The 71,764-nt window shown below is 40.3% G+C and overlaps 1 protein-coding gene across 1 annotated transcript; it reads left to right on the top strand.

Annotated features, from left to right (window-relative positions):
• Window positions 1–30,456: 30,456 nt before the first annotated feature.
• Window positions 30,457–31,269, top strand: LOC147619711 (dirigent protein 22-like). Its single transcript, XM_086825537.1, has one exon. It carries the CDS (start codon window positions 30,530–30,532, stop codon window positions 31,070–31,072), a length of 543 nt encoding a protein of 180 aa, XP_086681663.1. The 5' UTR covers window positions 30,457–30,529; the 3' UTR covers window positions 31,073–31,269.
• Window positions 31,270–71,764: the final 40,495 nt, after the last annotated feature.

Below are 71,764 nucleotides of genomic sequence, written 5' to 3'. Positions count from 1 at the left end.
TTAATTTGTCATCCCTTAACTTGATCCACTGGGTCAAGTGTTAACAGTAGCAATCTATCAGCACAATCCACTAATCTCACAGTGATTTGCTGAAGTCATTATCGTCATTCCAGTTACGAACATCATCACAGGGACTCATCCCATTCATCCTCATTGTGGTTTTGCTCAGCTTATCACTTTTCAAAAAAAATTCAAGAATCATCATTTTTCAATCAAAATCCAAATCAACTCATCAGTTCTCAACCAGAATTTAAAAATCATATCAACCACATTTAAATTCATCATCTGGATAGCATTTATGCTTATAATTTCAAGGTCTTAGATTTACTCGTATATACTGCCAGTAAAGAGCTACAGTTATACCCTCGGTATATATGGGTAGTCATGGTCCTTGGAATTTTTAAGGTAAATATCATCATGTCTAGGCCTCAAGCAAGTCAGGGATTCCATACAATTGCGGTACTTCCATTTGAAGACCTAATTACTAAATTATGAATTTCAATCTAAATATCAATTTGTATGAATTTTATCACAATTACAACCTTTTACTGCTACTTCATAAATTTTTGACATTTTTGGCTTGTCGGTTGATCCACATTAGCCAAATTTGCTCTGATACCAGCTGAAAGATCCCTGTCCCCACCACGCAATGAATTCAGGGGTGCTAGCAACATAATTAGCACTTCTTGTGCGGGGCAGGGTCCCTCACTTGGGGCCTCGCCCACCACCACGGATATCCGGACAAGAGACTAATCCCTCGGTTCTTCCGAAACCGAACCCGAAAAAGAGATCCCAGGCCCCCTAGCCGGATATTCATGTAAACTTAAAACTAGTCACACCACTTACACACCCAATATGAAATTGCCTTTTTCACAGAATCAGCTGTCTCAATCATTTAATGAAACTATAGTGTCACTGATCATAATCCTCCAAAATATCCGGTTGAATCCTAATTTCCAACTTTTCCTTCATCGGTGTACTTATGGCATCATTGGCAACCAGAACGCTCATCACCTATCCACTCAAAGGCCTTTTCGATAGTTCCTAGCTCATAGTAACTAGCAATATTCTCACTTATAAAAATCAAAATGGAATCTCTGTTGAAGATCAGCAAGATCAGCTAACAATCCATATAAAAGAGCCATGGACTCAGCCGTTAAGGACCAGCAAGGTCAATCAACCAGATCCATGCCCGAATTCAAAAAACAACTCTTACTCCTTGTTCTAATATCTTCCCCGATGCATGAGTGGGTATCTTTGGTGACCCAAAGCCCAAGCACCATATGGTCAGCACCCTCTAGGATCCTTCCCAAGTCACCTAGCGCTTCACTCATAGGTCGCTTCCTTGGTCCCTTATCCACCGTACCAGGAGCCTACCATTTAAATCCAATCGAGGCTGGCCAAGACCTCGGTCGACCTTGCTATGAGAGACGTCCTCCATTGACTCTCTGTCAGCTGTTGCAACTTTATCAGATTAGGTCTCCCATGACCTCATTCACAAGATGGTCAAAATGCTTCCCTAGCATTCTTGACATAAAACAGTTATTAAAAAACAAGTCATAAATACAGTTTCTATAACAAACTCTCGTCTTTCCACATTGTTTCACATCAATCCACATTACTTAAATCACATCCATTTCATATGTATTCCCATTCTCATCACATCATTTTCATCTCATCACATCATTTTCATTCTCATCACATCATTTTCATCTCATCACATATTTCCTCATTTATCCTCATCAGATCTCATCCACTCGCATCTACCCATCTCCACATCTCATCTTATCACATTCATTCACATCTCGTCCATTCATAACTACCCCGATCCACATCACATCACATCCATTTCACCTCACATTACATTTATTCACATCACATCCATTTCACTTCACATCTCATCCATTCATAACTACCTCGATTCACATCACATCCATTTATTCACATCACATCCATTTCACTTCACATCTCATCCATTTCACTTCACATCATTCATAACTACCTCGATTCACATCACATCCATTTCACCTTGCATCACATTCATTCACATCTATCCCGATTCACATCACATCCATTTCACTTCACATCTCATCCATTCACTTATATCCATTCACATCACATTCACTTATATCCATTCACATCCCAATTCACATCACATTCGCTTATATCCATCACACACCATCCCATCACATACATAACATCACATCACATATATCCACATCATATCTTATTCATACACATCTCATCTCATTCATCCACATCCATCCAATCATTCACATGTGTACGACTACCCACATATATTCATACATTCATATCTATCACTTCACATCCACATATATTCATGTCACATCACATCTCTTTACATCACATCACATTCTTTCACATACACATCCACATCATATTCTTTCACATACACATCCATTCTTTCACATACATCCACATCCATTCTTTCACATACAAAACCATATCCATTCTTTCACATACATATCATCATCCATTCTTTCACATACATCCATATGCATTCTTCACATACATAACCACATCCATTCTTTCACATACATCCACATCCATTCTTCACATACATAACCACATCCATTCTTTAACATCTATCTGATTCACATCACATCTATTCACCTCACATCTCATCACCACTATTCACATCACATCCATCCATCCATTCATTCACACCTATCTAATTCTCATCATATCTCATTACATTTATTCACCTCACATCTCATCACCTCTATTCATATCACATCCATCCATCCATTCATTCTTCACACCTATCTGATTCACATCACATCTCATTACATCTATTCACCTCACATTTCATCACCTCTATTCACATCACATTTATCCATTCATTCACATCTATCTAATTCTCATCACATCTCATTACATCTATTCACCTCACATCTCATCACCTCTTTTCACATCACATCCATCCATTCATCCATTCATTCACACCTATCTGATTCACATCACATCTCACTACATCTATTCACCTCACATCTCATCACCTCTATTCACATCACATCTATCCATTCATTCACATCTATCCATTCATTCACATCTATTTGATTCACATCACATCTCATCACCTCTATTCACCTCACATCTCATCACCTCTATTCACATCACATCCATCCATCCATCCATTCACATCTATCTGATTCACATCACATCTCATCACCTATATTCACCTCACATCTCATCACCTTTATTCACATCACATCCATCCATCCATTCAATCACACCTATCTAATTCTCATCACATCTCATTACATTTATTAATAGAATTTAAGAGAATTCTTATTTTGATATAAAGATTCTTTATGCATCTATTTATGCATAAAAATCAACTTTATTGAGAACAACACTTTTGAAATAAGAATAAATCCTTTATGCATCTTTCTATGCATAAAATCAATTTTAATGAGAATAACACTTTTGAAATAAAAATAAATCCTTTATGCATCTTTCTATGCATAAAATCAATTTTAATGAGAATAACACTTTTGAAATAAAAATAAATCCTTTATGCATCTTTCTATGCATAAAATCAATTTTAATGAGAATAACACTTTTGAAATAAAAATAAATCTTTTATGCATCTTTCTATGCATAAAATTAATTTTAATGAAAATAACACTTTTATAACAAAAAAATTTCCATTATGCATCTTTCTATGCATAGAAACTAAATTTAATGAAAATAACACTTTTATAATTAAAAAAATCCATTTTGTTTTTTTCTATGCATAGAAATTAAATTTAATAAAAATAAAACTTTTATAATAAAAAAATTCCATTATGCATCTTTCTATGCATAGAAATTAAATTTAATGCAAATAACACTTTTATAATTAAAAAAAATTCATTATGCATCTTTCTATGCATAGAAATTAAATTTAATGAAAATAGCACTTTTATAATAAAACAATTTCCATTATGAATCTTTCAATGCATAGAAATCAATTTTAATAATTAATATCAGTGATATCCATGCATATTCATAGGTGAATATGTACATGGAGTAATTAGAATATTTCTTTTAGAATGCACAAATGGTGGGAATTACTCTTTTGGAATAACATAAAAACAAACTTTCTTTTCCACAAAATTCTAGAAAAATTTACCATAACCTCCTTTATATGGCTGACCATTTCTCATTTTATCATTCTAATTTCAACTTAAAGTAACCCACTCTAGATGTATAGGACTCTAATCTACTCAATTTTTACAATTCAAGAGAGTAAATAATAAGAAAAGTTTAATTAATCATTTAGCTAATCTTTCTAAGATTAAGAAAGGTTGAATTGTAAAGAAGAGAAGGGGGTGGCCTTTTTCTCAAAGGCATAGCATTTGAATTTAATTCAAGCAACTGTAAAACAAGAAAATCAAGAAAACCATAGATTTAAAATTAAAAAAGTAAGAAAATTTAGCTTACATGGAGTTGTAAGCTTTCCTTTGGCTTGAGGGATTGAGGGTTCTACTTTTGTTTTAAGCAAGAGTGGCCACCAATCCTCTTTGGAGAGGATTAAGCCAAAAACAATTGAATTATCAAGAAATTATGGTTCAGGGCATGAGCAGAGTAACAGTGTATAAAAGTGCATTAAGCTTTTACAAAGGAGGAGGCTTCTATTTATAGGAAAAAGTGAGCCTCTAACCAAGCAAACTAATTCTAGAATTTCCCAGATTAGTTTGGTCAATTTTTAACCATTTTTAGGTCAGTTTAGCTTACTTTTTGGATCTAGTTGAAACAGGAGAGAGGAGAGATGAAAATATTTCATTATTTTTTAATTTAAAACTCCCCCACACATGTGAAATAGGCACCTCCTTCATGAGGGGAGATCCCCACACTTAGGTATCAAAAATGCATCATTTCCTCTAAATATCTCTTAATTTTTAACTAATAAACCTTGTACTCAGTCAACTCTTCATCTTATGTGAGCATTTATGAATTTTTGGGGGGTTTTTCTTGAATTCTTCAATTTATCTCCTCCCTACATTTGGATTAATCTTATTGGTCCATAGGAACCTTAATTGGAACATAATTCAAAAATTTGTGAAAATCTGGACCCTTAGGCTAAGGAACCTATTTTCAATTAATTCCAATTGCACATTGGAAAGTTCTTTTTGAATTTTTGTTTTAGGGAAAATCATTTTAGACACTAGGAGGATTTTTATATCAAAAAATAGCTCAATTTTGAATTACCTCCCTCTAGATATTTTCTCTCTCCAGGCCAAAACAGGGTAAAACAAGATCTTTCTTTTATTTCAAAGAGGGGAAATTATAGGATCAGAAGGGGAGGTTCTTATACCTGTACACCTCAAAAAGCTCGAGGGAGGAATCTTACAAAAAGAGTTCCCAGGCCCCCTTGCTGGTGATTCATACAAAAATTAAGGTAGGCATACCACCTACACACCCAATATGAAATTGCCATTTATAACAGATTCAGCTGGCTTTAAAACAATCCTTCAATAGAATTCATAATATTACTGATCATCATCCTTCAAAATTCTGAGTCCATTGTATTACAAAATGTGTCCTCTGGCTCGACCTTAATTCCCTAGGTAGAATTATGGTGGAAATTCATCTTTTGACACTAAAAATTAATTCCAATCCTTCTTTTTCTCATTTAATGAGTGCAATCCAAATATCATGGGAATTCCTCTTTTATCATAAATTAAATCTATCTAAAATTCCTCTTTAAATTAAATTAAAATATTTAATATTCCAATATACCAAGAATTCTTCTTTTTCCATTTAAATGATTGAATTCCAAATATGATGGAAATTCCTCTTTCATTATTTAAATCTATATTAACTAAAGTTTCTCTTAAAAATTACATAAAAATATCCATTATTCCTAATATGACAAGAATTCTACTTTTTCCATTTAAATGATTGAATTCCAAATATGATGGAAATTTCTCTATCATTTAAATTTTTTCTATGCATAAAAATAAATTTAACTAAAATTTCTCTTCAAATTGAATAAAAATGTCCATTAATCCAAATATGACAAAAATTCCTTTTTTTCCATTTAAATGATTGAATTCCAATTAAATCTCAAACAGCCCAAATCGCATTTTGTTGCAAATTTGAAAATGCTTCTTCATCCACCCATTTCATTGTGATTTTGTAACTTTCTAGGCTATTCAAGGCTGCATAGTTCTTGCATAAACTCAATACATATTGTTTATAGTTAAAAAGACAGTGAATTCATTGTAGGGATGCAATAGCATGTTGTTTCAAGTATTTGCAGAAAAACGTGATGATGAGCTGTTAGAAATTTCAAATCATCATAATCGCGTTTTGTTACAAATTGTTCAATTTTGCTTTATCCAATTTGTCATCACCTTCTTTTATCATTCCATGTTCTCCATGGTTGTAATCTTTTTCTATTGCTTTGTATGGACCTTTTCAGAGTGATGGCAAGAACCAAGGCAACTGCAAGGATGTCTGGCAAGGGGCCAGGGCTTGCAGCAGCAGCAACTGGGGCTGATGTAAAACATTCTGCAGGTGTGCTAAAGGAGATCAAGAAACAACAAAAAGCTATAGGCTTTGCAATCCCCAAGGCACCTTTTCAAAGGCTAGTGAGAGAAATTTGTGATAGCTGGCACCTTGGTTTCAGGTGGAACAGGACTGCCATTCTTTCCTTACAGGAAATGGCAGAGGATTACTTGGAGAAGTACTTTGAAGATGCAATGCTTGTAGCAACCCATGCTCACAGGGTAACTCTAATGGCCAAGGACTTCAACACATTGTCTAGAGTGAGGTGGAGGTATGACAAGCTGGTCCATCCTGTGGAATGGCAGGACATAAAAATGAGAGACATATTATTAATTCCACCTACAAGGAAATTGAAGGCAGACAAGGTGAAGGTTGTTGAGGTGACCCACTCAATGAGGGAAAGCTGCTTATGAGGAGTCACTGAAGCAGCAAATAGAAGAATCCAAATCTGCTATAGATGTGGAGACTGTACAGATGGAGCTACAGATACAGAGAAGGTTGCAGGAGCTGGGCCCTAACATAGTTGTCCATATTGAAGATGATTTTTCAGAGAATAATTTTGACTTGACAAAAGCATGCTTGGCAGCATTGGCTCATAAGAATGAGTATTGCTCAGATACTATCATTCTTGCAATGCTCTAGTAAGTGTCTTTTATTTTACATTTATTTGCAAAACAATCCTTATTGTACCTCCTCCCTTACACCTTACCTTAATTATTGTTTTGTCCAATGTAGCATGATGAGAAGCTGGCTGAACCATGCTGTACAGCATACAGTTTATATTATTGATCCTGCAATTTCCTTTAAGTTAAGAGATCCAAAGGAAACTCCCATGGATATTTCCAATTGGTTCAGACACTGTGATTTTGATCATGTTGATATTTTGCTACTTCCATATCATAACAAGTATGTGTGTGGCTGCTTCTTTTGGGATTTTCCTTCAAGATTGAGTACTCTTGTAGCCTTTGATTTCTTAATGCTTTTTTCCTTATGCAGTGACCACTGGAGCTTTGCTTCTATTGACATCCAGTAGAAGCAATGCTTTTTATTCAACTCTCTTAGAAACACACACAGAGAGGTGAAATTGTAAGTGGTTTGTGTGCTATTTTTAACTTTAAACTTCATTATTTGGATTTAATGCACACTAACTGAATTATATGTATTGCAGTTGTATTAGAAGACTTCTAGATGCATTGGATCAGTGTCCTCCTAATGTCAATCTTTTGGATTCAATAGAGCCAATAGATTTAGAGGTAGAAAGTTGTTCCCTCTACTGATGTCTATTTCATGCTATGCCTTTGAACTTATTGAATAATTTTATTTTGTTCAGACATTAACAGTTTCTAATATATCTTTCCAACTATCCAGACACCACAACAAGATGATTCAAGTAGCTGTGGCTGGAGAGTGCTGATTAGTGCCAAATATATACTTTCAAGCTATTTTGAGATAGGACAGCCAGAGCTTGTAAGAAAAAATAATTTTCATTTAGCTTCAAAAAATTTGATATTGGTACAAAGTGTTCTAAATCATCATATCTCATTGCAGATGAGAGAAGATAGCTTCAACTCGAGCTATGTGTATAGTTTCAGAGCTGATATAATTTGGAAGTTTTTGAAGTATGCCTTCCCCAAACCTATTGTACCAGCTACTGTCGAGTTGGGTGAGAGCTCTAAAGTCCGAGAAGGTGTCATACACCTTGATGACACAGATGATGCAGATGTGGTGCCACAAGAACAAGGACCTAGTGCTGATGAGGAGAAGCCACAAGAACAAGAACCTGCTGCTGCTGATGTTATTGAGGAAATGATGGAGCAGCAGCAAACAGATGCTCCAGGGGCAGTAGAGGAGACAATGGAGCAGCACCAAGAGACTGTACACGACAGGATGGAGCAGCAGAAAGTAGATTCTCCAAATAAAGATGATACGGTGAGCTTGGACCATGTAGAGCAGCCTCTAGATCAGCCTATAGATAAATAGAAAATTGTTGTCAAGAATATGTTCTACATATATAATTAAACACTTCTGTACAGAATTTTACATTTCTGAATATAATACCTTTGTTTATGGAGTCTGTGTTATCTCAATTTTCAAATTTTCAATGTCTTTGCATTTTATTGATCTCTCTCTTCTTTTGAGCACCTGCAAAAAAGCAATATGAAATAATAGGGTAAAGCAAACTAATAGCAGTGCTTAATGAGACTAGGATAAGTCACATGGTATACCTTCTTATTGTTGTAGATAAATAAAAAGTCCTTTGAAATAGAACCTTCTGTCTCAAATAGAATGTCATTGCGCAATTGAGCTAGGGAGCAACATTGTCTTAATGTGATATTGACTAGCACATCACCATTCTCAACAACATCAATATCAAGAAGTTTATTTTCTGCACCAAAAGAATCTTCATCTTGATCCATTGGGACTAGTTTTGTACCTAGCATTCGACTGCGCTTATAATAAAAAGAAAAAATGAAATTTTGTGATGCAACCATGTACTTTAGTTGCATAGAAGGTTGGACAACCTCACAAAACACTGAACTACATGTCTTCTTATCCCAACCTTTATCCAAAAATTGTGGCATGCATGCCAAACTTGTTGCTTTAACTGTGAACATTGTTTTTGAAACCTTCACTGGAAAGGTATTAAACAAGTCTACAAAAACTGTGAGAGGCATGCATAAAGAAATTTTTATTATCCTTGTGGCAATATTGGGCCTCAGAGCTTTCTGTACTTCTTTGAAAAGCTTGGCTCTATATGCCTCTGTAACACTAAAATGTGGGAGAGGCCAATCCACTAAATTCCATGCTGGAAGGTCTTGTTTTCTTAACACACCATGTGTGTTTGCATTGTCCAGCAACTGATAAAAATGATCAGTAAAAAATATACCGGATTGAGCTAGCTCTGTTGCACATCGACCTTGGTATTGTTGTTCTCCTATCGATCCATGCAAAACATCTATAAATCCCAGAATACAATCGATGTTTTGCCATGTCTCATACGATGAAGGGTATAAATCTGAAATAAAATAACACAAGAATATCAATAAGCAAAGAAAGAAAGCTTTATCTTAAAAATCCATGCACCTCATAAAGAACAAAACCACAATAGAAAAATATACAATTAGGCCTGTGTTGCAGAAGATCATTTGGATAGTCTCGCAAGACAAGTTCTTTATGCATGTACACATGCTGAATCAAAACTTCTTTCACCGATATCTTTCCTCTGGTGATTTTAAAATCTCGTACTCTTCCCTTCCATGATGCCAAGAAAATGTTTTTTGTCTGGGGTCTCTTTCTTTTACTAGGTTGCATGAGCACCCATGCTCCTTTCGAAACAGTAAACCTTTCCCAAGTTCCTTCCGTTTTGATTGTACTTGAATTCTCTACCGAAGAAATAGAAGAAGCAGGTCGACGGGGTAAGGATGTGTGGTATAATTCTGCCTTTATAGCATTATCCACAGAGCGTCTTCCACAAGAACGACCATAGTTTTTATTCACCATGGATACCTTGTGAATCTGTAACCACAGCAAAGTAATGTAAACAAGATAACAAAGTGAAGTTTCAAGAAAGAGAAAGTGGGCAGACAGATAGTTGACAAGAAACATCTTACTCTAAGCCAAACAGGATCAAGGGAGCAGTTTTGGAAAAGAAGAGGTTGCTGCACAATGAGGCAGTGGTGTAGAATGGTAGACCTTTCGAAGGAAAGGGAGCACAACAATTCAAAGTTCAAAGGGAGGTGGAAGCAGGAAGGCCCTTGTCAGAGAAAATGTCAGACTAGATTCTATCTTCATGTCCAAAGATCTTGTGAGAATAAAAAACCAATCTCCACATTAATGTAGCACGCTTGTACCTACATAAAATATTGTTTCTTTTATCTATTTTCTTTTATTTTTGTGAATTTCCAACATTATGTTGGCCCTCTGTTCATTGGTTGAGAGCTTATTTTTCCAAACCGTAAAAGGCCCCAAAATGAGCTCCCTTTTTCCCTAATGATTGACAGTTATTCCCCTAATGCTCTATTGCTCCATAGATCTGTCCTTTTTCTTCCTCCACTTCATCAGCTATAGTGATTGCTCTAGCTACTGCAGTCTGAGGTGGAACTCTCTCTCTTTGGTTACTCCAATTCTGGGAGGGGGTTCGGAGACTGCTTTGCATGGAGGCTGCAGGGCTGAGCTGGCACTCTTTTTGGGTCACCCTGATTTGGCACGGGGGACCCTAATTGGACTGATACGAAGGAGTCTGTCTCTGAACTCTGGGTCCCTCGCTTCCTTGGTCCACAGAAGGAGATGGGCAATCCTTGAGCTGGTGCCCAAACCCTTAATTCCGAAGCATCTGTTCTCGCTTCGAAGCTCTTCCCTTTGCATTCTTGAGAGAGCCAGAGTTTCTGAGAATGTACTTCGAGGGAAAGGTCTTCCTTCATTCCTAAAACTTCCTGTCTCCAGATTTTGGTTGGGACCTGGTGTCTCTTTAGAGGCAGAAGGTTAGAAGAACTTCCCGGTGTCTGAAATCTCTTGAAGGATGAGGGAGCTGGCTTTGGCAGACTTTTATGATGAAAGCTTTGGTGAAATCCTTTGCCATTCTGACAGCTTCTTCCATGGACACTGGCTTAGCATTCTTGACCACTATGTCTAAGGGTTCGTTCATTTCCCGAATGAACCTAGCCATAAGTTGCTCTTTGTCTAGAGGTGGTGAATACTTGAGTAGAAGAGCAAATTCATGGTGGTGATATTCTTCGAAGGTTTTGCTCCCCTGATTTAGCTCTAAGAACCCGGGGGGGACAAAATCTCTTCCTCAAATAGGTTTTAAGATCGTTCCAGAACGGGGTATTCCTGTCCAGATGGTTAGTGTCATAATGGCTCCTCCATGCCACCCTGGTTGTTTCCACAATTTTCAGCCTGGCAAGAGCCATTTCGCTTTGCTCATTGTAGCCTATGACATCAAAATACTCTTCCATAGCTTCCACCCATTTCTCCACAGCCTCACCTAGGTTCTCCCCTTCTCCTTTGAAGGGTCCTAGCTGAGCTCTGTGAAGAGCCTTGCGAACGTCGGGGTCAAGCTCTTCATCTTTAGAGAGATGGTCTGACTGACGGGCGGCCACGGTTTCCTCGCCTCATGATTCTGCCAAAAATGATATATTAATAAATTTTTATTTTGATATCGTCCACGAGATCCTAAGACTTAAGAGGTTTAGAAAATAATTTCTTAAACAAGATAAATGATCTTATTGGAGATCTATGGCATATGTCCAGTAACAGATTTTGCTTTATCAGTTCATCCATAAACACAATCACTTATACAACAGGGAATTTTTCCACAAAACATTTCTTTATTTATAGAAAGGTTGCAATATTTACATAGAGCAGCTCGACTCTAGAAGTCAAAATATCCTCGGGAGACACATAAGACGACAGTACTGGGCTATAGACATGCTGCCCTGATACAAATGTTTCCTTATTGCCAAGGGAGATACTATCTTCTCCTTAGGAATAAAATGACTAAGGAGTCTGTAGATTTGGCAGGAAAGTCTGAAATTTCGAGGCCTTGAGTGATATAAAATAACACCATGTATCACATTCAGCTTCATCAGAATCATGGTCAGTGAGAGATTCTGCCTCAGCATCGCACGATGCTGGTCGCAAGAGGCATGGACATACTGCCCTACTACAAACCACTTGTGCTGCCATCTTTTCACTGGGTCAGGAAAATATAGATCCTTGTCGAAAAGGCCTGTGAGTGTGGCTCGGCTTGTTCAAGTTGTAGCGGAGGAAGAGATGAGATGCTCGAAGGCGAACGCAGTCATGTCTTGTGATTGGGTGAGGTTGGGAACACCAAATAAGTGTGGAACTTCCATCTATAAAATCAAATTCTTTGATTAAAAATCTTCATTAGTGAGGCTTAAGGAATGAAAATACAATATGTAAATGTTCTTTCTGAGTTTTTATTACAATTTTCTGATAAGAATTCATTTCTCCTTATTAGCTTTTAACTAAGCTCTGATACCAGCTGTGAGATCCCCCTCCGGGGATGCCAGCGAGACGGAAGTAGCGTCAACCTCGCACGCAGGGCGGGGATCCACACTCGGGGCCTCGCCTGCTGGCGGATGTCTGGACAAGAGACTAACCCACGCGGTTCCTCCGAAACCGAGCCCGAAAAAACTCCCCTCGCCCGAAAGGCACGGGCGATTCCGTCATGGAAAAAATCTTCTACCGAGGAATCATCCTAACGAGTCAAAGTCATCACTATTTTAAACTGATCTGACCGAACCTGAAGTCACATGGTTAGATCAAGAAGAGGCTTGCACTTGGTCCATAGAATCACCGCTTTTTTCCTCCTTTAACGAGGCACAGTCTCGCTGATCCCTTCCCACAGAACAAGGTCTTCTCAGGACAATCTGACTAACGTAACTAATCTCATCTTAGTTGTTTCACAAGAATCCTCCGATCCAGCCCCCAACCGGCCCATGGGTTAGCCAACCACCCGACCACTATATTCGTCGGATTCCTTTATAAAGATTTGGTTGTGTTTTTGCCCGGGTATCGAGGAAAATATTTTCCACGCCTCCTAGCCGGTGATTCATGCAAAAATTAAGGTAGGCATACCACGTACACACCCAATATGAAATTGCCATTTATAACAGATTCGGCTGGCTTTAAAACAATCCTTCAATATAATTCACAATATTCCTGATCATCATCCTCCAAAATTCTGAGTCCATTGTATTACAAAATGTGTCCTCTGGACTCTCCATTAAAGACCAACTAGCCAACCAACGAGATCCAGTATCAAAATTTGATTCACAAAAATCTTTCCTTTTAGTCCATCCAAATCTTTCCTTTTAGTCCATCCGAATCTTCCTCGACACACGCATGGGTTTCCTAGCAACTACGAGCCTGTGCATCACCTGGTCTCAAAACCCTCTAGGATCCTCTTAAGGTGTCCTAGCACTTCACTTAAGGACCGCTTGGTCGGTCCTCGGCCATCGTACCGAAAGCGCACCATTTTAATCGTACACCGAGGCTGGTCAAGACCTTAGCAGGCTTTGCCGCAAGCGACGTCCCTCGACGACTCCGTCGAGAGATGGACAAGTAGGTTTACTATCTGTCCCTCTCGTAGTCTAACCAAATTCATTCGGTTTAGTTCTAATAAGGATTCCTTTAGATAAACATCTAGTTTTGGGTAAATACCAATTTAGTGATTTAACCAAATAAAATATCTAAAGATATTCTTTCTATCACTTAATTTCTCGATCTTAATTCCCTAGGTAGAATTATGGTGGAAATTCATCATTTGACACTAAAAATTAATTCAAATCCTTCTTTTCCTCATTTAATGAGTGCAATCTAAATATCATGGAAATTTCTTTTTTATCATAAATTAAATCTATCTAAAATTTCTCTTTAAATTAAATAAAAATATTCAATATTCCAATATACCAAGAATTCTTCTTTTTCCATTTCAAGGATTGAATTCCAAATATGATAAGAATTCCTTTTTCATAATTTAAATCTATTCATGGATAAAATAATTTCAAGTAAAATTTCTCTTAAAAATTACATAAAAATATCCATTAATCCTAATATGACAAGAATTCCACTTTTTTCATTTAAATGATTGAATTCCAAATATGATGGGAATTCCTCTTTTATCATTTAACTTTTTCCTATGCATAAAAATAAATTTAACTAAAATTTTTCTTCTAATTGAATTTAAAATGTCCATTAATCCAAATATGACAAAAATTCCTTTTTTTCCATTTAAATGATTGAATTCCAATTATGATGGGAATTTCTCTTTCATCATTTAAATTTTTCATACATAAAAATAATTTATCTAAAATTCTTCTTTAATTTTAAATCAAATATCCATTATTTTAATATTCTAATTTTTCTCTTTATCCATTGGAATACATGGATCTCCAATATCATGGGAATTCCTCTTTTATCAAAAAATGAAATTACTAGAAATGTCTCTTTTTCTCTAATTAACTATTTATGCATAAACATTAAAAAAATAGAGGGTGTGAATGATATCAAGCCATATGCTCTTGATGGTCTCAGTCGACAGAGTGTAGGTACCCTCGATGGTCTCGCTACATCTAGCACGCCAGATGTGCCAGGCTACTATGCTACTACAAATCTCCCATCTCTGGCATGATCGTGGTCACTAGTCACATGAAGAATGGGGAATCGAGAGTCTCCTCTCGATCTACGAGATCATTCTAAGTCCACTCTCTTGGGTCCCACTGTGGTCGCATGAGAGATTGGCACTCCCAAATCCATAGCCGCCATAGTCTCTCCCTGTCCACCTTGGTCGGTGCTGGATCTATGTGCCATTTCCATCCTTGAAAACCAATCACCCTCACCCTCTGCACGATGCTTCCTCTGAAATCCTCCAAGGGGTGCTCTAATCTCTCTAGTTTGCCATGGGATCCAATAGAAAAGTGAGCATACCACTATCCTCATTTGCTCCATGGACCACCATGAGGATATCTTGTCTGGCAAACACACTTAGCCACACCGGGGGCGTTGGGTCTAGAATAAGAGTCAGCGACTCCTCCTGAGAAATAGTTGAGTCAATGTTGATGCTAAGCATGTCTCTACCCCAGATCCATGTGTCAAGCCTCTCTCATGCTCCTCCTATGGTAACTGCGCTTGTGTAATCGAATCTCCGAGAGACCTGTCTGGTCCCATGCTCAAGGCGCCCAAGGATATATGTGGTCGAGCTCCTAGCATGTGACGGATTAGGGGGTTTGAGATCAAAGGCTTCAAAAGCTACTTGTCTTAGGAAACTGGAACAATCTTTCTAAGGGATGGCCTGAGATGATTCCAAGCACGAAGTAGACTGGCTGCAAATCTTTCCTCAAAGGCTGGGCTAGAACCACGGGCTCACATCTCTATGAAGATCCATCTAGTACTCTGCTGCCAACGGGCCGCCAAGGCTTGGAGTGCGGGTTGACATCCAAGCCAAGAGGAAATCCTTCCAAGGCTCACCACCGATTAGGAGTCCTCTCACAATCAACTTGCCCAACAAGGCACAACTCTCTATAGCAGGATCGATGGGGCCAAGCTCCCCACTACTACGTGGTTGAATGATCACTATCCATGCCATCTTGGACTTGACTAGCCTCCCATCACTTCCATCCCACAAGAAGTTCTGGATCAAACACTGTACATGGCCAGTACATGCCCGAGAAAAGGCCCAACACCAAGTGATGTACCACATGGTGGCAAAGTAATACCTGGTTTGCCACCACAACTTTGCCTGCTAAGGATAGCCTCGCTGAGCTCCAGTATAAAAGCTTCTTTTGAATACTCAAAAGAAGTAGAGCAAGCTGCTACTCGGGAGAGATATTAAAGCCAACCTGGCAACCGAGATAGCAAACTGGAGTGCCCCTCGGGAGCCACTAGAAAGCCTCAACTAGTCTCCAAGTTGGGTCGGGTGTTGACCCTACCCAAAAACCACATGACTTGTGCTAGTTGATCGCGCTCCTTATGCAGGATAGAAAATCTTGATCGCCTTCGTGAATATCCCAACATCTCCTGCAAGGTAAGCTATTGTGTTGTCTACAAACTCTAAGTTCAGCAGCTCCTCCTACATGTGGAGGGGAAGGCGCAATCCCTGAAGTTCAATCTCTTGGGTGGAGAGAAAACTACTCATGGCCTCAGTGACAAATAGGAAGAGGTACGGGCCAGAGGACAGCCCTATTGAACCAAGTGGGAAAGGGGGAATATTTTGCCTAGGGGTCCTTGAATGAGAACCTGGCTGTGTGATGCTGAATAAAGTCATGAGGCTCCACGAATCCACTCCATGGGGAATCCCATCTAGCTCATTGTTCCCTCCAAAAATCTCCAATACATCTTGTCATAAGCTTTCTCAAAGTCTAGGAGTAGCATAATGAGGTCCTCCTGCTGCATCCTGGCTGAAGCTATCACCTCCCAAAAGGTAAAGATGTTGTCTAGAATGCTCCGATCTTGAAAAAAACCAGTTTGAGTGTCACAAATCAAGTCTGGGAGAGAGAAGGCTAAAGTAGCCTCTGCTTTTGATGGCCTTGGCCAAAATCTTATAGGCCATCCCTAGAAGGGTGATGGGTCTCCACTACTGGATCTATATCACCACCCTCGTTGGGAATCAAATGTATCAGGCCCTCTATGATCTTTTGTGGCATGGAACCTGATAGCATAATCTCATTAAAGGCAGCGTGAAGGCCACCTTCCATGAGGTCTCAATGGCGAAGAAAGAAAGAGACAGGAAGCTCGTTTGCCCTCGGGCATTTGCCCCTGGGTAATGCCGTCACCACCTCCGCCAGCTCCTCTAAAGTGAAAGGGGTCAATAAGAAAGACTAAAGGGAGAGGGGAAACACCTCTCTCATGTGCCTCCAAACTCTCTCACGAGAGCGTCCATCACTTGAGGGGATAAGGGGCACTAGTGAGAAGAGATTGGAATAAATTCGTGGCGATGGCTCTCACATGTGTGGGGGGGATGAGAAATAATAGCTCCATCTTGGTTGCACAACCTTTGAATACCATCTTTCCTTTGGTGGGGGCCAGCTATCTCAAAGAAATCTCCAGTAACTCTGTCACTATCTTGAGTCCAAAATGAAGCCCTGGCATGGTATCTGTACTCCACCCTCCTCTCTTCTATATGGACCAAATCTCTATGTAGGCAGCAGCAATTTGACTCTCAATTCACAGGCTGTATGGGGAGCTCTCCTGACGGTATAAAGAGGCTAGGCCCCTCCTTAGACACTCCTCTTCTACTCTTGAAATCCCTCCAATCTACTTTGGGTTGTTGCATACTGTAAGAAAACATTGATCTCCCCCAAGCCATCATCCAAAGTGCATGCTATAGAGCCTGAGGTAAAGTATAGTCCCACCCATATCTTCTTGATCTGACTGCTGCAGATCTCGGGGTCCTAAAGAATGAGGGTGTCTAGAATCCTAGACCTTGTATGCATGTCATGCCTCCATGGGTCTTGTAGGGAGAAAATAACCGAGGCATGATCTGAAAAAAGTAGTGCCTACCAGAATACCAACCATGCCTCCACGAGCTGCAAGCCCACTCATCGATGTAAAACCTATCTAGCCGAGAGAGGTTGGGGCGAGTGCTCCTCCTATCCAATCGAGAGAAGCTAAGCTTCCCAGGGCTTTGCCCAAACTCTGGGAGATGCCAATCAGTATCATCTCCTATCAGGAAGAGTATTCCGTGCCTGAGATAGTGGCCGTGCCACCTCCAAGTCTATCCTTTGCTGCCTCTATCATATTGAAGTCACCCTGCCCATGCACCAAAAATCAGCCTGGAAGGGCCTGTCAAAAATTTCTCCAAAATATAGCTCTACCAGCATTCGAGGCATAAATGTTGAGGAAGCCAATGCTATCCTCACCGATCAGAATGGTCACCCACTAAGCATGTCCTAGAACTATGACTCCTGATAGTGTCACAGATGATAGAAGCTTCTCACATTGACAGAGAGACACACTCCTCCCTATGTCCTAAAGGGCCAAAGGATGGAGACCAAAAAGTATGACTCTAGCATGGTAAAATATTCCTGTAGGTGGCGGGTGCACCCCTCAATAAGGTGATGCTCCATGAGGAAAAGAATGTCGATAGGTCCCCCCCACCATAGCCCACTGAAGCTCTCCTCTAAGGACTCCTCGACTCTGAAAGCACTGAGGCCCCCCTAAACCCTGAATGTTCCATGAGACAATCCTTGTATCAATCTCTGTGTGAGGCAGAAATATCGGAACTACCATCCACTCAAAGAGTCTTGGGCGCAGGTTTAGAACGGGCAATAATCACAATCCGTCTTGGTGCGAAGTCGCTCCAAGTGGGAGTGGATCCTGCCCTCCATGTACTACCACTGTGTCCGAGGGCAAGAGTATGCATACTCCATGCTCCATCAATCACAATGAAGATACCTATAAGAAGGGGGAAGAGGTACTGCAATAGAGGTATGCATGAACACAAAAAGTAGCACCTCCAGGGTTGGAGGTCACCATCTCCCCTTCCTGGTCTATGTGGGCTGATCCATCAAGCTCCATCTTGGCTAGAGGCCATGGAGGATGAGTAAGAACGTCTGTGATGCAAAGATCCTAAAGATGCTGCAATAGCTCAACTGCCTGGCCCTGAATGGTAGCAACACCGACTCTGGATCCCACTCTATCTCGGGGATGTGCTCAAGGGGAAAGAGAAGATCATCATGCCATTCTTTGGCATAAAGGATTTTTAGTGGTGGAAGACCACACATACCCAAATAGGTCTACAATATCCTCAAACCTGTATGTCCCTTCTGTTGGAAGACATCAGAAGAAACTATAATCTACAGGCTACCCCAAGATCCTGGAGGACCCGCCTGGAGACTCAGGTGGTGGGAGAGCCCTCACCAGTGAGGCCGTAATGATCATCTCCATTAGCTCTGAGAAACGATGAATCAAACGATGAATGGAACTCGTCTTCGAGGGGGTTGTCTCCTCTCCAGATCAGGGGGCTACACGGGGCTGACGGGAATGCTCTAGAAAGGCAGAGGGGGGGATGGTGGACATAGAAGAAGAGGAAGGGGCAGATTGAGCAACTATGGGTAGAGTCAGAGGCAAGGGTGGAGGGGGGGAGGAAGGAAGGGGGAGCGAGTAGGCAGAGAGGGACACTACTAAGAGGCATCCATTAGAGAGGACGGTTGCGGGTGGGGAAGTCTTGACACAGAGAGAGGGTGGTGTCAACCGGCACCACTGAGCATTGAGGGCCGAAAGAGGAGTCACCGATGAGGAATTGATTGCTAAATCAAGGGGGTGGAGGGCCCCTCTCCATGACTAGAGCGGGCCCGCCGTCTGCAGGCGGGGTGCTGAGATAAGTGCTTATAATTGTTCTCTGACAGAACCAAATCCTCCGGCATGCTTCCAGCTTGGCGTCGTGCACAACAGTGACACTCGGAGCTCTAGTGCTCGGTTGGCGTCCCGACTGTCCCGCCACTCTCCAGCTATGATGGGTCATCCATGGTCAGTGCTTAGTGCTCTATAGCCTGGGAACTTGCCCCTCCCTTGGCCCCCTGGTGCGGATCTAAGCGGGAAGTAGGAGGGGGAACCATCGGGGGTGGTCTCCTACACTGACGTTGAGGGAAAGCTCTAGCGAGATGACCCATCTATCTCTGCAAATGAAGCTTGGCCTGGAAGGTTGGGATACTCCACTCTATGCATAATGGGGTCACCTTGAAGGCTAGGAATAGATATCATGTGAGGCACAGAATCCGGCGAGGCAACACAGACGCGGAGAGATGGAATCCCAACTACTTGTGCGAGGACCGAGGCAGTGGTGGGGGGGTTCCATCACTCTCTTGATGGCACCACCAATCACCGGGGGAAGAGGAAGGTATTCCTTCATGAGGCCTGGAAAGTAGACTATCAGAGGAAAGCCTAGGTCCCATTAATGTGTCATTTGATGAGAAGAGTCTAGTTTATAGCGAGTTATGTGGTAAATGTATTTAATTCTCTCATGGAAGGCATGAGAGATATACCCTCAACAAATGAAAAAGATTGAATAAGATAGTTTAGGGCTTTAAAGAAGGTAAAATAATACATTATTACATGGAACCTCAATGAGGATAGGCAAAAGTGCATGCGCTTTATTATAGAAATGATGAGCCTAGTGTATAAGTCTTGTTTCATGTCTCAGAGAAATTACGGGATTGTCTAGACAGAGTCAAAGACAAAGCGGCATGGGCCAAAGTCCTCTACAACAACCTTAAGGAGGAGATTTCCAACCTAAAGAAAATCAATAGAACAAAGATAGGGGCATACATAAAGGTCCTTTTCCAAGTTATGGCTATGCACAAGAAGACCAAAATGAAGATGAGGAGGAAGAACATGAGAACCCTTTTCCAGATAAAAAACAACAAGTAAACAATAGGAAAGGGAGCTGAAACCAAGGAGAGGAGCCAAAACAACAAGAGAAAGGTAGTCTCAAGAAATACCAACCAGAACTCCCTTGGAGATAGCTCTAATCACCCACTAATGGGAATTCGCCCTTTGCCACCCCCAAGAACCATTCTAGAAAAGATAGAATCTATGGATCTGGAACATCAAAAAAAGGAAGTTATCTTTGGAGACAGGAAGACCGGATTTCCTAGCAGCAAGAGGCAAGAGAGGGAGCACCAATAGTAGTAGCAACAATAGGAGTTGAAGGTACCGACGAGTACCTTAAAATAGTGTAGGATCTCCTTTCCCTAAGCCAGATGACTCATGAATTCTAGATACTCTAGAACAACCCTTTAGACCAAATCACGGTTCACTTTGACAAGAATGGTGCATTCATTCTTGATGGAGATGTGATAAGGTCATTGAAAAGGGAATTTGGAGAAGGTTATTAATATTCTCGACAGGAGATGATGTCTTCAATAAGTAAAGGTTTACCATTTTCTTAAAAGAAGTCTTAAAAATAAAACATATTAAACTTACAAGAAGACTAACTATAATAAAAAAATATTTCACATATTCTATTATCTTTGTTGATTCTAGTGAAAAATGGTTCTATAATTGGACTAGTGCTCAAGCTAAACCTTTGGTCAAGCTAAAAGTTAAGGACTAAGAAGTGTTGTTGATTGGGCGCATGCACGTGGAGGCCACTACCAAGCTCCTCCGTCCCACCATCCACCTCATATCCCATGCGCACCACATAAATGTGGAGGGGTGAGGGAGGCCAAGTGTCCCTTTTATATATTTTCCCATGATGCCTAGACATATACATTGCATATGGGACTATGCCTAGACATACACATTGCATATGGGACTATCCCATGCTGCGCACGACGACATAAATATGGAGGGATGAGAGACGCCAAGTGTCCCTTTTTACATATATATACCCATGATGCCTAGGCATACACATTGCATATGGGACTATCCTAATCCACGTGTCCAGGTTGATAGCTTCAAATATCCCCCTGACGATGCCTAGACACACACACTGCATATGGGACTATGCTAATCCATGTGACATGGCCAAATCGAGAGCTTCCAACACCCCCGTGATGGCCAGAACATGAATACCCAGAGGCAAGAAGGTCCAGAGGTCGAACAGCTCCACCACCAAACAACAATCGATTAGCACCATCAAATTTTTCCTTGTAAGGAATGTACCCCCTTGCTCTGATACGATGCTCTTTATATTGGGTGCATACAAATGGAGGCTACCTCATATCCCATGTGCACCACATAAATGTGGAGGATGAGAGAAGCCAAGTGCCTCTTTTTACATGCATGCCCACAATGCCTAGACCCACACATTGCATATGGGACTATGCTAATCCACATGGCATAGCCAGGTTGATAGCTTCCAACAAAAGGTGGGGGTTACATGGAGGAGCTTATATAGGTACAAAATATGGTTTCAAAGTGGCAAATGTGAGACCCAATTTTCCACTTGGCAGATAAGAATTTTGGCAAAGCGAAGAGCTAATGTGATAGCTTGTCTCAATCTTTAAATTTGCAAGCTCCCCACAAGGGACCACATTGAAAAATGGACTATTATCATTACTTTATGCCCATTTTGTAGAAGAGCCCCAATCATCAAAAATTGGCTCAAGAAGGTGAACACTCAAGAAGTTGTTAACTCCAAACAAGTCATGCTAGGTGACACGAGGAAACTCAACCCTCATTTAGTAAATGTTTGGCAGTTAAATAAAATTATAATTATTGAAATTGTATGGGAAAATCTCACAATAGTATAGTATTTGCAACATAGCCAAGATCCCAATGTGAAAAGATTATCCAAGCCGATAACATCCAAAGAACATCTGGAGAGAAACTTTTGAAAAATAATGATAACCAAGTGCTTACATGTTAAAGTAGCTAAAAGCTAGGGAGAGGCGGGAAAACGTCGGGTTGAAATACGAGGTAGGTGATTTACTGTACACGTTCCATTGCATGCAAAAGGACCATGGTCGTGTTACGCCAGTGCGTGCCTTGTGCATGCAAATTGCATTGCAATGGCAAGTAGCTGGGGGCATCTAGAGGTGGCAGGAGAAGGAGAATGGGGAAGGGAGAATGGGATGCAAAGGAGATGAAGAGAGCAAGAGAAGATCATGAAGATGTAGAGGTTGCAAGGAAGCAATAGTTTGACTAGATTACAGAACGATTACATGCACAACATACTGAAAACCTTTGCCAAAATAAGGTATGCATTAGTATTTCACCCAAACTGGTCAAATCGGTGTTCTCTATGAGTAGTGCAATTTTATTCTATTATGGGAAACCGCCACAAGCAAAACAAAATTGGGAAGGTGGATGCAAGAGGAAATATTCCATGAAAAAGCAGTAGCATAGGTCTATTACTTGGGAAAAGGGTTCTTTAATGTGCTCTTCTTGAGAAGCTAGATGGTGGCGGAACTGTTTGTTGCAAGGGCCCATTATTCATGGGGTCGAAGTTAATTCATGCAATGCCTTTTGACCTGACCTTTGATGTGAACCAAAGTCTAAGAGAAGCATGTCCTATTTGGGTAGATATAATAAGTCTTCCACCTTGGCTAAGCCCGGCCTTGAAAGAACTGCTTTTTGTCCCTAGTGAAGAAGACAATGGCCGACATTCAAATAAAGTATGTGTGTCATGGAACACAATAGTGGAGGCCCTGAAAATGCTTGAGATGGACTTTGGAGAGTTTAGGAAAATGGAACTCAAGTTTTGGGAACTTCCTAAGAGCTTGCTTTAGGTGTGGAAAGTTTAGCCACATAGCCAAATATTGTGGAGTGAGCAATGACATTGAGACCAATGAGGAGAATAAGGAAGAGGGATCAAATGAAAAAAAAAGGGGAAAACTCAGGAACACAAGTTGAAAAAGGGGAAGGAGGGAAAGACAAAGTGAAAAGAGAGGAAGGGGATCCTGTGACGAAAACATTGGATGGATCAAGGTTAGGGATAATTCAAGGGAGAGAACACCCTAAGACAGGTGAAGGGTGAAGCCAAGATTATCCAGTGTCAGGAGGGGGAGGGAAAGGAGTTGAAGCAAGCAGATATGTAGAAGGACTTAGCCCACCTATCTACTCTAATCCCTTTAGTCCTCTAAGGGATGACAATGAAACATCATCTATGGGGAAGATCAACTGCTGGCAGGTAGATACTACTTCGAGGAAGATTCAAATAGGGTTGGAGAGACAAGGACATAGTTAGAAAGAGAGGAGGGACTAGAGGTGGAGATGGTTCCTGCAAACTTCCCTAGAATGAGCAAGGTAAATAGGGCTAGGGATTGTGCTTTGAATGTTAAAGGTTTGAAAGATAAGAAGAAAAACTCAACTTTTGGGGGGAGGTAAAACTTGGAACTTGTCCATAATGGCAATTTAGGAACACAATCGAATGGGTAACAAATAAAAAGAGAGAGAGAGAGAGCTTCATGGATTGGACAGTCTTGTATGGGAGAGTGAAGGCAGGATATAGTGGGGTTATGTACATTATTAAGAAGGATTTAAGACCTTCTATTATAGCCAATCATCCTTATCTTGAGAATGCATAACAATAAGAGAAAACCTACCAAGTACTTATTTGGATTAATCAAGGAGAAAGGGAGCAAAGAGTTACAAGGACAAATTAGGGATGAGAATGGATAGGAACTTGGGGACTTTAAACAGATTGCTCTAAGGAGGGTGGACTTCCTAGGTACATCTCTTAGTCTTAAAAAAGACACTTTCAGGTTTCAAGCAGAATATTAGCTTCTTGACTTGGGCAACACTAGCATCAAGACTCAGATGGTTTGATAGAGACATTGAGATGGATGAATGCTGAGAGCCTACTCAAGAAATTGGGTAGGGAAAAATCTCCAGGGTGGGATGGGCTATCAATTGAATTTTTCCTTGCATTTTGGGATTCCTTGAAAGACTAGGTATGGGATACTTATAGCAAGAAGTCCTTTTCCACAAGAGATCTTGACAATCACTTGAGAGAAGGATTAATTAAGTTAATCCCTAAACAACCTACCTGCACACAACTTAACCATAGGAGGCCTATCACTCTTCTTACTGTGATATACAAAATTTTAGCCAAGGTTATAGCTTTGAGAATTAGCCCTGCTCTCTAAGAGATGATCTCCAGCAAACAGTATGGGTTTATAAAAGGTAGATCCATATATGATAATATATTTGCAACCCTGGTGAAAAAGGATCTAGCTCAAAGAATAGGATAAGAATGTGTAGTATTCCAATTGGATCTAGAAAAGGCATATGACAGAATACACTGGTCATTTGTATTTAGAGTTATGGAGAAGATGGGTTTTGGTTACAAGATGGCCACATGCATATATACCCTTACAGCTCTTTCTCACTCTAAGCTTCTATTAAATGGGAGACTAGTGTGGGGATTTGAAATTAGAAGGTATGTAAGATAAGGTTTCCCCCTATCTCCCTTGCTATTTGTTATGGATTCTCATCCCTTAAAAATAGCATTAGAAGAGGCCAGTGGAAAAAGTCTATCATTGGACTGAAGCGTAAGACTGGAGAACAGTTAATCATTAAATGTTGTGTTGATGATTATTTGCTATTCTTGAGAGCTGACAATGATAATGTGAGAATGACTCTTTAGCTAGTGCAAGTCTTTGCCAAAGCGTCAGAATCTAAATGTAATATCCATAAATCCAGAATAATAAGCCTGATAGAAGCAGATAGCTTTGATATATGGATAGATGGGGCTGTGATGTTATTGATTCAAAAGAGGTAAGATCATTAGCCATCTAGGGATTCTCATTGGAGTAGGTGTAAGAAATAAGGACTTGATTGAATGGGCTATTATGAGATTCTACTCCAAACTCAAGAAATGGGAAGGGATAAAGGTATCTTTTCATGATAGGATTGCCATAGTAAACATAGTCCTTAATGCCTACATTCTATTTATATGTCTTATAATAGAATTTTAAAAAGGACACTAGGAGAAAATTATTGCTCCTATTAGGGGCTTCCTGTGGAGAAATGGCCACAACGGAAAAAAGTCTCTATCTTGGTTGGCTTGGGACAATGTACCTGTCCCCAAAAATCAGGGAGGCTTGGGAATTCTTCACCTCCCTCTTCACACTAAAGCTAGAATATTGGCTAGCTTACCCAAGTTTCTTGAACAAGAAAGTTTTTGGACTAGGATGCTAAGAGGAGAGAGAGAGGGAGAATAAGTCCAACTTAAGGGAAAATAGCTGATCTCAATTGGAGAGAGAAAATATTATCCTTTGCTCCACTAAAAATAAGAAGCTCCCCCTTTTGTTTCTTTGCTATAACTAGAAAGAAGGTATGGGCCTGATTAACTGAAATGGGTGGACTAGGGTCACTGGTAACTCCCTACTGAATCTCAACATCTAGTGGACTCATAGGTTTAAGCCTCCTTTAGCTCTATTGGATACTAGGGCCTCCAGAAGATTGAATAATAAGGGATTAAGAAGGAGACTTGAAGACTTATGGGATTTCTCTCAAGCAGGATGGAAAGAGCTTCAGCCAGATCATGGGCCAGATCATGGGAGAGGTCATGTTACAACAAAGTGAGATTTAGGTCCTAAGTTCAATCCTTAGCTGAGATGGAAAAGAATTAGTATTCTACAGCTTAACAATGAGGACTCTTGGCTTCAGTACTGGAACTAGTTTAATGAGACTAAATTGGATGGAATCAATACTGAAACATTATATGAGGAAATGAGTAAAGGGGAAATGAATGTCAAATACTATAACAGAGTTTGGAGAATCAGTTGGGATGGGAACGTTTGGAACACTCGCGAAAAAAATAGGTAGTATTTCCTGAAAATGAGAAACATTTGGCATCTTTCAAAGATTCCTCTTTTTAAAAAGTTGTATACGCATGTATACAACACTTCCAAAAAATGATAATATTTTGGGCACTTTACACGTTTCTTAAAAAAAATTGACATGAAAAAAAAGATTTGAGATTATAATTAAAAATCTAACAAGTTTTCAAAAAACATGCCAAAATAGAGACAATGTTTATCATTTCCATCTTCAGTCTAGAAAAAAAATGATACAACTATAAAAAGAAGCTATTTTCTAAACATATAGTTTATGACATAGTTATTGTTCCTCATAATTATTGCTATCTATACCAACACCATCACTAGTTGATGTGCCTTTCCTTAAGAAGGTAGATGAGGCATCCTCTTCTTCAAGATCCATAAATACATTTTTTTCTTCTATGTGTACACTTGAAGCTTAGACTCCTTGGGTCATCTGCCATGTTAGCATGACTGAGGATGTGCTACAGAGTGCAACTATAAAAAACTATTTATATGATTATATTACAAAAGTGTTATCTTGATGCCTTAATTATAAAATCGTATTTTGGCTCTTGATGAGAGTAGTATTAAAATCCATTTTGAAGCTCTTGAGTATCACAATTTCTGAATTAGTAATATATACTTTTTTTTAAAAGAGTTTGTTACGTACATATGAATTTTAAAATATCATGAATAAGCTATTTAAAAGTTATCTAATTTTGAAAAATAATTACACACTCATTTTTAAAGAAGATGTGCCCTTGATGTGACAAAAAGGGGGTTAAAATGACAATTTTAGTTATTAAATGAGTTTAGAAAGCATGAAAAAGCTCGCCTTTAAGAAACAAAAGTTTATACTTTCCAAAATTCTTTTTTTGTAAAATATCACGTAGGGATCGAATTCTATTGGTTACTACACATATGGTAAGGATATTTTACCTACAACATTTACGGCCAACTTAATGCTGAGTAAGAACTTCTCAGCTAAGAGTTGATGTTTTTCTTCAACTTGATACAAAACATCAAATTTTATGAAAATTTGATATTTTGCATCACGTTCATGTAAAACATCAACTTTATATATAAAACATCAACAAAAGATCAACCTTTTTACAAAACTTGATGTTTTGCATCAACGTTATGCAAAACATCAACTTTCCCACAAAACTTGATGTCATCAACTAGATGCAAAACATCAACTTTAGACTAAAAGTTGATGTTTTGCATTGAGTTGATGTAAAACATCAACTTTTCCACACAACCTTATGTTTTGCATCAAAGTTGATACAAACCATTAACTCTACCACGAAACTTGATGCAAAAAAAAACTTGATGTTTTGCATCAAGTTTCAGATGCTTCAGAGAAGAAAGTTGGCAGATTGGAGATCGATTTTCACAAACGCCCTAGTTTAATAGCAATTCCGTTTGCGTTGTCATGCTATTCCACAAATTTTGAGTACCAACACGACTATGTTTAGCATTGGTTATATATCATGCCCACTATTTGCTTATAAAAAATAGAGCAAACAATTATGTCATGAAAACTCTCAAGGTAAGTATATACTAATGGCTTTGATATTTGGGTCTGGAAATAGACTCAATGATGTTTGTAGGATTTTTCATAAATTATGGAGTTTATATTGTTATGTATTCTAATATTTTTTGAGTGCTTGTCAAATAATGTGCATATTTATACATAGTGGTGGAATTTGTCCCAAGAAAGTCCATTAAAAAAAGTCCCTTACATTCATGAAATTTATAAAATAAATTTTTATTTGAAAAAGATTGATATCTCTTTAAGTTGTGTAGACTCCTATGCCATTTTGTAAGTCAAGTTTATTTTTTTATCACAAACAATAGCAGTTTATAAATCTACAAAGGTCACACGTGTTCTCAATCTTTAAAAAAATAGCAAAATTCATGTAATTTTTAAATTTATACGTGGAATTCTAGACATGTTTTCAAAAAACTATGTTTTTAAGCTATTTTCATTAGGGAAAATTTGGGCTCATTTTTGGGCCCTCTAAGGGATTTTTTGCTATCTTTGCCTTGAAAATGGAGGCCACGGTGAACATTTCTTACCTTATGTTAAAACCCCATCATATGACATATCATTAGAAAGATCATGAAAAGTAGATCTTATAATTTTAAACTCCGAAACATTTGAAGTTGCTAAGCTCAAGATATACCATTTTTCTCAAAATCAAGTTTAAAGGCTACCGTACGGTCCATATCATCACTTTTGAACCTACTTTTTGTACATCTTCCATGGGTCATGTCCAAACCCATCATGTTATATATCAATGGAAAGATCTTGAAGAGTAGATTCTATATATGCAACCTCCGAAAAAATTGGAGTTGATTTATAGAAAATTTACCATGGCCCCATTTTTTATGATGTGGCATTTCTTAGAGGGCCTAAAAATGAGCCCAAATTTCCCCTAAAGTGAGATTCCACACATTTTGGGAGGGAATCTTTTAAGATAACCCTCGTCAGTTACCTATTTTGCTTGCAACAATGTTTTGGAGGGAAAGATGGAATCTAATATTGGATGCTTTGATCCTAGTGAAAGCCTAAGTTTTTCTGTGGAGAGTCTACCTACTAGCTTTACCCCTTAGCTTTAAAGTTCTTCAAAGGAACTTTAATTATACTGGAACATGTCCTAGATGCAAAGCAACTATTGAAGATGGGAGATATGCTTTTTGGGAGTGCCCTGCATTAAGGGGGTTTTGGGGGAGAATAGGTAGGTGGGTAAAGGACAATCTGGGTGTGAGAGGGTCTCGGTGGGATTGGTTATTGGGAAAGCTACACAAGATGATTAATGAGACTGATCTGTTTTTTTACATCATTAGGTACTAGTGTTTGTGGGTGATTTGGGTCTCTAGAAATGAGCTAATTTTTTGTAGGGGAGACAAACAAGGAGTAGAGGCTACTGAAGTATGTTTAGAAGCATACATTATTGCTGGGCCATGTACCATACTAATAGGATAAATAATAGTGGATTAATTGTAGCTGTACATGCATTACAATATGGGATTAGGACATATAAACCAAGGGAGGTGAAATATTAATGCATACTGGGCCTTGCCTAACATGTTTGATCATTTTCAAGTATCAACATGGGATGATGTTAGAGTGAAGTTTCCCAAATTTGGACCAAGATCCAGAAGGTGGTATCTCAAAGACAAGCAGCCTAAGGAGATATTCATAGCCTTGGTGCGAACCCTGTGGGAAAGAGACCAACAATTAAAATCAAGATTAAAGACGATGAGTATGAACATCAGTCTCCTAAGGGAACCACTTCTAATGTGCTTCTTGTTGCATGCAATTGGGATATCACTTCTCATGGGGGAACTCCTCCTTCTTATGGGAAGATGAAATGTGGGACTCAGTTTGCAGTCTGTTGAATAGGAAGTGGAACTGAAGTTGTGATGTAAATATGTCTATCATGTAACTAAAGTAGGCTTTTTGTAAAAGGATGCTAATATTTATAATATGTATAATTGTTGTTCCCAAAAAAAGTAGCTAAAAGCAGATAAATCATAGGCTAACAACTTGGTGTGATGTAATTTTTTCCATTAAACAATAGTCTAGTCTTTAAAAAAAGTGGCATATTGAAGTTCATGAATCTTTATACTAGTCACATATGTCACTAAATACTTAAGTATAAGCCCTACTTATATTTATCCCAAGTTTGTGGTCCCTCCCATCATAATGTGGTCGCTCTTGAGCTTGGATTCATGAATATTTATGAGCTCACACGTCTTTCTCACTTTTAGGATCTCAAATGAGATATGCATAATTTATTATTGACCTTTGTAAGCTAAGGTGGGCTCAAAAACCCTTTTTAATAATCAATGTATGAAAATTAATTTGTTTTCTTTAATTTCAAACACTATAATATCCCACTTTTTTCTAACACACAGGCTCCGAAAAAAAAAAGAGCAAATTGTCAGCGGAGTTTGTAATTATGGTCCCGTCCGCCATCGAAATCACGCAGCAACCGACGTACCGTTTGCAAGACGGCAGGTGCAGACAAGGCCGTAGGCGGTAAACGAACTGTCCATTCGCGCGCGAGGGGATGGTGCTCCTAACCACGCTATATATACAGTGTGGTTGAGCTGTCCCCAAAATATAACAATTCAAAAAAGAACCAGCTTGCGTTTTCGCATCCCTATATATATATATATATATATGCTGATGCCGTTCCAAAGCCTGCAAACAAGCTGCTTTTTGGGCTCTTGCTTTCTTTCTGTGCGCTCTCTCTCTCTCTCTCATGGAGACTCAGGCTTTTCTCTTGGCTTTCTGCTTTCTCGTGCTTTTTTCTTCATCCGCGGCGGAGGCTGCTGCAACGAGGCCGAAATCGATTCAGTTCTACATGTACATAGCGGTCCAGAACAACAGCTTTCTCAACAATCCGGCCCCTTTCACGGCCATAATGTCCGCGCAGCCGGTCCAAAACCAATCATTTGCATTTGGGGAGATCCACACGTTCGATAATCCCCTCACCACAAACCCGTCTCTAAACCACTCTCTTCACATAGGCCAAGTGCAAGGCTGGTATGGCAACACCGGCCAAAGTAACCTTACACTCTTTCTTGTTCAAACCTTTGCTTTCACTACAGAGAGATACAATGGCACCTTGAGCTTGCTAGGCATCGATGTGGCCAATGACACCGTCAAATATGCCCCTATTGTTGGGGGCACTGGCGACTTTGCCTTTGCTCGTGGCGTTGCAACCCAAACCCTCGTCTCTACGGCTGTCATTGATGATCGCACTGTTTCGTGGTTTCATTATAAACTGGACCTTAAGTATTGAACCTACGCCTAAATAAGCGAAGCTAGGTAGAGGGTGAGCTTTTTGATGTTGTTTGCATTCCCAACTTTGTCCCATGCTATTATTAGACTGCCTATCATTAAAAATAATAATAATAATAATAAGTGGCTTTAAGCATGCCACTTTGTAGGGCTTAGTAAAATGTAATAAAAATTGAATGTAATTCAAACCTTTCAATTCATGGTTTTCTACTTAAAGATTGAGATACATCAAACAATGTGTTGAAAATAATGAGAGACGTTTTATTTTCTATAAGTTTATAACCTTTTTAATATGGTAACGTACGAGTACTTTGTTTTTAGGAGAGATACATATCAAACAATGTAATATAAATTGAATGTAATTCAAACCTTTCAATTCATGGTTTCTACTTACAGATTGAGATACATCAAACAATGTGTTGAAAATGTTTAGAGACGTGTTATCTTCTAGAAGTTTATAACCTTTTTAATATGGTAACTTACGAGCAAGTCTTTGTTTTTAGTGTTGGAATGACTTTTATGATGTGAGAAGAATAAAGTGGCATTATAAGTCTCATTAAACACCTTGGAAGATCTCTTAAATTTGAAAGTCATGGAGTGTAACCTAATGGTAATAATGCCACTCAAGAAGGTCATGCAAGGGTTGGTATTAATTGAATCAATGTGGACAGTGTTTATTGCATAAAATAATGCATACATCTTAGTATTTGAACCAAGTTCCTTAAATCTTGAGCATGTGATTTGTATGAGTAAGCATTGTGTATGCGTACACACTTTACCAAAACAAGCATTATCATATTTTGGAATCATCGTAACTGAGGTTAAATAATATCCATAGAACTAGCCATGTCTATGTCCTCCATAGTCTTAGTGATGCCTATGTTTTACATAACCGAACTACCAAAGAATGAGAATATATGATTTTAAAAAGGTAGGATGCAATGTTGATTTGAAACAAAGATCTATTTTTGAAAGGAAAATATCAAAAGAAAGCATATACTAGAATTGACTATCTAGCAAACTTTGATTAGATCAATAATGTTTTTTTTGGTGATTTTAATTTGGTGATTTTAATTAGGTACAACATTTTGATTCAAAACTTTAAAGATGACATTTCCTCCATACATAATGAACTTACCAAAGAGTTTTAAAGGTTGATCCATAATTATTAATATATAGGTAGTATATCTTTGCTTACATGAATAAATAATCACTACTTAATTAAAAACCTAATGCAAACATTTATGTAGTGAGGACTTGGTTTATATTATGAATCTACACGAGATTTATTGTGAAAAAAATTAATGTGAATCTTGACATTCTTATACATTGTCTATTATGCACATTTTCTTAGAGCCACTTGATCTATTATGCAAATCATGTATTCTTATGAGTATAAGATGTGTTTTTTTGGAAAAAATATATGTCTTGGTGAGTCCTCTCTTTTCCTCTCTCCACATCAATTCTCTTTCTCTCTCTCTCTCTCTCTCTCTCTCTCTCTCTCTCTCTCTCTCTCTCTCATCATATCTTTCTCATTTTGATGGACATTAACTTCTTTCTTTGACATACCCTCCCTTTAATTATGCCTTGCCTACTATGATTCAATCTACAAAATTAAAGAAATACATCATCAATAAATGTTTTTATGCTTATATGATATTGATGTTGGAAATCAATGCTCCACCCTTGTCACTATCACTATGAACGTGACGTGTTGCTCTATTTTGTGAGGGCCCCTGTAGTTACTGTGTTGAACACCCAAGCCACATGTAAGTCCCTAGTTTAAACACTGGCCATGTGTATCCGGATGTTTAGGAGGAGACAACTTATGTAGACTTGGTACCCTGCCGAGTAAGATGCATGTTGGTGTGGGCCAATTGGCCGTACTCTTAGGTAGAAGGAGATCTTCTCAAGAAACCTTGTACTTGGGTTGAGTGGGTTCCCAAACAATCTTGGATATTATTTTATATGGTCAGGTGTTGTGGTTGGTTTAGTCCATTGGACCACACATAGGGTGGCTTATGACTAATCCTAGATACTATATATAGACTATGTTCATTTCGTATCGAGATCAGCATCCTTTGTCTAGAGTCTCCTCAGCAGAGCATAAGGGTGGGCAGATGCCATCACTTTGTCACTTTGGTTTGCAATAATAACTCTAACATTGTTCTCCATATTTATCGCTTCAAGTTCTTTATCTTATGATCAAGTTTTGCTTCATGTGTCTTCTTACAATTATATGGCAAATCCTAAATAATTTCTTTTTACAAGAATTCCTTGGCACAAAAAATTGTGTGTTTTAGCTAGTTACACTCTTTTAGTGTCCTTTATTTTTATCCACCACTTAAATGCCTCACTTCATTTGTTCCTCCCTTTCTCTATATATCCTTCCATCTACTCTCTCTCTCTCTCTCTCTCTCTCTCTCTCTCTCACACACACACACACACACACACACACACACACACACACACACATCTTTAAAAGACTTTATCTCTTAAGTCATAGCTTGGATTGAGAATCTTCACCATTGTTCACTATAGTCATTCATGCATATAAGACTTATAAAATATCTACAATGCCTATATAACATAGCTCTTATGCACACAACACTTAAGCTTAACACCTATGCATACATTTAATGCATGCCTACATAATGCATACGGCATACATATAAGGTACTATGCATAGGACTATGCCTAGTTAATCATCAAAATTTTAAGATCAAGTGTAATAATCTTATAATAAGTATCTACATTTGTTACCGCTTTCTATACACCATAGCTTAGCACTACCTACCCTCTGCAACATGATGGTGCACACACACATGTATATGTACATATTACTTCGGTGCACATATCCTATATTTTGCCATAGAATATTTGGGTAATATTGAGCTTCATGTGTATCTTTTGTGGACTCACCTATGCTCTCCATGTGACACTTTGTGCATATGGGATGGCCCTATATTTTACTATTTATAGAGAGCATGGGTGAGGGAGATCCCACTCCCTCTAGCCCAAGTTTAGGATTTAGCCTTGTGCTTCTTTTTTCACTTCTTAGAAGTTGAGGTATCACCTTTTCGGGTTTGGACCATATCCTTTTGTTCTCTCCATTAATTTAGTAGGATTTAGTCTTATGCTCCTCTTCACTTCTTAGAAGTTGAGGTATTACCTTTTTGGGTTTGCTTCTGATGTCTCCCTTTTTGCTCCTTGTCTCGTGAACCTAGGATATGGTGTGTTCACTTGAGCACTCTCCATGTGTGAGAGCTTGTATGTAGGTTTGCTATCTTTCCATTGCTATGTGCTTACTTCTCACAAGCCTAAGCTTAAGCAAATGATAGTGAGAGTGTGTATTGATGGTTGTTGTTTGCTTTTCCATTTAGTTAGGTTCATTCCTCTTGCCATGTGCTTGTCATTCCTCTTGCCATGTGCTTGTCATTTGCTTGAGGCTAGGCTTGTGAGTAGTAAGAGGTGAGTATACAATGAGAGTGTGTAGTGTTCGTGTGATGGTTGTTGTTTGCTTTTCCCTTTAGTTAGGCTCATTAGTCTTGTTACCCTGTTCCCATCTTTTTCTTATTCCCATTAGATTAGCTTATTCACCTAGACTACAAACATAGATTAGCACAATCTTTCATTCATTATTCTTTACTTGAGGATTTGGGTGCAAGAATCTCTTGAGTGCCATATTCAGATACTTCCATATAGATATTAATTAGTGCCCACAAGCGGGCACTAATTAATATCTATACTAAGGTTCAAACCTTAGTGAACTTTAGCACCTGCTGACAAGTTGAGTACAGCGGACGCACGTGAGAGAGAGAGAGAGAGAGAACGGGCGCAAGAGAGAGAGAGAGGCCGAGCAAAGAGAGGCCGTGGACGTGGTGCAGACAAAGGCGTTGTCTAAGGCTTACACGTGACCTCCATCCCACCTCCTCCCTCTCTATCAATCGTACACGCCAAACTCTCCGTCCCACCTCCTCCTCGTCTCTCTTTCTTCTCGCTCTCTCCCTCTCTTACACGTCTCTCCCCTTCTCTTACATTCTAGAAAAATTGTTAAAAATAATCAATTAAATTCCTTTATTTGATTATTAATTAAATTCCTTTAATTCACTCACTGCCACGCGTCAAACCATATCCACTCTAAGGTTTTGGCCCCCATGTATGCACTTTAGTTTTTTTCTAAGGTTCTTTTCTCTCAATAATTAATTAATAAGAAATAGAAATTTTGGTCCCATATTGGCTTAACAATGGTTCTATTGATGGGACAAGTTCACATAGCCCTTTCACAACCTTTTGCAAAGCAACAAAAAGAACAATCTTATGGCAAATTTTGTAGTTTTTTAAAACTACTTCTGATATCATTTAAACTTTGAGTTTTTCACTTGTGCTGTAACATTTAACCCCATGATGACCTCTTTATTTTTAACTTTTTACTTTAGTTGATTTTATTACTAAATCTTCTTTTGTTATTTACTCTTCCCACTAACCACTCTTATTAATTAAATGTTTTATTTTATTTTTCATTGATCTCTCTTATTTATTAACCATTTTATTTTACATATTTTTTTAAAAGGGTGCATACTGCTTACATTGTTGTTTTTTTCTTACTACAAACAATTTAATGTTTTTTAATTCCTCAAACTAGTATATTGCTTTTTTTTTAACAAAATTCATTGGGAAGAAAAAAGACAAAACAGCTAATTAGAAAACAAAAAAAGGGGTAAAAAGAAAAACCAAGAAGGAAAAGAAAAAGAAAAAGAAGAAAGCAAAAATGAAATAAAGCTAAAAGAAATTGCAAGGGGCCGGCAGCAAGCTTAGCAGCAGTGATGGCAGGCGTAGCTGAGCAAGCAAGGCAGCGCTAACAAGCAAGGGAGGTGTGGTGGCGTGTAGGGGTTTAGCATGAAGAGAAACGGCGGTGCGGCTGACCGGAGAGGAGGAGTGTGAAGACACGGCTGTGTGGCGGGTGCTGCAAGCTGCCGTCGTGGCCAAGCAAAGGCAGTGGTGCCTGTCTCAGTGCTGCAACAAGAGAAGAGCTCAGTAGAGCCTGCGGTGGCTTAGTTGGACTAAGCAAGGCGGAGGGGTCTGTCCTGGCGTAGCGCCAACACTCAGGTGGTGTGGCGGTGTCGTAGATGTAGGCTGCAGAGTGTACCAACGACAGGGGGCATGTGGCACTTAAGGTAAAGCAGGAAGGAGACGTGCTACAGTGGTTGCCATCGTGGAGGCGAGCCCAGCACAGTGGAGCAGCTCAAACAAAGAGAACTGGCAAGCAACGCCAGGGGGGAGGCCCTGTAGTAGGAGGTGCAGTAAGAAGAAGGGGTGGCAGTGGCTATCTCACAGCTATGTGGGAGACGAGGAAAGGAGGGCTCGGTCGCTCATTGCTATAGGGCTTGGTCGCCAGTGTTGCACTGGCGACCTGCAGGAGCGGTGAAATGGTCTTTCTTTTTTATTGATGGCGACCTGAGACCGCCGTTCTACCAGTTTCTCCTCCCTCAACTAACCCCACTTACCCCTCCCAACCCCTTCACTAACCCTTGCTAACCTTTTGTATATATTCAAAACCCCTCACTTTTTATTTTGTAAAAAAAAAACCAAAACAAAAAAATATTATTTAAACTAACCCCATCCCTTTTGTTTTTGTTTACACACACACACACATATATATATACAAAAAATACATACACACACACACGCATATATAAACCCTCTCCCCTTCCATTTTTCAAAAAATATCAAAAATATATGTATATTTTTTAAATCTAACCTCCCCTTTTTGCATTTCTTTTTCTTTTTATCTTAAAAAAACCAAACTCCGAAAGCACCAATAGGGGAGTTATCATGCACATGTGTCTCATTTTTTACATGTATTTGTGCCTTGATTTACTCCACACACTTCTTTTTGAATTATGGCACATCATGTGTTCTCGACACCATCCTGCCACTATGTGAGCGTTCCCACACCATGAGCTTCATGCACATTCTTAGGTGGTACGAGGATTGGTGGGGTATTTTTTTGTTCTTTGAGGATGCTTGGGAGGATTTATGTCTAGCAAGCCATGATTATCTTAGTTACGAGATGATGTACCAACATTCTTTGCATTTTATAGCGTTCCATGACTTTTCGTATATTTTTTTACTACTCAAGAGTCACGCGGATTTTTCCACGCACATCTTCACGTAGACGTACTTTCATTTGACCCTTGCATTGTCCCATCGCTCAAGGTCATACGTGTTTTATCAGTGTCATACATTCGTTACTTGTATCACTTGGACCACATTAGGGCACATTACGAGAAGCTCCACATCCCCCTAAGGCCTCGCCATTGAGCTTTATACTGCACATCTGGAGATTTTGGGAGGAGCCCTTGTACCTCACATGTTGTCGCCCACATTGAGCATTGTATCCAAGCAATGAGGATCTTCCCCTACCACTGATACATCTTTTTTGGGGATATCCCTTTACCCCATAGTTCCTTCACCCATGTGATTACCTGTCACCATTCGAGGTGCATGCACCACTTCTATCATTATCCAACCATTCTCATGTTGTACGTTTCTCACTCCTCACTTGCATTTATGAGAGCATCCACTCTTAGCACTTACATTTGGGATCCAGGATCCTTAGGTGTGGATACTTTTTCCTCGGCATTGATTTTTGAGGAGATTCCCACCTCCACCCTTGTTACATCTTTCAGGGGGACGAGCCTTTCATCCCTTCCATTCCACATCACATTTTGGAGACTGTTTAGGCTAGACCTTAGGAGGAATTACTTTTATCATATGTATGGTTTTTAGTCTATTTTTGACGTTTGTCTATTTTGATGACTTTTGGGATCTTGGAAGTTAGAAGTCGTGGGAGTCTTTATATATGGGGTAGTTCTTGGCGGTTAGATACGAAGATGGACGTTCTTGATACTAGGCAGATTTTCTGTGTAGCTATGGGGGATTTCTGAATGCAAGATGCAGTTTTTAGTCTATCTGTCTTATTCCTGTTTTTTCCTGTACTTTGCATATTCAGTGTCTTGAGTGTAGATACAATGTAGTAGTGATCTGAGAGGAATGTGTGTGTTTTGAAACTGAAGTTCTGTGTGTGTGAGGATTTTCTTGGTCTGACAAGAGTAGGAGTCATCTAAAATGATAGTTCATGTGTGACAATTTTCTATGCAAAAATTGTTTGGCTGTGAGTAAAGTAAACACTGGCGATTCACGGTTGTTTTAACCACAATGGTTGATTAGGATGGAGCCTACAATAAGAGCAAAGCAAGTGAGCAGATTCAGGCGCTGCTGCTGCAGATTCAGGCACTGTTGCAGATTCAGGTGCAGGTGTTGTTTCGAAATCAGATTAAGGAGGAAAAATCAGATTCAGGAAACGAAATCAGATTCAGGAGGCAAAATTTGATTCAGACATAATCAAGCTGGCAGAAGATTTAAGAAGAATCACTTTATCTATTTTTAAGGAAAGGGTGTAATTCAAATGACGGTGCTTATGAAGGGTGTTCATGGTCGAGTTTGCTTTCTTCTATAAGGGGGATGAGTGCTAAGAAGATGCCGAGCAGCAGTTATGGTGGCGGTTACAATGGCAGTTATGGTTCTTGGAAGTCAGATGCTGAATGGTAATACATTCTGGAGAATTCACAATAGCCTTCATATTCTTATTTTGTAAGATCAGTAAGGCGGCAAGGTTCATAGCAAGGAGGATCATGGCAGATTTTGGCAGTATGGCAGATTTTGACAGTGCAATTTGACAACACAGTTTGACAGTTTTTCTGCTTTGCAGCCAAAAGGTAACTTTTTATGGTAAATTTTTTCAAGGAGAAATCATAATATTATCAATTTAAAATATTTCAATCAATTTTAAGCAGCCAATTAAATGAACTTTGCGGATCCCGGTAGAGCATCCGTGGCTCTTCGTTTAGCAAATTTAATGGGTCTCGGATTGGTGTGGTGCATCTTTCTTGAGGGCTAAATATGATTGTTGTATTTTAATTATGTGAGTGTGTCATGGGGGGTAAGAAGAAGAAGAAAAAATGCGAGATTTGCATGAGTAGGAAGCATGAGGTGGATGATTGTCCATGTGCAACTGATGAGTGCTCAAATAAAGATGCATGTAGGAAATGGTGTATGGTTGACCTATGCACAAAGTTTCATAAAATCATCCATAAAGTGTATAAAGCATCATCTTGGGAGGAAATGGAGACTGCATTTGAAAGGTTGGTGGCGGATTTTGAGGATGACTTAGAGAATGCATATGAATGGTTGGCGGATTTTGAGGATGACTTAGAGAATGCATATGAATGGTTAGCTGATCACAAAGGAGACAGGCGAAGGTCATGTTCAAGTAGGAAAAGCATTGGGAAGTTACAAAGAGCATGTGAGAAGTTGAGAGATGCATATGCAGATGAGTTTGAAGGGGAGTCAAGTGATGATGATGGCATTTGGATTGGCATGGAGTTTGAAAGTCATCAAGTGGGAGTACCAAAGATGTGTTGCCATATATATAGGCAGTGATGTGTGTGAACACACTTAGGACCGCCGGGGTACTTTTTCCCTCTTTAGGAGGTTTTTTTCCCCCCGGCTTATACGCCCATCACTCTAGGGCTAACTTATCTTTTGTACATTGACACAATCTAATACACTTTGTGTTGTGTGCATTCTTGCTTCTTCTTCTCCAAGCTTTGTGTGCTTTCTTGCAACCCTAATTCTAACAATTGGTATCAGAGCAGGCATCGGCTCCCAGGGCTACACTGCCAACACCCTCCGACTCACGTTCTCCGTTTGAGGTGAGCTTTCACGAGCGCTTGCAGGTCCCTATACTCTGCAAATACACCCGTAGGGCTTAGCGTTCTCAAAAATTACAGCTGAGGTCGTTTCGGGCTCCGTTTTTGCATTTCAATTTCTGCACAGGTGTGTCATTTTCTGCAGAAATTTCGACAGTGCAGTTTTCTGCAAAACAGGCATACGTATTCTATTGTGGACCGTGCTACATAGCACGAGTTGTTCTCTGTTCAGTCTTTGCTTCATTACAGGTAGCTTTTGCATCAGTTTCAGTCAGTGGCCATGGCTGATAACAGCAATGATGTATTTCGCATGTTATCTGCTGAAGACAAATTGGATGGAGACAGCAACTACCCACTTTGGGCATACATGATGCAGCATGTTTTGGTTGCAAAAAGAGTGTGGAACATTGTGCAAGGTATGGATGTACGTCCAGGTTCTGTGGATGTAGGATCTGTTGAGGATGTTGCAGGATCTAGCAGCTCTACTGTTGCTGCTGTTTTACCCACTGCTGAACAAGCTTGTGGGGATGGTAAAGATGCGCAGGCTCATGCCTTGATTGCACTTTCTGTCAAACGTAACATCACCCCACATATTCGTTCAGCTAAAACAGCAAAACAGGCTTGGGATATTCTAGCTGGTTTGTATGCAGGTCGTTAACGAGGCAAAAATCTCTTACCTGCGTAAAGAGCTAGAATTGAAGATTATGCAGGAAGATGATGACATGAATGTTTTTCTTGCTGAGATTAAAGATTTCAAAGAGCAGTTCATTTCTGCAGGTGAGATTATTCCTGATCATTCTCTTGTGCAGACTGTTCTTGATGCTTTACCTGAGACATATCAGACTTTTGCTTCCACGTGGAGACTTCTTGCTGAGGATAGACCTGATGCTGTCAAGTATGATACTTTAGTCAACAAGCTCTTGCAAGAAGCGCAGTCCAGGCAAAACAGGGCCAGGCAGCGTGCAGTTAATCAAGCATTTATTGCTGCCCAGCAGCAGAGAAGAAGTGGTAAGGCAGCCCCTTCCATTGTTTCTTCTCCTATTAGTAGGTCTGCAACTTCTTCTCCTTCCACAGGTAGCAACAATAAGTCTGAGAAGGCTCTTGATAAAGGCAAGAAAAAGACCAGGTGCAACTATTGTAAGGCAAATGATCATGTCATTAAGAATTGCCCTAAGCTAAAGGCTAAAGAGGCAAAGAAGAAAGAGTCAAATGCAGCCACAATAGCGGATGCTTCTACAAATGCAGATTCTGCAAATGTTGTGAAGGATACAGAATGGGCGTTTAGCGTGTATTGCCAATATGACCGATCTGTACATGATGCATGTTTGGCAGTTTCTGTTGACTCTCATGTTTGGTATTTTGACAGTGGTGCTACAAAGCACATTACCTCGCATCGTGATATGTTCACTTCTCTTGAGGCTGTCCCTAATGGAAATACTGTCACATGTGCCAATAATGCTTCTTACCCAGTGAAGGGCATTGCTAAAGTTATGCTTACTGCTGCAAATGGCAGCGCTTTCACACTTTCAGATACTTTGTATGTGCCAGGGATAAAGAAGAATCTATTGTTTGTCTCTGCGCTTGCTAGACTTGGACTTGTAGTCAAATTTGTGGATGACAGATGTACTGTTCATGATTTGACTTCTGGTGATACGATTATTGTATCTGGCACCTTGTTTCGTGGGCTGTATAGGCTCAATTCTTATGACAAGTGTGTGGAAGATTCAGCAAATGCAGTTTCTGATGAAAAGGCAATTTCAGATGCAAAACTATGGCATGCTCGTTTTGGTCATCTGAACTTTGCTAGTTTGCTGCGTTTGCAGAAATTTAATATGGTTGCTTCATTGCCCCCTCTTGAGGCACCATTGAAACATGTTTGTGAAGGCTGTATTTTGGGCAAAATGCAGCGTTCTACTTTTCCAAAGGATGGTTCTGTGCGGGCCACTCGCAAATTGCAACTTGTACATAGTGATGTATGTGGGCCTATGCAAACTCCGTCATTTGGTAAACACTTGTACTTCGTGACTTTCATTGATGATTACTCAAGGCATGCATGGGTATATCCACTAAAGGCAAAGTCCGAAGTGTTTTTGTGCTTCAAATAGTTTTTGCTTATGGTGGTTGAAAATGTATCCAATTGTAATGTGGGCACCCTCCGTTCTGATCAAGGGGGGGAGTACATGTCTAAAGAGTTTGATGCATATCTGGCTAGTCGTGGGATAAAACACCAGTGTACAGTGCCGTATACCCCTCAGCAAAATGGTGTTGCTGAGAGGAAGGACAGGTCACTTATGGAGATGGCACGATGTATGGTCAAGAGCCAAGCTTTGCCACATGCGTTTTGGCTTGAGGCTGTCATGTGTGCTGCATATATACTCAACAGGTGTCCCACTAAAGCCTTGCAGTCTATTACTCCATACGAAGCTTGGCATGGCAGGAAGCCTTCTATTGGTCACTTGCGTGTCTTTGGTTGCTTGGCCTATGCTTTAGTGCCTGTGCAACAACGCAGAAAATTGGATGATAAGACTGTCAAATGCATTTTTGTTGGTTACAGTGCTGAAAGCAAGGGTTACAGATTGTATCATCCGCAGTCAAAGCGTATCTTGATTAGTCGAGATGTTTTTGTGGAAGATGCTGTGCAGCCCTTGTTATCATGTACCAAAGAGACAGGTGTGAGCTCACGGGATGTATTTGATACGTTATTGCCTCTATTTACAGGTGGGAATTCAAATGTAAGTCCTAATGAGGCAAATATTCAGCCTATGCAGATTTCAAACGACATCATAGATCAGCCTATTTCTGATGCAGATTTACAGGATATAATTCATGAGGATAGGGCTGAAAATGAGCAGGCTAGAGGTATGCCTAAATGGCTGGTGCAAACCTTGCATGATAGTAAGATTGATGCACCTATGACTAGTTGTACTCGTTCAGGTTTTCAGCATGGCTCTTATGCATCAGATTGTTATGCTTTGGCTGTGTCTAGTATGTGTGAAGAGGAAGAACCTCTTTCATTTGATGAGGCACAAAATTCAAAAAATTGGTTGGCTGCAATGCAAAGTGAATATGATGCTATAATGAAGAATGGTACATGGTCTTTGTGTGATTTGCCTATTGGTAAAAAGGCCATTGGATGTAAGTGGGTTTTTAAATTGAAACGAAAGCCAGATGGCAGTGTTGATCGCTATAAGGCTAGACTTGTTGCAAAGGGTTATGCTCAAGAAAAGGGCATTGATTTTGATGAAACCTTTGCTCCCACTTGTCGTATGACTACCATTCGTAGCATTTGTGCATTGGCAGCTCATAATGGTTGGAATGTACATTAGTTGGACATAAAGACTGCGTTCTTGAATGGAGATTTGCATGAGGAAGTGTATGTATCGTAGCCTCGTGATTTTGTTCAAAGAGGGCAGGAAAACAAAGTGTGCAGGTTGAAAAAGGCTTTATATGGTTTAAAGCAAGCTCCACGAGCTTGGTATGAAAAGATACATGCATATTTGACTGCACATGGTTTTCAGAATAGTCCAACAGAAAGCACTTTGTATGTTAAACATGTGGATGATGTACATCTACTCATTGCTCTCTATGTCGATGACATGCTGCTCACAGGACCAAATGAGAGTCATATTGCTGATTTTAAAGCTGATTTGAATGCCTCTTTTGAGATGTCAGATTTGGGGCATTTGCATCATTATTTGGGGATACAATTTAAGCAGTGTGATGGAGGTATTGCTTTGTGTCAGACAAAGTATATTGAGACATTGTTGCGGAGATTTGGCCTTGAAGACTGCAAGCCTATTGCTACTCCAATGGAGACAGGTTTGAAGTTGAGTCTTCATGATGCTGGAGATCACTTTGATGTCACACTCTATCAGACAACTGTTGGTTGCCTCATTTATGTATGCATTACGAGGCCGGACATTCAGTTTGCAGTCTCACAGGTGAGCAAGTTTATGCATAGCCCAGGGTCTCAGCATTGGAGGAAGGCAGTTAAATGCATCTTTCGCTACTTGAGTGGCACCATACATCTTGGGTTATTTTATCCCAAGGGGGGATCATTGCCGCCAGATTTACATGCTTTTTCGGACTCAGATTGGGCTGGTTGCTATGACACAAGAGTGTCCACAAGTGGTTTTTGTTTCATGCTCGCCGGTAGCTCATGCATATCTTGGTTGAGCAAGAAGCAACCTACTGTGGCCACTTCTAGTTGGTGAAGCTGAGTACAGGGCAGCTTTCACAGCTACGGTTGAATGTGTGTGGCTCAGACGGCTTATGGATGACTTGGGTGTTGAACAGGAGTCTGCCACCTCTATCTTCACTGACAGTCAAAGCGCATTGGCAGTTGCGAGAAACCCAGTTTTTCATGCTCGCACAAAGCACATTGAGGTGCATTATCACTATGTCAGGGAGAGACTCTCAGCAGGAGAGATCAGCTTGACTTATGTGCCAACACAAGACAACCTCGCCCCGATCTTTTCATCACAAAGGCGCTTCCTCGTGAGAAGTTCGAAGCTTTCCGCAAAGCTTTGGGCTTGCTCCCCTTTGTGGATTGATCTATTTCGGGCATGGCACTCCCCTATACATGAGTGCCAGCTCTCGTTCACACCATCACTCCCAGGGGAGATTTGTTGCCATATATATAGGCAGTGATGTGTGTGAACACACTTAGGACCGCCGGGGCACTTTTTCTCTCTTTAGGAGGTTTTTTCCCCCGGCTTGTATATACGCCCATCACTCTAGGACTAACTTATCTTTTGTACATTGACACAATCTAATACACTTTGTGTTGTGTGCATTCTTGCTTCTTCTTCTCCAAGCTTTGTGTGCTTTCCTGCAACCCTAATTCCAACAAGATGGTGGAGAAGGAGGTGCAAAAGGAGCTTGGCCAAGAGAGCCTCAAAGAGTCCTTAGATACCCCTAATCTACCACTAGAGTATGCTCATGCAGTGACTATGGAATTTCTGTCAAACATATCTACACAAGAGAATTTGCAGTTGGAAGATGTTGTGGGATCGATACATGAATCCCATAAACAGATTTTGAACTTAGAAACCCAATGTGCTGAACAAACCTTACAGGAGTTTACACATGCTGATTGTGATGGTTTGCGAATTCAAGCAAAAAGTCAGACCATTGTGTCTGATGTGGCCGATGATCCCGAAAATTAGATTTTTGACTCTGAATGTTTTGAAGGACATATTTTGATGTCACAAATTAATATTCAGCAAGGAGATGTTTCAGTTGTTGCAAAGAATTTGAACAAGTGGATTGATTTTTGGTTTGAATAAAAAACAGGTCTTATGGATTAAATTGAGCAGGGGGATTGTCAAGAGCAAGTCATTGAAGAGTATAAAGCAGGTTTGACAAGTTTGGAGGATCAGCATATGATGTTTGACATGCAGGATGATGCAATTTCAAGCTTTAGCTCGATGGATGTGCATTCTGAACGAGATGTGGGACAGGTTGTTTGTCAACCCAAACATAATTTTTTTTTCCAAGAAAAGATCCTTTCATTAGTTATATAAAAATGCCCGTAGGGCTACAAAAGATCTCTCCTGCTCATAAGAAAAAACCAGAGCAGTGAACAAAGCAAGGCAACCCGGTAGACTCTCCCTAGGTGCTACAAAATACAAGCATCAGTACAAAGAACTGAGGGGCTAAATCATACAATAGGAGGGGGGAAAAGCCAAACAGGTGGCCTGTAATGCCAACGGGGGGATCCCGCGTGTAGGGTATAGAAGGGGCCGCTGCGCCAAGTGGTGTGAAAGGCCAGCGCCAAGTGGTGTGAAAGGCTTGGCGCCGTAAGATCGCCTCATCCGCCCCGGATGCGGTCATACTGTCCTCGCAGGGTGTGGATCAACTCCTGCCAAATCCCTTGTACAGTCTTTGCTGCTGGTGGCTCCAGTCTCCCCTCAAAGGCCCTGAAACACCGGGCCCTCCCCAAGTGAACCAGATGGTGAGGCTGCTGAGGAGCTCCCATCGTAAATCCCTCTCTTGTGTCCAGCTGGCGGACGAGAAATCCGGTGACGGAACCAGGCGAGGCTAGCCCCTAATGAATCTGATGGCTTGACTGTCCTGCTCTATCTCATAGCCCATAGCAGGCCCTGACGAAGTCGACCAAGCAGCGGCACCCCACGTAAACATACCCTCTGGAGAGAGGGGGGCCAGAATACGCAGCATCCGCAGCCAAACCTGCTGCGCCTGAGGGCAATCCCATAGGCAACGTCTCTGTGTCTCCATAGAGTGACCGCATCGGGCGCAGGCCGCCGAAAGAGGCCACCGAAAGACCGCTGTAAACAAGCCAGGTGCCAAGTGCTGAGCCCCTGTGGGGACGACCAGCCCCACTGGAAAGTCGAGATCTTGGCGGGCCTATCGACTAGCCCAGAGCCGGGCCCAAAAATCCTCCAGGAACTCCTATGAGAGTCCCTATATAGCCGCCAGTGTCCTCGCAGGGTGTGGATCAACTCCTCGCCGTCAAAATATGCCGCCCCAGCCGAACAGTATATTGGAAAAAGGTGATCTTTGTGGCCTCAAGGGATGCATAAGGATCATGCCACTCGTGCTCCCCACGGTCCCACTGTAGCTGGGCCAAGGGGCACGCTGCATATGCCCATATGCGCCAATCCGGGAGCACATCTGCAGGGTCTGGGTCAATATGCCACTTCCGAGAAGCGGCGGCCACTACCCGTATCCTTTGAAAGGTGCACTCTGCAACCAAAGGCGGCTCCACCTCCACTCTCTGAAGTCTACCCTCATCCTGAATCTCATAGTAGAGGCATCTGCCATCCTCAGTGCAAGCTCTGACAACAATCAGGATCTCCAACTGTGTAAAGGCTCCCATCCACCGTGGGGCCACTAGCTCGAAAGGCGTGAACCACTCTTCTGTGAATGCCTCCTGATGAATATCATCCCTCATAATCAATCCCCCTCTGAAGTGACTCAGCCTCTCGATCTGGATCTCCTCTGGGAGACTGGAGAAGGCCTGCCAGTCTCCAAAACTACGTGCTGGGCTTGCCGCCAAAGGTCCCCAGGCTAGACGAGGCCGAGAACCCAGCATATGACCCTGCTCTGTGCAAACCACTAGGCTCCAAATGAGCGGCTGCCTGGCCCGCTCCTCAACACAAGAAGGAGGTCGCTGAGAGAGCCCCGGTCTCAGCAGCTCCCAAGCTCTCAGGATGCTCAAAGCAAATCTCCCATCCTATACTGAGGCATGTCCTCCTCATCTCTATGAAGATCCATCGAATCTCTGGTGCCCAAGTGCCCCCTGCTCGGGGAGCCCGAGCCTGTAGCCGCTTTGCAAGAGAAGCTCTTTCTAAGGCTCAGCGCCTGGAAGCAGCCCCCGAACAATAAGCTTCCCCAATAAGGCTCTACTCTGATCGACTGGATCTATAATGCCCAAGCCTCCCTGAGCCAGCGCGGAAGTGTAATAACTGCCCATGCAACCTTTGCCCGGGCTGGCTGACCCATCCTGCCCAGACCAAAGAAAGTTCCTGATTAGCCTCTGTACCTAGCTGATGCAAGAGCTCGAGAAGATCCAACAAGACGTAATGTACCACATGGTCGCTAACAGCACCTGATTTGCCACCACCACCGTCCCAGCCAAGGATAGTCGAGCTGTACTCCAATACAAAAGCTTCTTCCGAATGCTCAGAAGAAGCGGGGCAATCTGCTGCTTAGGTGACAAATCCAGTCCAATCTGGCATCCCAAATACCGCACTGCTGTGCCAGGAGGAATCCATCTAAAATTGAGGTCCGAGCTCCATGCCGAAGTGGGAGCACTACTGATCCAAAAGGCCACTGTCTTGCGCCAATTGATCAATGCTCCCGAAGCTGCACTAAAAACCTGGAGCGACTTCTCTGCCCGAAGAAGATTTTGGCCATGCAAAAATAAGCCCGTGTCGTTTGCAAACTCAGCATCGAGCAAGTCCTCCCCCCGGACTGGGAGCTTCCTCTCAAACCAACCTCCTCTGCCGTCAAATACATGCTCATAGCCTCCGCAAAGAAGAGAAAAAGAAAAGGGGCGAGGGGACACCCCTGACGGACTGATCTGGTCAGCTCAAAACTCGACCCCCGTCCTTCTGCAATCAACACCTGGCTACGAGCTGTGGAATACAAAGCCGCCACCCCTCTGATCCATCCTGGCTCAAAGCCCAGGCGAAGCATAGTGCCCTCTAAGAAACCCCAATCAACTCTATCGTATGCCTTCTCAAAATCGAGAAGCATCACGACCAAGTCCTCACCAAGAAATCTAGCTCGGGCCGTCGCCTCCCAGAAAGTAAAGATGTTGTCAAAGATACTGCGCTCCTTGACGAATCCTGTCTGGGTAGCATGAATCAACTCCCCAAGGAAGGGCTGGATCCTCAAACTCAAGGCCTTTGCTAAGACCTTGTAGACAGTATTGAGGATCATAATAGGTCTCCAATGCCGAATATCATCTGATACTCCCTCCCCCTTGGGGATAAGAAAGATCAAGCCCTCTGAAAAGCTCTGTGGCATCACCCCAGTGTCCAAAATATACTGAAAACCCCTGCGGAGGCCTGGCCCCAAAAGGTCCCAATAGCGCATAAAAAAGGCCGACGTCAGTCCGTCCTCCCCTGGGCAACTATGTCGCGGCAGGACCCTCAAGGCCTCGGCAAGCTCAATCTCTGAAAGAGGTGCACCAAGAAACTGTACGCATACGATCTGTGACCCTCCTCTGCACATGAGCCCACACAGTCTGTCTGCAAGCATCCCGATCCTCAGTGGTGGCTGGCTCCGCTGAAAGCAGGTCCCTATAGAATCCAGTGGCAATGGCTCTGATCTCCCCGGGCTCAGTAGCTACTGATCCATCCGGCCTACCAAGCTGATGGACTCCTGCTTGAGCATGGCGGGGTCCAGTAATCTCAAAAAACTCCCCAGTCACTCTATCACCAAGCTGCGTCCACTGAAAGGCCTGACGACGATAGTAAAACTCATGTCTCTGCTCCTCTGCCTCTCTAACCTCCTGGCGTGCCTGGCTCAGCTGCTGGGACGCCACCTACTCACATGCAGGCTACTGCTCCTGAAGGCGCTGAAGCGAAGCAAGGCTGTGTCTCAGCCGATGCTCCCGCTCGCGAATCTCTCCCAGCCATGTCAAAGCTGCAGTGTGCAGAAAAGAGCTAAGCTCAATGAGTCCCTGGGCACACTGGCCTGCTGCATCATCCTGGTCAGAGCACTGACTATCATGCCAGATCCTCTCAATGTCCTCAGCGAGACTGGGATCTGTAAGTACCCTCTCTGGGATCCTTAAAGCTCCCGTGTTAAGGGTCTTACTAGTGTCCACGTCTACGCGGTGATACTCTTGGTAGTGTCTACCCTTTACAAATAGGATGACAATGATGGGTTTTGCATTCAAGACATATGGCACATTAAAGTAATGACATTCATGATGATTTTGATGTAAAAACTTTGGGTTTAGTGACCTATGACTAGCAACATAGGAACACACTCTTAGGCTTTTGACCTTTCTAGAAAATGAGCTGGAAAATAACCTTTTTATTTTGAAGTTATAATAGCATTAGACTGAAAAAAGAAGGATAAGAAACGTGTACTCGTGATACGCCACAATGATGATATGCGTGGAGAGGCTTGGTTGGGTGGCAAGAGCAAGGAGCAGTCGACAGAGAACTGAGCTCGTAGAAGTGGAAATGGCGGATGGAAGGGAGCAACAAAATGAGGCCTTCTTTCTGGTTGTGGGTAACCTGTTGGTCTCTGACTCGCACAATGCGGCCATCACTTCCACATCCTCCAAGGATGAGATCACATGGGAGTGCTTGGTGAGGGGTGAGCAAACCCTGTTTGCTCTGATACCAAGAAGAGAGTTAGGGAGATATGCTTGAAAAAGAAGGGGAGCTATGGTGGGTGAAACTCCATGGCGAGAGAGAGAGAGAGAGAGAGAGAGAGAGAGAGAGAGAGAGAGAGAGAGAGAGAGAGAGAGAGAGAGAGAGAGAGAGATGAGAGATATGACAATGCTCAAGCACGATTTGAAAAAGATAATGGCTTTGATTCATTGCCTGTAGCCCAATAGGCTCAATATAAAGGCATTTGAGTACATAGCTAATGGCCAAGAGATTGACACATCATCGCCTTTATCCACCACACACATTAATATCTCATCTCCACTATCTAAGAGAGGATTCACATGCTTTTGCTTCTCTTCACACCCCCCCTTGGTACACAAATCTTGTGTATCTAGGCACCACATTTCCAATAGTTTAGGCATGGTTTTCTTACTCTCTTGAGCACTCCCCATGTGCGAGAGGCTTCCGATTGAGAGCTTGTGTGTGGGTTTGCCATCTTCTCATTGCCATGTCTTTATGGCTTGTGAGTGAGGGGTGAGTATAGAGTGGGAGTGTGTAGTGATGGTGTGATGGTGTGTCACCATCTAGTCAAACCTGATACTTCAACGGTTGTGTACCACTCAAACGGTGTCTTCCAACCATGCTTTCCGATGTGCCTAATGTAATAAGGTGTGCTGGCACCACATCAGCCTACAGGAGGAGTCCCCTCAATCAACTTCTTGGTGTCTGGACTAGAGTCGAGACAACATCCGGACTATTATGTGACTGTGTGATGATTTTGGAGGTGTGAAACATACATTAACATACCACAACTCTTTGAGCACAAAGAGAGAGATTCCATAAGTATGAATATCACAAAATATTCCCAAGAGGCTCGATGCAAACTACTCTCACTAAAATCATAAACATGCAATAAAGTACAAGGAACTTTTGTATCTTATTCATAAAAAACTAACTAATCCTATCTGCTCAACACAATGTAAGATTGTACTATCCACACTAAGACATCCAACTCTTTTCTCTAATACACACGCTATCCCCATACATGGACTCAAAGCAAGCACCACCCGTTGGCCCCCAAGATAGTTACAAAAGAAAATGGTTATCTAGGTAGGAGTTCTTGATCATGATGGGCCATCACACGGCCCCATTGGCAACCGCTAGTGCCAAGCTCTGGCAAACCGTTGGGCAAACCGTTGGCGGTAGGTGTGAAAAGATTGGGGGAGGAGAGAGATCTTGAGCTCTTACAAGCAAACACACACTCACACACAACAATGGATAAGACACACACAAACATGGAAGTTTGAAATATTATTCTTCCTCTTGATCTCGAAAGAGATCTACAAAAGATAAGTGAAAACCAACATAAGTACTAGAGTACCATATACAAGCGTCCATAATGTGAACATGCTAAGTAGGTGAGCTAGCAAGATAAGTATGCCATAACTTGGTAGGTTATCACAAATAGATGACAACCTGCCTGTCCACATGCAGCCCCAAATCTCCAAGTAGCTTAGATAACCAAGCTACCTCACATGCTGCGATCACAACAACAACCTTGTACTTTGTTCTTTGTACTTGATAAGGTAGCTATCGAGGCAGCTTCTTGTTGCTCCATGTAATAGCACCACTACCAAAGGAAAACATAAACTCACTAGAAGATCTTTTTTCCAAAATGCTACCGGCCCAGTCTACATCAATGTATCTATACACTTGTAATCTACATCAATGTATCCATACACCTGCCAACAACTGTATAATACCAGCCTCATAGAAGAGGCCATAATCCATTGTGTACCTCACGTAGCTTAGTGTGTGCCTCACACTATCTAAATGTAGCTTTTGAGGAACCTGCATAAATTGGCTCTCTAACCCAACTGTGTAGTTCATGTAGGGTCTGGAGATCATCGTGTAGATCAAGTTCTCCACTATCTTCTTGTACATAGTGGCATTCTCCAAACTGTCACTTGCATTTGCACTCATCTTGCCATTCAGATCCAATAGTACAAAAATGGGCTTACAGCCACACCTACCATATTTAGACATGTCCAATGTATAATGTCTCTCTGACATCCGCGTCTTGATGACCTCAATGCCAAGAGAGTATCTCATGAGACTTGCTAATTCCTTAGTCATGTTTTTGTTGGTTTCTCATAAGCTTGCAACTTGGTCCTTTGATATTTTACATATACTGCAGTTCAATCTTTAACAGAAACATTTCACATTTCTTGTTGATTCTCCTAGAACTCCCTATTCTTTGTTGTAGGGTCTCTTTTAGGTTTGGCCCTCTAGTCCTGTTAATTGATTTGGCTTGGCCATTTTCCTAGGGTTAATACATTGTGGGTTTCTTATCCATGCCCATGTGTTGTTCAGTCAATTTCTTAATCACCTCATTTAGGAAGTGGATTCCTTGATCACTTACTACTAGCGTAAGTGGGAATCTGAACCTTGTCATGATGAATTCACATACAAGAAGTTGTCAATTAAGCCTGTCTTGCAAACCCTCATTACCTATTTCTCTACCCATTTGGTGTAACTATGTGTTGCCACCAAGATATACTTATTTCCTATTTTTTGGTCTACAAGTTTGAATGGTCCCACAAATGTTCAAGCCCCACTTCTAGAATGGTTCGAAAGGTAATATGGGTTGGTGGGACATCTTTTTATAGTGCATTTGGTTGTCCCACTCTCTGACACATGTCACACTCTTTTTTAAATTTGTGAGCATCCTTAAGTAGTGTAGTGGGGCCACACACCACAGTTTGACTTGAAACACCTTTTTTCCTATTATGTCTCCGAATAAGTAACCTCCACTTACACCCTAATGTGCTTCAGCCAAGATAGTTACTTGGGACACATCTTCTTAATATTTCATTTATTCCATTTTGTAAAACTTCCCTACTATCCTCACATGAATGAAAAGACTATTTTTTTAATGTGATCTCTATCCATGTTTTCCATATAAATCAACTAGGAATTGCAACATCTCACCATACCAATTTTTCTTGTCTTGATCTACCAAGAATAGATGTGCAATGTTGGGAAATCATCTTCTACTCCCTCAGGGGCCTCACTACACTCTAGTGTGGATAGGAAATCTACCACAGCATGTTCCTTCCCTTGGCATATGATTTTGATGATGAAAGTGAATTCCTGCAACAATAACAACATCCACTCTGCTAATTTACTTGCTAAGATATAACAGTGCCTTATGATCCACATAGACCTCCACAATGTATTTTTGTAAATAACCCAATGCCTCTTGTGTCCACCTAGCCTCTAGTGTGTCTAGAAATAGGGGAGTTCTGTTGGTGGGAATTACAACTTTGTAGTGAACCAGTAAATCACGGTTCGTAATGGAGCCAAGATAGAAAGGAGGTTTCTCTTCATATCTACTAGAACCCAGATAACATTTGAAATACATTTGTACAACCTTCTTTACACATAAATGAAATGGTACCTGAACCTTCTATTAGGCACTTTGCATCATTGCCCACCACTGCCACCATGATATGCTATCTCCCACATGCTTTAGGGAGGAATACCAATCCACAACTAGTTATGTGCCTAGAACCCCCACTATCCATGATCCAAGGATATTCATAATTTGTTTGCAACATTAGATATCTCACTGATAATGGCAATAAACATCTCTATTTTTGAAGCATGACTGGATTCTTTCTTGGTCTTTATATTGGCATTCTTAGCATTTGCTTGCTTTTTCCTACATTCTTTGGCTATGTGCCCTTCCTTGTTATAGTAAAAGCATTTAACCTTTTTCTTTTGATTTGAAGAGCTAGAACACATACCTATCTTCTTTGTGTTAGCTCCAAAGAAAACATAGTCTCACCACAATTGTGACTTTGCATCAGGTCATCCTGATAATAATCAGAAGCTGAACTCCTCAAATGTGAGAGGAGTATGCTTGACACCAACATTAAAAGATGTAACAATTTAACTATCATACTTAAGTGGCAATACCCTTAGATGATAAGAGAGATTTGGGGAGAGAACAATCATGTCGACTTGTAGTCATCTAGTCACAAAGAACTTTAATTCTGATGAGAAACACCTCCATTGTTTCACCTTTATTCAACTTCTCTTGTTGAAGTTGATTTTTGAGGTTCTTAATTCTTGAGGAATTTGTGGTCTCACTGACTTTACAACAAAGGCTGAGATTCTATAGTTGTGGAGACATGCTTAACCATGGTTAGCACACACCATCTTCCATGTAAGTTCCATGGTGCAAAAAGTATCTGAATCCGTTCGTCTCCAAGCTTGGGCGAGGTTGGCTAAATGGTTGCTATCTACATCCCTTTATTGGTGGGGGATGAACATCAAGACTAATAAAGGTGTCCTAGAGCTTAGAGGAGGAAACAATAGACCTAAGCTTGAACTTTCAGAGATGGTAGTTAGTTCCATTAAGCTTTCCATCATTATTGAATGGTGGTGGGTGGGGTCCTGCAGAAGAAGATGTCATTTCTTCTCTAAGGGATTGCTAGACACCAATTTCAGCGAAAGAAGTTTTGTATTGAGCTAGATCTTTAATACAATATAAGAGGATACAATGTGTAGTCTATATATTAGAGGACTCATAAGAATTATTTAAGATTCCTCCCTCCAACTTTTGAGATATAAAGGTGTAAGAACCTCCCCTTCAGTATCTGTAATCATCCCCTATTTCATAATGCAAGAAAACATTGTTTTCCCTTGTTTTTGGTCTAGAGAGAGATAATACAGTTTTGAAATATTTTTGGATAAGTATTTCCTCCTAGTCAATAGGAAGAGATCCCTTGAAGTAGAATTTCAAAAAGAGTTTTCCAATGTACATTAGAAATTAAATGATTGTGTATTAGACATCTTTGCCTAAGGATACATAATTTCAAAAAAAATCTAATTAAGGTCCAAAGAGTGTCAAGAAGGGCCAATAAGGTTAATCCAAGTGTTGGGATAAGAAAAATGCAAAGAATAAAAGAAAATCCCCCAAAAATGAGTAAATTCTCACATAAGATGAATAGTTGACTAGTACTAGGGTTTATTAGTAAAAAAAAATTGTGATTTATTAGTATAAAAATGAAATTTTGACACCTCGGGAAGGGGGGAGGGGGCTCATGAAGGAGGCGCCTAGAAATTACATCAAGGAGGTATTTCTAAATTCAAAAATATCATAAAGTGGCTAGATATTTCATCTCTCCTCTCACCTCTTTCAAACTAAATCAAAAAGTGGGCAAAACGTGTCTAAAACTTGTCCAAAGTGGATCAAACTGAAGCTGGAAGCCTCTAGATTCTGGTTGGACTTGGTTGGTGGCCTCCCTCACCTATAAATAGATCCCCAATCCTTTGTATTTTCATATTGGAGTAACTTTATGCTAGTGTAATTTTCAGTTTACTGCATTTTCCTCTTCCCTCTTCATTAGGCCTCCATTGTGAAGATTTGGGGCTTCTCTAAACCTCTTCTTTCTTGAAGATTACCATTTCCCCTTGGTGGCCAAGCCTCTTCCATGAAGGCTACACAATTTTTGAAAGGTAAAGAATCAAGAAAACAAGGGTAAGCCTAAACAATGAAGTTTATGCTCTCTTTTTAATGTTAATCTTCTTCCTAACCTCCCTCATGCTTGGGAAGCATTTTATTTTGTGGTTTTTCTCTTAAACCATGCTTTTCTTGATTTATGATGAATTAATGTTTATGTTTAAGCTAGGTTTATGCATAAACTAATTTTTATGTTAAAGGTGTAATTTTGAACATTCTCAATTCATAGAAAATGCGGGGAAACTATGGCAGAATTTTTATCATTGGAAAATGAATTTTATGCATAATTAATTTTTATGCTAAAAGTGGAATTTTAAGCATTCTTATTTAATAGAAAACATGGGAAAGTTATGGTAAAATCTCTATCATTAGAAAATGAAATTTATGCATAAATAATTTTTATATTAAAAGTGGAACTTTGAGTATTATCATTCATAGAAAATGTGGGGAAGCTATGGAAAAATTTATATCAGTAGAGAATGAATTTATGCATAATAAATTTTATGCTAAAAGTGGAGTTTTGTGCATTATTCATTTACTAGAAAAATAAACAAGGTTATGCATAAATTCTAGATTCATTCACTTTAAGAGAATTATGAAAATGATTATGAGTATAATTCATTTAGATAAAAATGAATTAGTATGTGTGCATAAATGTTTTATGCTGAAAGAGGAAATATGGGTATGATTGATTTTGTAATCACAAACATAATTGACTTTTGGAATACGTCTAGATTCTCGAAAAATAGAATCTTAGGGTACATTTTGAATGGGAAAAGGATTTCCTAGAAAAAGACCAAAAACACGCTTAGTTGGATGAACGTGAATACTTGTGAGACTGACTTATTTCTAGATTTCCTCTGGGAAAGGAACCTGTAATTATTGAAAGGATTGAGGATCCAAAAGTGAACGAAAACTTAGATTAAACTGAATTGAGTCAAGAAAAGTTATCTTTATAGCTGAGACTTAGAAGGTTCTGTCAGTATAAAAAGTAGAGTAACTATACTTTTAACCTGGTTAATTGTGGAACAAGGATCTTGATAACTAGATCAAGGAAAGTTGATAATCAAACCTAATTCACTCAAGCAAAAAGAGACCATCTTGTTTGTGGGAATTGGATTGATGTGTAGAATGTGGAAATGATGTGAGATAATGTGAATGAATGTGGGAATGGATGTGAATTGATGTGGGATGATGTGAATGGATGTGAATTGATGTGGGATGATGTGAATGGATGTGAAATAATGTGATATAAGTTTGTTTTTTAAACCTATGGATATTAGAGTAAAAAAACCTTAGGGATTAAAAATTGCATCATACTAAACCCTTTGCAAGATTTGGTTTGCCCAACACATGTACACTGGCATGACAAAGAGCAACACTAGTCAAGCCTAATGATGTGGCAAGATTAATGTCAACGTTTTTAGGTGATGGTGATGCTGTACAACACTTGGACATATTCAAATGAGTGTGTGAGACATGTCGACCGCTCCGTGACAAACTAAAAATATTTGCATTTTTCCTTGCACTAGAAGGTAAATCACACCAATGGTATTGATCGCTTAAGCTGGAAGAAAGGATTACCTTTGCATGACTTAAGAGTGTGCTCATACCTAGATTTACACGAAACAAACACAATGGGATCCATGTTGCTAAATTGTATACCATTAAAAAAGCGAAGCATGGGTCAATGTGCAAGACTACATCTCTTGTCTGAAGAACCTAAACTCCAAGTGTAAACCTCGAGAAAGGTTAACAGATGAATGATTGCTACCATGCTTCCACATGGGAGTTAGGGATACTAAAACGTGCGACTACTTGCTATTGGACAAGCCAACATTGCTTGATGATTGTTGCAAGATACCCATCAACTTTGAAGATAACATGCTTGAGTTACGACAACTTGATGATACCAGATCTGTTACTATGGGGTAGCTCTGGCGCATACGTCAGTGGGCCGAATAAGCGCGACCACCTCAGAGAGACATATAAAGGATATGACTCTAAATGAGCTAAGCATGGCACTCCTAGATTTGATAAAGATAAAAGAGGTAAAGGATGCACCTGCAAGATAGCATTTATACCCTCGACAAGATTTGGTGTGGTGCTCAATATGTAGTCACAAAATCATATGAGCACTGAGTGCCCTTAGTTAAGGCCTCTCTTATTGATGTATTGTGTGCACTATATGTGACTTGGGAACCATGATATGAGTATGTGTAGGTACCCATGTTTAATGCAATAGATGCATGTACCTCAAGTGCCTTAGTTTCTTACCACATGGCAAGCTAGCTTTACTTGCATCACCTAGGCAAGGGCTTGTACTAGGGGAAAATCTTTCAAAGATGAAAAACTAGACAAGGGGAATGTATAGAGTACCTGAAGTACTTATACTGCCACTTGTTCTACCACGCCAACCACTAGCACCTTGCATAATGCTAGTCAATCAAATGATTATTGAGGAGGTGTTAGAGGAAGGAGAATATGCACAGGAGCCTTGACCAAATTTGGACGAGTTAGATGACAACTGGGAGGTAACTGCAGAGTATTTCCTAGTGCAAGGGAATACACCAGTGCTAGTATTCCAAGTTATAATGTAATGGAAGGGATAGGAGATTAATGCCCCAACGAGGAGAGCCCCATTTACAATGCTACCACTATCAAGGACATCACCGAATGGATGAGTGTCCTTATTATAAGATTAATGCAACAAACCCACAAACTACTCAAGTTAACCCACACCGGTAGAGTTACATAAAGTGTGGAATTGACCATCTGATTAAGGATTTTTCTTACAAGGGGCACTAGAGATTATTCACCAACAACCCAACCATAGGACTTTGAATGATTGGGATGAAATCTAGGGTGGCCACAACACCACTCAATGTCATGACTTGTGTGCAAGCATTAAAGACCCCATAAGTCAAGGGAGAGCTATTAGCTAAGTCTTCTACGCAAACTATAGGAAGGAGAAGACAAAAAAGTTGAGACAAGGAGACTCTACAATGGGTAATTCAGGATGGTTTAGATGAAGGAACATTTAAAATCACATCCATTGAGTCAAATTGATACCAAGAGTTAATAAGGAAAGTTGAGGAAGTAACACGGAAGGATACCGAACTAGTTAAATGTTGAGAGATGTAAATTCTTGTGATTGATTAGGTACCTCTTTATCAATCCTTTCATTACTTTGTTCATGAAATGCATGCCCTAGTCACTGACTATTTCCACCGATAACCCATACCTAGCAATGATGTCCTTGAAGAGGAACTTCACCACCTCTTCTGCGAAGTTTCTCTTTACAGCTTTAGCTTCTAGCCACTTGGTAAAATAGTTAGTAAGCCACAATGATGTACTCACATCTGGTGCCTTTTATGGGTGGCTTGATTGATCCAACAAAATCCAATCCCCATTTTATGAATGGAGATAGCGACAATATAGGTGAGATGGGTAATCTATCGGTATCTCTAGGTTGACCCATGGTAGACATCGCTTCACTGTTGGCATCCCTCTCATGGCAGTTGGCCACCACAAGCCTAGGCACTTGCAAAATTTTTTGGGCTGTTATTTCTCCACGTATGTGTCCTCCGATGATACCACAGTGTGCTTCTCTTAACACTACTGCTCATAATCCGAGACACATCTGCATAGGATATGGTCTATGCCTCTTTTGTAGAGCTACCCAAAATTTCTGCTTCTTAAGGCAATTCTCTTCTTCCTGTCTCAGCAGTGTACCCTTTCGGAAAACTCCCATCTTCCAGAAACTGCACCATGTCATATTACCAGTTTTCTTCTACTTTGGTGCTGCTACTGTACAAGTTGGTATCTTGGAGTTGATCTTCTACACCCTAATCTAGTCTAGACAAAAAATCTTCCCACTGCATTTTCTTTTTTGGGTGTGTGCTGGATGGTGAACTCAAATTCTTGAAGTAGGAGAATCCATCTTGCCATATTTCCCACCAGAAAAGCTTTGTTCACCAAATAAATGAGGGCTTAATGGTCCACATGGAAAATAAATTTTTTTCCCAGTTCTAGAACTTGTTCACAGCATAGATCATTAAAAAGGCTTCACTCTCTATTGTGTTGTACTTCATTTTCGCCCTTGCAAGGGCTTTGCTGGCATAATGGATGGGCTACATATAACCTTTTTGCTTTTTCTGCATCAATGTGATGCCCAATGCTTTGTCTAAAGCATCTACATAAACATGGAACATTAGATTCCATTCTGGATTGATCATCATGGTGTATATAACACCATGCTCTTTAGCCAATGGAATGCAATCTGACACTCTAGACTCCATTCATACTTTGCATCCTTCTTGATGGTAAGTGCATATAATGGGTAGGCTACTAGTGCTAGATATTTCAAAAATCTTGCATGACACTTCACCTTACCAAGGAATATTTCAAGTTGATTAATGTTCTAGGGAGAAAACATTTTGGATATGGCCTCCGCCTTAGCTGGTTCTTATACCAATTCTTGGGCTAACACAATGTTTCCTAATAGTGTTCTGGATTTTACTACATAAGCACACTTGGTCGGATTTAACTTTAGCCTTGTATCTATGCATCTCTACAAACATAGCCTTAAATGATAGATGTGCTTTGCCTTATCTCTGGACATGTTGAAATCATCCACAAAAGCTTTCCATGAAGTCTATCAGGTAGTCATAGAAAAATTCCTGCACCATTCTTTGGAAGGTAGTAGGTGCATTTTTTAGGCCAAACATCATAAGGGTTGCCACAAAGACACCCCATTCAGTGATGAATGCGGTCTTCTCCCTGTCTTCTAGAGTCATCTTCACCTGGTTGTACCCGCTAAAACCATCCAAAAACGAGTACATCTCCTTTTCGGCTACCTCATCTAGCAAGGAGTCCATGAACGGAAGTGGAAAGGGATCTGAGTTAGTTGCAGCAGTCAGCTTACGATAGTTCACATAGATTCTGATTTTCATGTTCTTTTTGGGGACTACTACAATCGGGGATATCCAGGTAGCTTTTTCCATTGGCATGATGAAGCCAACTCTCAGTAGTTTGTCAATTTCTTCTTTGACTTGCTTTGCATAATTTGGGTTCATTCTGTACCTCTATTGTCTGACAAGTATAACTCGCTCTTTTAAGTTGATGATGTGCTCGAAAAATTTAGGGTCGATGCCCTCCATGTCTTTATATGACCAAGCAAAGACATCTTGGTATTTCTGTAGCAAGGAAACCAACTCCTATTTGAATTCTTCTTCCAGTTCAAGGATGATCTTCACATGATTTTCTTCTTTTCCATCCCCTAGGTTTGCCTCCTATAATTTGTTTGGGCTTACTTTTGCGGCATTTTTCTCCTAATTCTCCTTTTTCTTTTGCACCCAATCTCGGATCTCCTGGATCTCTTCTTCTTGGTCCAGATTCTGAGCCCATTTAATTTCTTCCGAGGCTTTCTCCTCGAGATTTTGCTCAGTTTTAAGCCCTTTGCTCAATTTCAGAATTTGCTTTTTTTTCTCTTTATTTGATTGTCTTCTACTTTCACGTTTTCACCCTTTGCTTCCACATTATGCCTTATTACTTCATCCACATTTAACATGTATAAGGGTACCAGACCCGGGTGTTCATGGAGTATTCTTTTCTCTTTTTCGTCATCAAAGCCTTCTGGCATGTTGAATGTTTCAGCATGGACTGGCCTCTGAGTAGGTTTCATTGATCCCCTTGTGTCAGAAAGATCAACATGCTCTTTTTGCATTCCCTTTCTGATGGTGATTTTGTTTTTGCCCCAGCCTTTCTTTACCTTGCCATGTCTCAACCAAGGCCTTCCCTCCAAATAACACCTAGTAAGACTCGGTGTGGTTTTCTGTGGTGGTAAGTCAACTTGTTTGATTTTCATTGGGACATTTTTTATTATTCGTTTAGGTACTACTACCCTCTTATCTGCCATTCTTATGTTGAACGGAATGGGCTCCCACTTGAGACCCAATCCCACTCTAATTTAGGTACTACTACCCTCTTATCTGCCATTCTTATGTTGAACGGAATGGGCTCCCACTTGAGACCCAATCCCACTCTAATTTCCTCAATGACATTCACTCTGGATCCTCCATCTAGTACTGCATCATTGATAAGTACGCTGTTCACTTGAGTTGTGACTTTGGCCACTTCATCATCTCTAGATGACATTCACTCTGGATCCTCCATCTAGTACTGCATCATTGATAAGTACGCTGTTCACTTGAGTTGTGACTTTGGCCACTTCATCATCTCTAGATGCTGGGGGTTCTTCAGCTTGCATATTGTTGTATTCCGAGGTTTCTTCCTCTGCTCTAATAAGTGCTTTAGTTCCTTGCTCAATACTTCAATACCTGCTGCTATCAAGATTTTGACCTTGAATTTTGGACATAATTCTAGCACACCTTCCCAACCATACTTATCAACATTCTTTTGGATTTGTTCAAGGCAGCATTGACATTACATTGGTTTGTAACCAGTCAACATTCTTCTGGATTTCTTCTAGGCATTACTTATTGACATTATTTGCATGCTTTCTTTCGCTTGTTTTTGGAAGATCTATAATGATTTCGCATGCTGTCCTCCTTTTGCTTACCTTGCCTTCTCTCTATTTCCTTAGTAGTTTGAATCCTCACCTTTCCTACTGATCCTAGTCCACAACTGCCTTCTTATTACAGGCTTGGGGTGAGTCTTGATTATGTAGGAGAGTTATTACTACACCAGATTCATTAGCTTTAGCTCTTGTGACTACCAAGATGTCATGCACCTCCCTCTGTATATCATCTGCATGCATCATGTTGGCGCTTGGAAGATTTTCTTTGAGTTGCATCAATTCTGGTTGTCTTTCTTTCATCATCATTTTTCTTCATGGCATAATCCGCTTTGATGTGTCCAGGTTGTTGACAATAGTAGCATGTGAAGGTTGTAGAACCATTGGCTCTTTTTTCATGTTGTACTTGTAGTTCCATGTACTATGATTGTACATATTACAAATGATACAAGTTGGTAGCAGAGTGCATTCCTCCTTGAGGTGACCTTCCTGGTTGCATTGGGAACATAACACATTTTTTGCAAAAATCTAAGACCTTGCTCTTTCTCATTTCTTGCATTAGAGCTACTCGCAACATCAATTCTTTGGGGCTTGCTTGTGCCTTCCCGATTTTCTTCTTTTTATCTTTATTTTTCTTTACTGCCACTGGAGTGTCTTGGGAGGAGTCTCCTTGAATCGTCCTCTTTAGTGGTGACACTCTTCCCAGGCTTCTTCTTTTGTCTCCTTTCTTGACTTATTTTTTCTACCATTTTGGCCAGCTCAACCAGTTCCTCGAACTCCTCTTCAGTTTCCACTTACTTTGTGGTGGGGCGACTGCTACATGGATAACCGGCTTAAGCCCTTAGACAAACCAATCAACAACTTTCATTGCGGGTTAGGTTTGTTCCACCACTCTCTGCCTCAAGCTTAGCAGCTTTGTTACATAAGCTTCTACATCCATATCCTCTTGTCAGAGCTCTCTCATTTGATCATAGTCTTCCCAGAAAAGTAGTAATGACCTCTTCATAGGTCTGGAAATGGTTGCCTTGATATCTTGACACCCACTCTGTGGCTCTGTCTTTGAAGGTATTCATGAAAGCATCTCTATGGATTTCACTTAGCTCTGGCTCTTCCACATCACAAGGTCTCTCCACTTTCTAGTATTGCTCAAACCTCCTTACATGTAGATCTACATCTTTCCCTTTATCTCGTGATGAGAACACCGGGAAATTTTTGGCTAATGACGCCATGGCTCCCTTGAACCTTCTCCGAGGGATTTGTTGTGGTTGTTCTTCCTGATTTTGTTGCTCCACCATTTTGGGCTTTCTAGACCTGGGCTGTGCCCAGCTTCTTGCTCTTGGCACTCCTTTTCTTGGTCCAAATTGTGCCTGAATTTTGGCACTTCCTCTTGCTCGTGTGGGGTTGTAGAAGTTTTCACACTGACTTCTTGATTGTTAAGATAAAGCTTTTGTAATATATTCATATAAACTGATAGTTTTTTATAGTTTCACTCTATAGCACATCCTCAATCATCCTAACATGGCAGTAGACCTAAGGAATCGAAGCTTCCAGCATACACACTGAAGAAAAAAATGTATTTTGTGGATAGTGAAGAAGAGGTTGCCTCATCTACTTTCTCAGGGGGGAAGGCATATCAGCTAGTGACGGTGATGGTATAGATAGCAATGATCATAAGGAACCATAACTATGCTATGAGCTCTATGTCTAGAAAATAGCTCCGTTTTATAGTTGTATCAAATTTTTTCTGGATTGAAGATGGTAATGATAAATAGTGTCTCTATTTTAGCATGTTTTTGAAAGATTATTGTTTTCAATTATAATCTTAAAAAATGACCAAAACCAAGTCTTTTTTTTCATGTCAATTTTTGTTAAGAAACGTGCAAAGTGCCCAAAATATTATCCATTTTTTGGCGGTGTTGTACACATGTGTAGACCACTTTTCAAAAAGAGGTAAAAAGTGAACCTTTTTGGTGGAATCTTTGAAAAATGCTAAATGTTTCTCGTGTTACCTATTTTGTTCGCAACAGTGTTTAATATTTTCCTATTTGGTTTACTGGAATCTAGACAAGTTTGAGAAGGTTACCTCCCTCTTCCTCCATATTTCCATTCTTCCTAGGAGCTACAGGGATTCCTTCGACCTCCATTCAGCTTTCATTTGGCCTACATTCGGCCTTCTATCTAGTCTTTCAGGTCAGTCCATAGTCTAGAATTTCCTCTTAGCCAGTTTTTGATTGGCATTCTGATTTTTGTAGAGAGAAAGGCAGATAGTCTGGCCATATCTTTGGGTGCTTGATCCTATCCAACCTCATCAATGTCTGAGCCTAAAATAAGATGTACTGAATCATAAAGAGAATAATCCCCTACTTCATCAAACATCTGTGATAATAGATTGTTTCTTTATTCCGCTTCAAAGTCAGTTTCACCATCACTATGTTCTGAAACATCGTCTGCCACATTTAATTGTTTGTCTTCCTTTGTGAGATTTTGTTTATGATAGACTGTTTCAATTGCCTGACTAGCTTTTCATCGGTCCTCAATCATATTATGACTTTCCTGGACTAAATCTTGTGTAGCCTCTAACTTTTCAATCTCCTTTTGGGAATTTGGGTATTCACCCACTTCTCTCTGTGTCTATGGCTCTTCAATGTTAAACAATCCTAAAATGGGATTGATCATGGTGATATAAATAGATTAAGCAACATAATTAAGGTGGATTAAACCACACTAAGAACTCCATAAGTGAGAGAGAGATTGCACACTCAACACAAGTTCTCTTGCATTCCACAAATGAACCATACAATGATATAGGCCTTCTAGCCTTATCCCACTTTACATGTCATCATCCATGTGGCAACTCCTTTTCCACTCTTTTGGTCAACACTCACACACCATACAATATTACATGTGGCATTCTTATCTTACCACAATATCTTGCACCTCTAGGGTGCTTTCCCACATACACACATCACCGCGATTACATCTCTCAACACCCCCTCTTAATCGAGGTGTTCCACAACTCACCCATCACCCATATCAATGTAGCATTGCACAACCACAATGGTTACCTCTCATCAACACTCCCCTTCAATGATACATTGGAGTGTCCATCAAATGAACATGTGTGTGCGTGTATGCCATCTTAGACACCTAGTCCATTTTGAGCAGACTCGCTCACAGCGGAACCACTGAATGAGTCCGATTTGAACATAGAAGTTCAAGTGGGAACCAACCCATGCACATGCACCTCACACATGCATCACTCATGCACACATCATGACAACCGTTTTGAGCTTCTTGGTGAGCTCAGGCACGACAACCCTCATACCAATGGGTGATTACAAAAAATTTCTCATTTTGAGCACACAAGCTCGAGTACAGTTACCCATCATCAATTATGGGTGAGCTAATTTTGCAAACCTTTTTATGTGCTATAAAAGGGCAGGGCACCCATCTCAAAAACAATAATGATCAACATCCACGGCTTTTATTTTTATAAGCCGATATTTGCCTACTATTTCAGGGCATTGGAGAGAGAGAAAAAAATACAACTCATTTTGGCCATAGCTTGACTGCGCCCATGTGTGTGTGAACATCCTTTTAGAGATTAAACATTCTTTCAAAGCATGTGAACAAGTCCTTAAGACTTTAAGTGTGTGTGAGTGCAACCTTATTTTTATTAATAAGGGTTATCAAAAATTTGATTGTCTTTCTCTCTACAAATCCTCGCTAGCATCTGCAAACTGTCATGTGGGTCATTTGCTTCTTTTTTCAAAATGCTAGGTCCTGCATCACATGCTCTTAGCTATCAGTGCTTCTTATCTTCTCTTTTGACTCTTGTTCTCAGATGTGGTTGCTACTAGAACCACTGAAATCCCTTGGAAATCAACATACCTAAGCATTGTAAAGACTAGCAACTTGAGAGGAGGCCTCTTCTTTGGCCTCCTACGATCTGCCATACACATCAATACTCAAGTCTTGCTTGATGTTGTTTGTGCCTGCTAACATGCTCCTTGTTGATGATGCACTTGTTTTGCAAGGAAAAAAAATGAAATCAAATCAAACGAAGAGTCACATAATCGAGAGGCGGAAAACTCGAGTAGCGAGACGTCTAGCTTGAGGGAAGTTCAATGTGGTGGCGGTCATGTGGACAGGTGGCTCCATCATTTTCCATACACTCCAGGGAGCTTGCTAACACAGGTTCCACTAGAAAGACGTCCTTGAGATTCTCTCTAGTAGCTCTTGTTTTCCGTGACTAGCCTACTAGCTCTTAACGTTGCAAATACCATAATCGGCTCCTTGTTGCTATTGCAATTAGGCTTTTCATGCTTTTATCTCATAGTTACTGTTATGTGCTGCTAGGTTGCGAGGGATGTTGTTGCTTTCAAATTCTTTACTGGGTTACTATTCCATCCTATGCCTTGTGTGATGCATCAGAGGTTGCCATTTCCTTCTCCTGAAGAGCTATGAACATAGCTCAATGCTCTTCTCTTGCTTGTCAGGGTTCCAATAGCCAACCATGCCTATAATCTCCATTTTCAACTTCTTTGGGCCACACCATAATCTCCAAATTTCCATGAGCATAATCTCTCTCCAAATGCAATACTAATGATGACAATGAGGGTGCTAATTTTTTAATAATAAATTGAAAATAATGCTTAATCAAATAACCTCATAACAAGAAAAACTATACATAGATATTTACCATGACCAAGAGCCCACCCAAGCTCTGATACCATGTTAAACAATCCTAAAATCGGATTGATCATAGTGATAGACATAGATTAAGCAACATAATTATGGTGGATTAAACCACACTAAGAACTCCATAAGTGAGAGAGAGATTGCACACTCAACATAAGTTCTCTTGCATTCCACAAATGAACCATACAATGATATAGGCCTTCTAGCCTTATCCCACTTTACATGTCATCATCCATGTGGCAACTCCTTTTCCACTCTTTTGGTCAACATTCACACACCATACAATATCACATGTAGCTTTCTTATCTTACCACCCACAATATCTTGCACCTCTAGGGTTCTTTTCCACATACACACATCACCGTGATTTACCTTACTACCCATAGTGCAACGGCTAGATGGGATTGACAAACAAGGTTCTAACCAATGATCATCAACATATATGTAGATGATCTTACTGTTGGGGGTGACAACTTAGATGAGATTGAGCATGTGAAAAGTCTTCTCAAAAGGAAGTTTGAGAGATGAAGGATTTGGGAGATCTGTGTGCTACTTTTTGGGAATTGAGGTCATTCGTACACTTGAGGGTATTTGGCTGTCACACAGAGATAGTATGTATTCGTCGACATGTTGTCCAAGTATGGGATGGTTGATTGTCATTTTCCGCTTCCCAATTTTTGATGTGATGTGACCCTTGATTCATATCATGCTCACTATCTTGGCTTAACGGTATTACATCATTCTTGTTATCTTCCCATCTTACCATTCCAAGTGGGGTTTTAATGATGTTGTGACACATGTCCTCCATGCAGTTGCTTATGCCAACATTGTGGCCTTTTGAGTTGTTGACATGGATTGGGTTGGTGCACACTTGGTCACTTGCTTTCTTACTATTCTGGCTTTGATTGGTTGCAAAGATATGAGCTTTTGTGGTCTATCCACCCTTCTGCGGCTTTGTGGTTTTTTGAATTTTCCGCATCCACCTCCACTAGTGAGTTCATGCCACATCATATGCTCCGAACTGGCTCTTGGTCTTAGGCTTCTTCTTCTTATGATGTAATTACCAATGGTTGGCCCTTGTATTTTCTCATAGCTCACGTACCGCTTTAATGGGCGAACAGCCGCAGTGAAACGAGGGAAGAGGAATCGGCAGTATTGGGTAAGTAGCAACTTACGGGCTTATGAAGCCATTTATTATCTTTGGAAAAGGTGTACCATCCAAGTTTTCTAAGGTAAAGGCATTTTGGTTGACCGGGTCTTTCACTATGAATGGTCCTATCCACTGGATTTTGAATTTTACGGGGTGAGGTCCCAGTTTGGAATTGTAGACCAATATAAGATCTCCTTTCTCAAAAATACTATGCTTGAGATGCCTATCAGTCTAATCTTTTCTTCTCCACTATACTATCTCTGCCTTTAGAGAGTTGATTTGCCTTCCTTCCTCTAAGCCTTGAGTTCCCGTATTCTATGCTCCCTGGATTCTTCCATTGACAGCCTCTCTTGAATAGCCACTCTCAAACTGGGTACCACAAATTCCATAAGCATAACTGCTTCCAACCCATAAACCATATTGAATGGTGTTTGCCCAATTGAGACTTTGTAGGATGTGCGGAATGCCCAGAGGGCAGCATCTATAGCTTTTGGTCCTAATGATTTTTGTTAGCATTTATAATTTTCTTTAGAATACCCTTATCACTCTTGCGCACATACAAAGAGTGATCTGCATCTGCCATATGAAAACCAATAGTGACAAGATACTTAACAATCTTGTCATGCTATGTTTGTGGAGCTTGTTTTAACCCATACAAAGCCTTATGAAGCTTACATACATACTCTGGATGACCTCTATCTGCGAAACTAGGTGGCTGATCCATGTACACTTCTTCTTGCAAGTCGCCATGCAAGAATGAATTTTTTACATCCATCTTGTGTAAAACTTAGCCTTTAGCTGTAGCCATCGCAAAATCACAACTCTCACAGTTACCATATTTGTAACCGAGGCAAATGTATCCTCATAATCAATCCCATGTGTTTGTGCATATCCTTTGGCTACCAATCTAGCCTTGTACTTGCTTATGCTACCATCACTATTATGTTTCACCTTATACACCCACTTACAACTAATAGCTTTCTTGCCTTCGGGCAATGGCACCATATCCCAAGTCTCATTTCCATACAATGCATCTATCTCCTCATCCATATCTTTCTCCCAACACACATTTCCAATAGCCTCATCAAAACATGTGGGTTCTACAACTTGCACAACTTTTACCATATAAGCATAGTGATGTGCCACATAACCATCATAAGTCAACCTCTGCGCAACAGGGTTTTTTTAACTCTTCTAGATCTTCATAACTTTTCCTTCATGTCTTCCATAGCCTTCTTCACACCATGTTTCCTCATTGTTGGAATCTCAAGCTCCTCATCAAGGCTCATCTCTGAGCCACTAGACTCTCCCCATCAAAACAAGAGAATGCCCTGCAGAAATATTAGGCATACCAAGGGGCTCAACCACTTTCTCTTTCCCTTTATATGATGTACCAACTACATTTCTAGGATTGGTCTTATGATGCAGCCTACCACTCCATGGTCTATCAACAAAACCACTCGACGAGGACTCTCCTGGTCAACTCAATGACTATGATTGCTGACTTGCATTCTGTGCAACCACATTTCCACTTACATCAACTCCAACATCTTTTTCAGCAGCATACCAGCTACTCATCTCATCAAATACAACATCCCTGCTTACCCTCAATCCTGATGAGTAGTAGGATTATAGCATCTATATTCCTTTTGCTCAAGGGAATACCCAATAAACACACATTTTTCTACCTTTGGATCCAGCTTGGTATGCAACTCATCTGGCACATGCACATATGTAATACATCCAAAAACTTTCAAGTGAGACGAATCAAGTTTCTTGCTAGTAAACTTCTCCTCTCGCGTTACATCATGTATGGCTGTATAGTAGGAGTCTTGTTCATGATATAAATTGCTATAGAAACATCCTCAGCCCAATAGCTATGTGGCATATTCTTCTCTACCCATCAACGCTCGTGCTATCTCTGCAATGTGCCTATTTTTCTGTTCAGCAACTCCATTTTACTGCAGAGTGTATCTACATGTAAATTGTCTCTGAATGCGATTCTTTCGCAAGAATTCAGAGAACTCATTGAAGTATTATCCCCCTCCATTTGACCTTAGGCACTTCACATGCTTTCCTATCTGTTTTTCAGCCATCACTCTGAAATTCTAAAAATGAGTGAACACTTCACTCTTCTCCTTCATGAAATACACCCACACTTTCCTCATGTGGTCATCAATGAATGTTACATAGTACCTATAGCCACCCATAGACATAGTCTTTGTAAGACCCCATACATCTGAATGCACAACATCTAGTACATTCTTGCTCGCATTTCTATCATGTGGAAATACATGCTTTGTTTACTTTCCAAATTGACATGCTTCACGTACTTTTTGCATACCTTCAACTTTAAACTTAGGAAGCCCTGTCACAATTTCTTTAGTCTACATCGACTTCATTCTTTACACATTTACATGCCCAATTCTCTTATGCCAAATGTATGTATCCACAACAACTCCTGAACCATTTCCAAACATTACAGCACTCACTTCATGCATATTTGTAACATTCAATGTAAACATTCTGCCCACTCTGTTGCCTTTTGCAACCAACCTACACTTATCTTTAAAGTCTTCTACTAATAGTAGCCATCAAGGTTAAACTGAACCTGACCTTGCTCAATCATCAGGCCAACAGAAACCAGATTCTTTATAATCTACAAGGTACTTCACCTTACCATCTTGCATAGACAATGACACATCTTGCATAGACTTCACCTTACCATCTTGCATAGACAATGACACATCTCCAATATTGGCAATCATATGAGCAATGTCATCCCATGTCTCAACAAAACCTGGTCTTTCAAGACTCTTCATTTCCTTGAACCACTCACCATGACTTGTCATCATGTGGTTCAAAGCACGTGAATCAACATACCATACATTATCCTTACATGTTATCCTTACATGCTGACATAGCATTAACTACATGTTGCATAACAAACAACCTCTCATTGTCCTCATGATTTCTACTAGAGGACACATAGTTATTTTGCTGCACCTTTCTATTTCGCATGTCACTCTGCTTCTTATAGCAATCTGGCTGCACATGTCTAGGCTTACCACAATAAAAACAACCTCGTGTATCATTATGTTGCCTTTGCCAATTACCACGACCTCTTTGACTCCCCTTGCCTCTAAACTGGCCTCTTCCACCTATGTGTTGCTATTGTGAATCCTAGGACTATTGCTTGCTCTGCTGACCATAATTCTGATTACCTGGTTGGCCCACCACCTTGGCCACGTCCACGACCTCTACCTTGTCCTCTACCTGTACTTATGTAGAAGGCCTGCTGCTCTGAACTGTTTTTGTTTTGTGAAGATTGTTGATCTTCACCCAAATTCTTCTCTTCACAATAATGAGAATTGACACCAAATCTATGAAGTTGGGAATGTTCTCCTAAGTCTGAATAGACATCTTGAATGCCTTGAATTATGGCCCGAGACCACATAGACACACTTCCACCTTAGCATCATTATCAACAGAAATGCCAATAGATGCAAGGGATTTCACAATACCCTTGATCTTCAAGGAATAATCATTCACAAACATATTTTTCTTCTCCATTGTATGAATCTCATTCTTCAACTGAATCTTTCGTGCCTTGGTGTTAGTTTTATACCGCTTCACCAAGGTGTCCCATGCCTCCTTAGGTGACTTGGCATCTTGTATATGCCCAATTATGGTTTCCTGTATACTAATAGAAAGCCAATATATGACTTTCCTTGCTCCCCTTGATTGCAATCCTTGAATTATTTTACATCTACAGCAGTTGAATTAATCTCCACCAGTATCTCTGATGCATCCTCATGTTCACCTTCAATGTAATCCCAATAACCTTTTCCCATCAAAAAATTTGTCAATCTAAGTCTCCAAGCATGGAAGTTGTTCTTATCAAGCTTCTCTGCAACAATTAGGTTTATTCCATCATTCAACATCTTTTCTGTGCAACTCAAATTTACCAAAAATAGCACTCTTGTTTGACCTACACAAACTTTTGTATTCTCTGCATAGTGCTATACTGCACCCAAACTATCACAACCAGTGACATACATACATCCAATGGCAACTTTGAGACCTCTTTTTGTAGTACACATAATGTCTGCACAACCAATTTACTTTTATGTAGTTCAAAAAACAAAGTTCTGCAGAGAATCAAAATTTACCCGTAGTGCA

This window comes from Cibotium barometz, chromosome 32 (assembly GCF_041138505.1).
Source record: "Cibotium barometz isolate CiBa-2024 chromosome 32, ASM4113850v1, whole genome shotgun sequence".
NCBI classification, from domain to species: Eukaryota; Viridiplantae; Streptophyta; class Polypodiopsida; order Cyatheales; family Cibotiaceae; genus Cibotium; species Cibotium barometz.
This window is presented reverse-complemented; position numbering and strand designations above follow the sequence as displayed.

Coding starts and splice junctions, on each gene's coding strand:
- LOC147619711 (XM_086825537.1), top strand. CDS start 30,530: ATGGAGACTCAGGCTTTTCTCTTGGCTTTCTGCTTTCTCGTGCTTTTT.